This window comes from Calonectris borealis, chromosome 11 (genome assembly GCF_964195595.1).
Source record: "Calonectris borealis chromosome 11, bCalBor7.hap1.2, whole genome shotgun sequence".
NCBI lineage: Eukaryota > Metazoa > Chordata > Aves > Procellariiformes > Procellariidae > Calonectris > Calonectris borealis.
The window spans coordinates 9,030,819-9,099,698 of NC_134322.1; the positions used below are offsets into that span (position 1 = coordinate 9,030,819).

At 51.5% G+C, this 68,880-nt stretch overlaps 3 protein-coding genes across 6 annotated transcripts in view; 1 reads left to right on the top strand and 2 right to left on the bottom strand.

Moving 5' to 3' along the window:
• The first annotated feature begins 23,839 nt into the window (after positions 1 to 23,839).
• On the top strand, positions 23,840 to 52,732 carry ACAN (aggrecan). Of its 2 annotated transcripts, XM_075159900.1 has the most exons (18): positions 23,840 to 23,909; positions 24,439 to 24,810; positions 26,120 to 26,294; positions 26,843 to 26,970; positions 27,567 to 27,860; positions 29,594 to 30,106; positions 30,614 to 30,788; positions 31,209 to 31,336; positions 31,458 to 31,751; positions 31,914 to 32,108; positions 32,816 to 34,684; positions 34,802 to 36,151; positions 44,933 to 45,046; positions 47,760 to 47,918; positions 48,405 to 48,487; positions 48,811 to 48,955; positions 49,711 to 49,893; positions 51,392 to 52,732. In XM_075159900.1, exons 1-18 carry the CDS (start codon positions 23,840 to 23,842, stop codon positions 51,478 to 51,480), a joined length of 6,336 nt encoding a protein of 2,111 aa, XP_075016001.1. In that variant the 3' UTR covers positions 51,481 to 52,732. The 2 variants fall into 2 exon arrangements, with proteins under 2 accessions (XP_075016001.1, XP_075016002.1); XM_075159901.1 differs by lacking the exon at positions 44,933 to 45,046.
• Positions 52,733 to 52,761: 29 nt separating this feature from the next.
• On the bottom strand, positions 52,762 to 57,760 carry HAPLN3 (hyaluronan and proteoglycan link protein 3). 2 transcript variants are annotated; one of them, XM_075159902.1, is made up of 5 exons: positions 57,690 to 57,760; positions 55,935 to 56,094; positions 55,286 to 55,657; positions 53,845 to 54,147; positions 52,762 to 53,648 (listed from the first exon to the last, which is right to left on the bottom strand). In XM_075159902.1, the coding sequence occupies exons 2-5, from the start codon at positions 56,059 to 56,061 to the stop codon at positions 53,368 to 53,370; spliced, it is 1,083 nt and encodes a 360-aa protein (XP_075016003.1). In that variant the 5' UTR covers positions 56,062 to 56,094; positions 57,690 to 57,760; the 3' UTR covers positions 52,762 to 53,367. The 2 variants fall into 2 exon arrangements, with proteins under 2 accessions (XP_075016003.1, XP_075016004.1); XM_075159903.1 differs by lacking the exon at positions 57,690 to 57,760 and adding an exon at positions 57,037 to 57,254.
• Positions 57,761 to 61,532: 3,772 nt separating this feature from the next.
• The window catches only part of MFGE8 (milk fat globule EGF and factor V/VIII domain containing), an 11,220-nt gene continuing 3,872 nt past the window's right edge, over positions 61,533 to 68,880 (bottom strand). The window contains exons 2-10 of one of the 2 annotated variants that reach the window (XM_075159905.1): positions 68,734 to 68,859; positions 68,350 to 68,475; positions 67,739 to 67,852; positions 67,121 to 67,302; positions 66,554 to 66,709; positions 65,705 to 65,849; positions 64,637 to 64,821; positions 63,122 to 63,277; positions 61,533 to 62,979 (exon numbers count right to left, since the gene is read on the bottom strand). In XM_075159905.1, coding sequence (XP_075016006.1) covers positions 62,836 to 62,979; positions 63,122 to 63,277; positions 64,637 to 64,821; positions 65,705 to 65,849; positions 66,554 to 66,709; positions 67,121 to 67,302; positions 67,739 to 67,852; positions 68,350 to 68,475; positions 68,734 to 68,859 — 1,334 coding nt within the window. In that variant the 3' untranslated portion in view covers positions 61,533 to 62,835. Of the gene's footprint in view, positions 62,980 to 63,121; positions 63,278 to 64,636; positions 64,840 to 65,704; positions 65,850 to 66,553; positions 66,710 to 67,120; positions 67,303 to 67,738; positions 67,853 to 68,349; positions 68,476 to 68,733; positions 68,860 to 68,880 lie in introns of both variants that reach the window. The other variant, XM_075159904.1, reaches the window with a different exon arrangement.

Genomic DNA, 68,880 nt, shown 5'->3' on the forward strand with positions numbered 1-68,880 from the left:
CCCCGAGCACAACTTTTTCTCCCACTTAAAGGTACCAGCATCCCCCACAGAAAAAGACACATTACAGCCTCTTCAGCACTTCCTCACAGCACCAGAACTGCCAAGGATTCAATTATAGGATCCTCCTCAAAGTTTTGAGGTGGTCGCTTCAGTCACCACCATTCCTAGGTGCTTACAGGCTCCGTACTTCTCCCCAGTTCACCCCAAACAGCTTTTAGACAAATTCACTCTTAACAGCCTCCTTTCTCTGCCTTTGTACCACTTATGAGTTACTGATGCTCCAGGTGCTTTCCATTTCCCACTGCTGAGTATCCCTTCCCTCCCTCCCCACCGAGCTCCACCGCCATCACCTGCCTCCTCCTCTGCAGCAGCCAGCAGACCCATGCAGGAGAGGTCCCTAAACTTTCCTGTTTGCTGCTCCCTTTGGGCTTCCCAGTAAATCTGCTCGTTTCTACTCAGATTGCAGTGATATTGACTGCATTGCAGACACACATATTTTGCTCAGGTTCCTTAATTAGCTTCATCTTATTTTAGTTTGCATAAACCACGTTCTCTTCTTATTACATAAACTATTTCTTCTCTCTCAACCACTTGTGGTGCTCCAGCCAGTTTGCTTCCAAACCAGAGGGCTAAATTTAATCCCCCACTCCCCATTCAGCTTTCTCCATTTACAGTACTTTTTTGGTCATGCTTTTTTTTCCCCTTTCTTTTCTTTTCTGGGTTTGTGTTTTTTTTTTTTTTTTCCCTTCTTTCCAAGAGGCTGGGCTTCCTTTTCTGTCTGTAAGCCCTCCTATTTCCCCCTGCCCCCTGGATGCCTGCCTACCTTTACTCTAAAATCCAGAGGAGGATCCAATACACTTAGTTTGCCAGCTCTTCAAGAGGTATCTAAGGAGGCTGACAGGAGTTTGATGGTCTCTCTTGCAGCCAGTGGCAGCTAATGTGGTCTGAAACCCTCTCTCTCTTTTTTGCCATTCACACACAGTACTTACTCTTCAAGCCTGCTGCTGCTGCCACTGCCTGAAAGGACCTGAAATACCACACAGGGAATTTTGATTTCTTCTGGGGAACGGGGGAAGAAAAAAAAAAAAAAGGCAGGAAAACCCATCTGGAGATTGTGAAGAAGACATACAGTAATAGCAAGAAGTGGCAAGCTCTTTCCTTCTTGAACGCCGAGAAACACCTCATTTCTCTGCCAGGTGTATGGGACTTAGATTCTGGAAGCACTGCACTGAACTGTTAAAGGTAACGTATTGCGCTTTCCTCCCTCCTCTCTCTTTGGTATCTTTTCCTTAACTTTCCTATTTCTTTCCTCAGTGCTCTAAAGATGCAGGCTCTCAATCAGTGGGTTGGTTGTTTCCCTGGTGAGCAGCCAGCAGAGAAATGTGAGAAAAGTTGTAAACTGATTGAGCCTGAGCTTCTCCACCGAGTTTCCCTCCTGCAAGCAGCGCTGCTGTGAGAGGGGAGCCTGTGCCTCTCGGCGCGGTGGTCCTCACCAACAACCCACCCGTTACGGGGAGCAAACCTATAGCCAGAGGCAACAACTATGTGTCAAGTTTGTTAGTTGGCTTGGGGAAGGGAGGGAAAGCAAGCCACCGGCTTAAGAGGTCCTATAGCCAAAACCATGAGGTGGGAGAGCAGAGACAGGGTTATCCCTGTTCTCCCTCCCCAAAAGACCCTCTGACCCATGGGTGTTTCTTCGTGATGGATTTCAGCTACCGCTCGAGCTCTGGTGATGTGTCTGATCCTGCTTCTGAGCACTGGGGAAGGAGGCTGCTGTCGTGCTCATTTGTTGCAAGTGTCCTAAACGGCTGCGGGGTTTCTCATGATTATTGCTTTCATTGGTGTCCTGGCTTTGCTACAGGGAAGGGTGATCTCTGAGCTAGAGGGGTGTTAAGCTCTGTAGGGGCTGACAAGTTCAGAAAGAGAATGAAAAGAGCCTGGATGCCGGAGGGCTTGACAGCGCGCTCCCCTTGCGCGAGGATGGCAGGGACCGGCGGTTGGCAGAGTCTCCTGGGTTATTTCCAGTTTGCTGCTCCGGGCGTTACTCAGTACCTGCCCTCTTTCCGAAGGCATTCGCAGATGAAGCATATTTTTAGCAATAGTTTGCAGGGAGCTGAGCTCTTCTGCAGAAGTGGACAGAGCAAAAAAGGTTTTATTTTTCAGTATCTCTATCAGAAATGTCTTCTTTTCATTCATTTACTACTTTTTAAAACTTTTCATTTAAACCTTGTGCTAAATAGCCCTCTGCATGTAGCAGAAAGCATGCATTTTAACCTTTCCTTTTTGAGTTGTTTAGCCAAAAAACTTCAGTTTGAAAAGCTTTCCTAGCTTTCTAAAATAACTTTGCCAGATGTGGAAAGGGGGGAACATCCCACAATGAAATAGTTGGGAGAGAGGAATTTTTTAGCATTCCTCACTACTTTGGTTTTCGTCTATAAGCTCCCGATAAAGGATGTTGGCTGGGCAGAGGGGCCAGCGGTTTGGGGACTGAGTTTGGTGGGTTTTCAGGTCCTGCAAAGGAGGGCAATGCCTCGCGCTTTTGGAAGCTGAGCTATTTGTTTCTTTGCTTTAGTTGTTTGACGTTATATTTTCCTGCTGGCTTCAAGAGACTGTATCCGCCTGATAGGTCAAAGGGGAGATGTTGCCCCTTTCTGAGATGTTTCGAGTTGCTGTCAGAGCGCAGAAAGGGGAGGCATCCCCTCCCACCATGGCTGGATGGGGCAGAGGGTGAGGACTGGAGGTGTATCCGTGCTGGCTGAGCGCTCTCAGCAGCCTGAACAGTCTTTGGGGGGAAAACTCCGTCTGTTCCACTTGAACTGCTCTTTAATGTTTCCTATAATCACCTCCGTGTACAGTAGCAGGGTTTGACAGCAACGTGAGGGCTGGAAGATGGACGGGCGAAGAGAGCCGATGAGATAGGAAGTTGAGGGAGTGAAAGAGGTGGAGGGAAAAACTTACTAAGGAAAAGGGGATACTAAATAAAATTCAGCAGACTTAGCACCGTCAGAGCAAACAGCAGCTCATGACTGTAAAATAGTACCTAATGAGAGAAGACCATTATGGTTTTTAAAGGAGAAGAGGATGGATGGTATCATTTAAAAGACAGAAATGAATGAATGAATGAATGTGTAAATGAAAAGAGAGACCAGATTGTTGTTCAGTGCTCTGGTATCACCCGGGGATGCGCATAACAGTCAGAAACCCTGCGGACTCCAAAATCCACTCCGTTATTGGTCTTTTCTCTCCTCTTCTCTCTCTGGGGCAGATCCTCTGCAAACGTAAGTTGCACAGATGCAGTGACTTCATTGCCTTCCCATGCTGACTTACACCCGGCGGCAACGTGGGCTGGTGGAGGGCCAACTGGTCCCATTTTAAAAATCAACGGGACCTTTCTTAGCTGCCTGAGACATCTTTTCCACCGCCACCCTCCTCCGTCTCCTCGCTTCCCCCTTTCCCTTGCCAGTGGTGGGACAGCTGCTCTACCACAAGACAACCTTCCCCAAGCTGCTCTCCTCCTCCTCCTCCTCCTTCCCCCCCCGAACCCGCTGCAGCCTCCACGTGTGAAACAAGCCGGGCTGTGTGTGCCACTCTCAGGCAGCTTCCCAGCAGCGGCAACAAAAGCCGTGTTCATAGCGGGTCTGGACCACATACGGAGCCAGCGCGCGACGGCTGCCGAGCAGCCCAGAGCAGCCGGGGCTGTTTAAAGAGTGAAAGAGAGAGAGAGACGGCAAAGAGAGGGAGCTGTTATATATTTTTAAAAAAAAAAAAAAAATACTTGAGCCCAGTGCAACAACGGAAACCTTACAGTTTACTTTTAAAAATTCAGTGCTTCCTTGTGAGAGGGCAGAACAGCTCAGCCTGTGTGCGCGGAGCGGGTCTGTGGGCTCTGCCTGTGTGCACAAGGGCGGGTGTGTGAGCGCTGCCTCCCCTCCCCTCCCTCTCAATGGACTCACAGTATAAATCTAAAGAAGCTTTTTGTTGGCCTGATGAATAGGCGGGGGGTTTTGTCGTGCTACCCGCGCAACCTTTTTTGAGACACTTCACACCGAGCTTTTTCCTCCGTGTGCTTTTCATTGGGCTTTCCCTTTTTAATAAAAATTTCCATTTCTCCCTTGCGGGATATTCTCCTTCCCCAGCGATTGCTCCATACAGACCAGAGAGCAGAAGGGTGGGGGGAATGATGAGAAATACCAGAATCATTTGACTTGGGTACCCCAAGAGCCTCCATGTGCTGTAGCTGTTGAAATGCCCGGAGGTGTTAAGTAGCAGCCATATGGACCGCCTCGCTCCCATTTCCTTCCCCTGCTTTACAAGCCCAACCGCTGTGCAACCGGCTTTAGTGATCTAACGCTCCCGATGGCTTCAGCCCGTTGACGGAGGCAGCTGGAGCTGTGTCACTGCCTCCACGACCGAGCGAGGATAAGGGAGATGATGTGACTTGTGCACGTTGGCCATGCAGCAAAGTCCAGAAGCCACCAGGTCTCCGTTCCTGCTGTATAAGCCGCATGGAAGCAGCCTGGGAGCGGGCGGGTTTCCATGGCTCTGCCTTTCCCTGAGGCTGGCTGAGGAGGAAACCTCGCTGTGCTTGGGAGCCGGAGGGGAGGACAGAGAGGAGGCCACAGAAAGGGCTCTGCTGAGAAGGGAGCAAGAGATGAAAGCGGGGGAATGGGATACTCTGACAAGCATAATGGTCTGGGTTTTCACCTTTGTAGTTGCTCTTTATGTCAACCAAGGCATGGCAATCATGGCTTCTCTCCAAACCCCAGTGCAAGCCAGAGGACACCTGCGTCAGTTGAAGTAGGGGGAACTTCGGGAGAGGCCCAAAATTAACTCAGGTGAAGAGTCCTACCTCGCTGCCCAGTTCTCCCCAGGTTGTCACCGTGTCCTGAGAGTGTGCAGGCTTATGACGGAAAGGAGTGATGATTGCTGTAAGGAATTTGGGTGATGGCATGTCTCGGAAAAGGCAGGTCGGTGCTGTTTGACCGGGCAGCTGTACTTGCTATGACAGTTAGTGAGGCACCGCGTGAACCTTGAACACGGGGATAGTCCTGGTTGACGCCATGTTACCAGGGAACTGTATGGGAGCCAGGGATCTTCTGATGCACCTTGGTGCTGCACAGGGGTGGAAGGAGCTGAACCTGCCCAGCCATGGGTAGGGCAGGTCCCGGAGGAAAGGCACTCGCTTCAACAGAGGCCGCATCAGGCAACGCCAGACGAAAGGGCATCTGCGAGAGCAACCATCTTGTATTGTAGGGACAAAGTGATCAGGACAGGAAATTTCTTCTGGCAGGGTAGTCCTGAGGGGTTAGGCCCGAGAGGAGTAAAACTGTCTATTAAGCCATGCCCAATAAACCTAGCTTACATTAGCGGGAGAATATGGAATGTAAATACTCATGCTTCAAGGCATAAGGTAACCACTAAATGCCTAGTGTTAAAAAGAAACTTCCTCCTCAGCAATTTATTCCCTATTTTTCGATGATGAGAACTTTGCTCTGAAGCTGGTGATATAGGTCTTGTCCAAGACAGGATACTGGCCTGGACACACCATGGGTTTCATCTGGTCTGGCAATTTCCATGTGCCTTTGGCTTCTCCAAGGCCCTCGGTCAGCACTGGGCACTTCATTAGCAGTAGTGTGGAAAACCGCTGAAGGACAGAAGGAATTGTCTGTGATGGCTGCAGGAGATACAGATTTGACTTAATAGGCGAGAAATTTAAATAGGAATAATTTGACAGGAAAAAAAAATCCGTAGGGGAAACTAATAAGAAATAACCAAGGAACATCTCCTGACGGAGGTTAGATCACAGCCTGGAGGAAAAAGGTGTGTAAAGAAAATGCAGAGGCCAGCAGCTGATAAACAGGTGAAAATGATGGTGCTGATCCCTTCCAGCTGGAGCTCCCATCCATCATTCACACCTCTGCCAGGAGAGCAGCCGCTGTGCTGGCGATTGAATAACCTGTAATCCACAGCAAAACCTGCTGCTCCTGCTGGGATCCTGCACAGGGTCAGGGATAAATACCCCACCACAACCCTGGAAATCCCCGGGCACCGCAGGCTTTGCACAGGACAGGGGCAGACTCGGTAGTTTTGTTGGCACAAATCTATTGACTTCAGAAGATTACTCCAGCTTAGCAGTCCTGTGGTACAGCAGCCGTAGATCTAAGTGTAATTAACATTACATCATCTGTACCACAGTTTCAAGGTTGAAATAATCACGTAGTTCACATATTGGAAATTACAGGATGGCTTTCATATAAATGATTAACTGTCACTATTACTTACCCCAGAAAAATAGTTTCTATGGTGTTTGGTGTATAAATAATACCCTGTACCTTTATAGTGCTCAGCTTCAAAGTAATACTTCAGTGCTCTACCATAACGAATACCCTCCCATTCTGTAATAACCGGTCTGCAAATGATGTCTTTTCCTCTGTTGTAAATTATACCATGCAGTTACTGCCACCGCTGCTATTGCATTCAGTCTGGTTAGTAAATAATACTCTTTCCCTACTATTGTATCTGGGGTTTAAATAATACCCTGTCTTCATACAGTAGTTGGCATGTAAGTGTCACCCTAAGCCTGCTCGGAACTTTGGAGTGCAGAGAACATCCTGCTGCTGCAGAACAAATTGCAGCCTTCCTCTCCGTAGTATTTGCCCTCTAAATATTACCCTGCTGTTTTGTATAGCACTTATTGTATAAATAATACCCTGCTGCCTTGTAGTAATTGATATGTAAGTGATACCGTCAGCCTGCAGGGTACTTAGTCTGCTAATACTGCCTACTACACTGGCATTAGATGACACAGCAGGGCTGTGCAGCGGGGACGCTGGGCTCCCAGCTCAGCCCTTCGCCACTGTTACTTGGGTCTTCTTTCAAAAAACAGGGTGGTCAGCAGCCACAGAGCTGGAGCTATCCTGCAGCCATCACTGCGTGTCAGCAGGGAAAGGGGGTCACCCCTCTGCTTAGCCAGCTAGCCCATGGGATCTTGACCCTTCCTGGTGTCCTTCAAGATAACGAGCCACTTTGCCAGAGGCAGGGCAAAATCCTTGTCCCTTCACAATTCCCAGATTCCCTGCAGTTTGCCTCCTAAAAAAAAACCCTTGATGCTAGCTAACAGCAGGGATCACCTTCCAGTCTCAATGTGCGGTTTTCTGCCTGTTATAGGACAGTATGAAATGATTCAGCACCACCAGTAATGTTGAGTCATGTTTAGCAGAGGACGGAAGGGTCTTCATTGCTCTTACTGTTGAGCTCTGAATCTGTCCAGCATTTTGAAATGCTCCAGACCAACCCCAGCATGCCCCTGAGACGACAGCTCTGTGCGGTGTTGTACCCATTTCATCTGCAAAATTATTCCCCTACCGGTACACCGATAGGCACGCGTACCTTCCTTTATACCTTTTTGAGGTATGTGAATGCTGTTTTGGGCCATTCTCTTGCTGTATCCAGGCAAGCATGTGGGTTACGTGGGTTATGAAGATCTCAGAGTCAACCAAGGTCTTCATTTCAGTTCATCTTCAATGCCGTGCTTCCAGCTCTCACTAACATACCCGAAGTAACTTTGAATTAGCTAGCCCAGGCACCGTCACCGCTCTGACCAAAAATAACACTGAGTTCAGTGTGGGCTACAAAACCTTCCTGAGAAGCCAGATAAGTTCTCGGGCGAGCTGGCCTCTGCTGGACATCACAATGCCACGGCATGGCGCTTAGCTGGGCGGCAGCCAGCTCAGTCTTGTCTACAGTACCTAGTGACATTCCCCTGGAAGAAATTAGGACAAGTGCCCCTCAGTCTTCATCTATGTTCTCCGTTAGGGAAATGATGTATTTTTCCCTAGAGACCCTGTTTCAAAGAGTTAATAATCTTCTGTCCCTCCTTCTGCTAGCCCCACCAGGTGTTCTCCTTTAGTCAAGGTAAGATTTGTAGGCAGAGGTGGTATCTCCAAGAGCAGCTGAGAACACTGGAAAACAGAGATGCTTTGGCTAACACAAGCCCCTTTTCCAGCTTTTCAATCCACACAGGCTACCTCACTTCTGCTCTTGTTTTGACCAGTTTCATACAATTGCCACTGACCTCCTACTTTGAATAAGCACATCAAACGGACATAAACCCACGTACTTTATGAATATTATGCTCAGCCCTTTCTTTCCTAGGTGCTAAGGTCCTCTACTCCCCCTGTATCCTCCGTGGCAGCTCATCCGTTCACGTGTTGTTGGAGAGAGGGTGTTTTGGCAGCTTCAGAATCATAGTCTAGCATCAAAGACAAGCAGGTTGGGTTTGCTCGCACTTAAAACAGAGACATCTTTCTCATATGCAGTCTGAGAGTAATGCTGAAGCTTTCCTCATGCCTCCATTACGTGTATTGGTGTAAGTGAAGACGTTCAAATACGTTGGTTGGCACCTTCTCTTCAATCCTGGCACAGCTTATTTCCAATTTCTTCTATTCTCCAACTGGATTGCGCTCTGCTCTGCAACTGCAAACGCAGCTGACTGTTTTTCTGCAGAACTGTGGTGCCTCATCTGTCAGAAGTGTCTCTCTCATCTGCGCTGTTGGTGTAATTAAACAATAATATTTCAAAACTGATTGGGAATCAGGGTCATTAGACACTCAGATAGCTGATTGGATTTATCTCCCTTATAAATTTATGTCCTTTTGCAGAAGTTGCTGTAGGGAATCAAGGCCACTTTTTGCAGAAGCAACAAAGTGCCCAAAGACAGAGAGAAGCACTTCTGCAACTTCCATTAGGTGCCTCGCTCATCCATTTTCATCTTTAAATTCTGAAATACCGTGGACAATTTGGCAGGCTGTAAGAGTTTTACTAAACAGTTTTGACATTCCCAGAAATCTCATGGCATCCATGCGAGAGTGCGCTGTATCTTTTGTTGTTGTATCAAAACTGGTATTCAAGATCTTTTAAAGCTCAGTTTAGAAGCCATCTGCTAATTTTGTTAATAACCAAGGGGGCTTGTTTCTCTTGCTCTCCAAAATACTTGCTTATACTTTTTATTCTCTTTTGCGACATCCTTATGGTAGGAAGGAGATTGCATTGAGTCTTTCAGAGAGCAAGCACAGAGCACACAGCCTGAGGGGAGAGGGTGTCCAACATGGCTTTTGAACATCCCCAGTGCTGCACAGGGGGCTTGAGCGGCCCCAGACATTGGCTGGACAAGCCTGGGGTCTGCATGGACCCATCTTTGAAGACCAAAATGAATATCAGCTGTAGCCCCTCACCTTCCAGTATACTTCCATTAAAAATCACTAACTTAAAGTATGACTCATTCAACCATGTTTGCAGGAATGCTCACCCTAAATGTTAGAGAATATTTTTGTTTTCAACATTTAGCTGTCAAATAGTTTTACTGAATATCGCTCCCATTGTATGGTTTATTTAAATGGTGTGGATCAATGTGCATTAACGCTGTGATAGCTTTTCAGGTGCAGCTATGGAATTACCACAATCTGCAGACTGCACCGCGACGGTGCCCCAATGTTATGTATGATTAGATCCAGTTCTCATACTGTGTGTGAAAGCCAAACAGGATTTTCCTTGTTATGTTGTCTTATGGAATTAATTCTTCTTCTGTCTGAAAGCAGAGTGCTCTGTACAAACTTGTGGGGATTTAGACTTCCTTTTGAGAGCTCTCCCTGCTGCCTGTTTGGGACTTGCAAGCAGTTACTTGTCTAGACTAGGTTTTAATACCAGAATTCGGGCTTAATGTTCCTAACCTCAGAGGCAAATGGCATCTTTTTTACTGATTCCAGTGGTCACTGGATCTGGCCACCAGATAATTTACCTGCCCATCTTATTGGAAGAATTACAAGATAGTTTGGTTAAAATAGATCATAATTATTACTTGCCTTTGAATTGGTCTTTTATGCCAATAGTATAAAACAAATTTTACTTTTATACAGTTTCTCTTGCTAGTGTTTTGTGTCTGAGTTAAAATACCAGTGTAGGATGCTCCAGGATCCATTTTAAAGCCCACATCTCCTCCATCAATGCTGGAGCGTATTTGCTGGTTTAAAACACTTTGCTAGGCAGTTATTTTGCCTACAAGGGGATCTGTGTTGGTGCCTTTCTGTTCCCCAAAATGTGGGCACTGTTGGTTTTAAGCTGTTCCACATACCTCTGTAAAAACATCTTCTGTTGCCCCTACAGAACGCTTCACCAAACGCTGGGCAACGTTTTGGCTCTCTCTCTCAACCACGTCTCATACATAGGAATTTATTTGCCTCTCAGAAAACTTTGTATTCCCATCTAATTACTGTTTTGGTTTCCTCCATACCTCGCTTTCTCTTTTTGAAGGTATGACATATGGACTTTGCTTAGCAAACTGTAGATTTGGGCTTAGCAGCAGTGGCTCTCCAAACGTCTGTGGCTTATGCTAAGGTTAAATTTCTTTCCCTTCACAGTCTACACCTCACAGAATGATTTTATATTTCATGTAAGAACCTTGCTTTTATTCAGGATTCCCGTGGTCTCCCCAAATTTGCGCTCTCTAGGTTTGGTCAGCAGCGTACTTTCTAGATTGCAAGATCTTTAAGGCAGGGACTGTTGTCTGTCTGTGCTGAGGTAATTCAGTGGAGCCCTGAGATTTCAGCTGTAATGAAAAGATTATTGATATGCATTCATTGACCCTAGACTGAAACTAATTTTGGAGAGGCTAATTGTCTCCGTCTTTCTCTCTCTTTCAATGTCACATCATCACAGTTGCTTCCTAAGTAATACCACACCTAAGCCCATTTATAAATTCATGTATATGTAGAGAGAAAGCTCTCTATATACATAACATACATTCAGGTCAAAGAATTGGTTGTTTTTAAGGTGCAGTGTTTCTGTTTTCAGGCTAGTTTCACCACGTGTTTGAAAGGAACAGACCTTTCAGTGTGGGCAGAGTTTTGTGAAGACGCTGAGATCTCCTTTGGAAAAAAGCAAAAGGCTGTGATTCAGTTTTGGATTGAACAATGGGTCTCATATGATTAAAAAATTATCCTTTTATATTTGTTGCTAGTTTCAGAAAGTGTTTGTTTGAAGGGTTTTCTCAGGGAAGTTTTGGACTGACCCAAAATGGAAATCTCAGCCAGGGAACTGAAACCTTATTGCCAATTATTCCTTCTCCCATGCTGAGGGGTTCTGTTATCTTTCCTGCTGGGTGGATGAATACATCACCCAGAGACCGACATCCACCTTCATGGAGGGGCCAGCGGCTAGAAGAGGACAATTTTTTAGGTATCTTTTCCATCACCTTGCTCCTTCTCTTCCATTTCTGTGCCAGTCTCATAAAGTAGGACTTAAAGCTGTGGAGGTCTCTGATGGATAGTCTTCTCTGTGGCAAACCCAAAACAAGCTTGTTTGGCTGTGAACTATTTTGTCATTATCTTCTTTCTTGTCGTGTTTTGTTTCCCTCTGTACAATTTGGCTTGGTTCAAAAGCATCACTAGAGTAGAAAAAAACAAGAGGAAGATTTATTTTCTGCCTGGAGACCCCATTGGTTTCTGCTCAAACAGAAAAGAACAGGCTGAACCAAAGGCAGGAATTACTGTTCGGATAAAGTGACTTGACAAGTGAATAGGAGCAGTGGATGAGCGTCCGTGCCCAACGGGACTGCCCCTGGCAAGGAGAGCTGAGCATCCCCCAGTGTTCCCAACACGGTGAAATCCCCTTGGAACAACTGGTGCAGGACAGGGCAGACGACTGCACTTTGAGGTACCTCCGTCCCCCAAAAAGGAACGGAGCAATATTGAAATAAACAGGGACCTTATTGACTGAGCCAGTTAAATTCAGTTAAACACACACTGTGTGTCTTGGCTAAGAGGGAAGAGGGCACTGCATGCCAGAACCATCTCTTGGTACGTGGACAGTTTGAGCACACAGAAAAGGAAGGAATTGTACAGGGATGCAGCACTACCAGGTGCCATGAGATGGCACCGGCTGGGAGGAGTGACTGGGGATGAATATAAAGGAAAAACCTGAAAGAAGGGATAGACTGGTGAGATTTTAATAGGGCCTTAAACCCTCCACACACTTACAGGAAAGCCCCTGATTTGTACAGCCAGGCAGTAGCCACGGACACTGCCCCTGCTCAGCACCCGCCTGCTGCATGACTCGGTCCCTGGAAGGGAGGAGAGGGAGAGTGCATTGTCCGTAGTCCACAAAATCTTCCACTGCTGCTAGAACTGTCAAGAGGGGGACAAAGTGGCCTGGGAGAGCTGGTCCAGGAGGAAATGAGAGGAGGCAGCGATCCATTCTCCTGCTGTCATGCATGAGGCGGTTTCAGGGGGTGCAATGCCCAGCCATTGATTAAGCTTTCCTAGAACCAGAGATGGGAGTGAAAAGCTGCTTCTCTTTCTTAATCCTTCCTGTACCATTCAGTCTCCTAGATTAGTACAAGCTGGCATGGCTGTTTTGTGCTTAGTCTAGTTGTCAGAGGTTTGCTGGCAGAGGAAACTGAGAAGTAGGAGAGTCTTTCTCAACACAGCCAAGGCAGCAAAACCCTCATTATAGTCTGAATGTGAAGACTGTGGCCTCTGTTTATACTGTGTGTCCTCTCCATAAACTGGAAGGCAAAGCCAGCTCAGTGTCTCCAGAACTGAGGTTCATCAGTCCCAGACAGCAGACAACTTTCATGAAAACCTACTTCAAAGTTTTGGTAAAGACCCTTCTTCAGGCTCAGGGGTGCATGAGAGCCTTCGTCAGCAGTAGCAAACCCACACTTGCATTGTGGTTGGGGGTTCACATTGCTGCCAGAAAAAATATCTGAAGTCCTATTGACTAGAGACTTGTGAATCAAAGAGGAAAAGCTCTTTCACTCCTAGGAGACTCTTTCTGCTTGCCCGCACAAGGAGTGCATGTGAATGTTTGATATGTATGTGCCTTTCTAAGGAGTCACAGAGAGTTTGAGCATCTGGAAACAGGAGAAAATAGTAATCCCACTGAAAATGCCAGTGATCTGCTCAGTAGGAAAAGATAGTTCTCCATCTCCTGGAGTTATGAAGACAAAAAAAATGCCAAGAGATTGGTAGATTTCAAATCTTGCAGATTATTTGTGGCAAGTAGTAACACTCGCTTGGACCACTGGCACTACTCCTGAACAGCACGTGGCAGGATGTCTCCCCCTTTTCCAGCCGGTAACCAGAAAGCCCCAGGCCCTTTCCCCTGCCATTTGCCCTCTTGTCTTCCAGGTCATCCCAAAGGGAGGATCGAGTCGAGATTCCACCTTCCCAGCAAAGCTAAACTGTGCATGTCTTGAATTTATGAGACAGGAAATCTACTTGGGTGGAAAGCTGGGGCTGAAACAGCCTCATTTAAGTAAATCTAAGCACAGTGTTTACACAATGTCTGGAATTAATGCAGAGAAAACTTTCAGGTGCCAACTTTGGAAAGAGAAAATGGGGAGCAAAAAGAGGGAGATACTGAGACTGTGATGAAGCTGGAAGGTCTTCCTCCAGGTTGGATGGAAAGTTGCTTTTACTGCTGTTAAGCACTAGCAGCATGCAATACTTGGTAATGCAAAGTCCAGGTAGGCTATGATTGCTCACCTACCTCTGTGTAGCAAGGCTGTGTGAGGATGTTTAGTATTAGCAGCTGTGTCTGTTCCCAGCATGGATGGCCTCACCAAGGATCGTGGTGCAGCATGATGCACGTAGCACGTCAGCAGAAGGTGTCCTTGGCAAGAGGTTGTTGCAGCCTCTGTATCTTATAAGAGGTGCCTATTCACATGAAGGGACATTAATGCAAGCCAAGGCTATGCACAATATTACACAATTGGTACCAATCAGAAATGCGGTCACACTACATGTCATTAGCATGACCTAAATGTGCAGTTATTAGAGAGGCCCTGCAGCCATGCACATGGTCTTGTGGTTCTCACCTTGAATCTCCTAAGTTGGTTGACTTTCCAAGACAGCGTGATGTTTTCTCTCTACTTGGAGCAAGAGGAAAAATCTTTACCATTGTGAAGCTGACAGGGACCAGCTTCATGATGTCTCTTCCAGTGCTTCCCAGTGCCTTGTTACGTGAACTTTCACATGACATTTCTTAGGAGCACATATGTTTCATCCAAGGCACTTTTGGGTAGCAGAGTATTAACAGATAGCAGATTTGGGCAGTAACTAGCGGTCAGTTAGATTTAGGTCTCCGTGCCTATGGATTCCGTATTAAAACATGATTTCAGAGGCATTGTGGAAAACCAGCCTTCTGAAGGGCTGAGCTGGGTCAGAGCAGAAGGGAAGCAAGGCAGAAGATATCCATTAATCTTCTGCCAGCGTAGAAGAGCTGCAGCGATTTACTTCTCTGCAGTCACATTTCCATCTTGTTCTGTAGCCAGAGAGAGATGTTTTCTCATTTTTAAGGCTGCTTCTTTGCACAAATGAGGTTTCAGCCTCCTCATGAAACAAGCGAAAAGTCAAATTCTGCACAAGTGAAAACCTCCAGCACCGCCTGTGCATCATTCACACACTCCAGCAGAGTAATGGGCTCTCCCCCAACTGGGGCAAGGAGCTGCTGTCAGTCAGTTGAGCTTTACCCGTCCCACACTAACTCTCTCAGCATCTGCAGAGGAACCCACCAGCATGTTTAGCTATTGCCTGCTTGGAGCAGGTGGTTATATGGTGATTTAGAGTGGGTAAATGGTAGCAGCCTTACCAAGTTAATGGAAGGAGGTTTTTCCAGGTCCCTCAGTCTTCCCTCTCTCCTCCTACCAAGGCTTAGGTAGCTTGGATCTTAGGTGCAACAGCTTTTGTATTTCTCTGTGGGTTTTATAGTGAGCCAGTGCATTTGAATAGAAAAAGTTGTCACTTGAAGGGCTTGTTCTTGCCTTCCTTGGATCATGGCCCAAGCTGCCATCCTCACACCTGACATCTGGGGAGAATCTGGTTTCTCTTCTTTTGTGTTGTGGTGGATTTCTTTCCTGTGTCTAGGGGAGCTGTGCCCAAGGCTGACAGCAGCTCCAGAAAACAAGTGTAGATTGTTTCTTTCTTTCCCTGGGATATAATTGTTTACCTGCCTTTTGCTACCAAAGGAGAAGGGTGATGGGTGATTGTCGTTCCCAGAGACAGCATATCCAGGAGGAAAGAGATTTCCAAGCTCCATTTCTTCTTCCACTTCTTCATAGATTAAATTCTTCCTTGCAAGCAAAGGGATATATCCCAATTACATCCAACGGTTGTGCATAAAAAATAGGGTATAAGGGGGCTTTATGAAGTGCATAATCACCCTCCCATCTCTAAAAGTTAGATGTCTAACAGTGCTCCAGGGTCCCTTCCTAGCCGATAGAGAAATGGCTGAATCGCTCTTAAAGGTTCTCAACTGAGATATCTATTTCATAAGGAGATGAATTGCTCTTTAGAAGTTTCTTTTTCTCCCCTTGGAGTAGAGAGGATTTTGAGTGCGAGCTTCAGCTGGTCTCAAAGGCTCATTGTTCCCTTGAATTTAGAGGCTCTAGGGGCTGTTTGAATGTGGCTCTTGCTTTCCATATTGAGCAGACACTCAGAGCCATGGCAGCTCAGGACTTGGTGCTGATCCCACACCTTGCGTGAAAGGCTGCAGCTGTCATCTGCTTGCCATAATGGACGTTTTGCAACTTCTCTGTCCTTGAAGGCTAGGAAAATTGCCAGTGTGCGTGTTGCCAATGACAGACAGTTCTGGTTTTCCTGCAAGAGAGCTAGTTTGGAGGTGGCCAGTGGTATGGGTTTCTGCAGTTCAGGAGCCTGTGTGTTTACCTTGCTTCTGATCTCTCAGGGGGAAAAAAAGAAAAGAAGAAAAAAAAAAAAAGATAAATGCTGCTGAAGTTAATGGAGACGTAATGTAAAACCAATGTAAATCAGGGGAGAATGAGAGCCATTCTGTGGTAGATACCAGAAAAAAGATAAATGCCTATAAAGCTTTTTGTGTTCAGTAGGATGTTTGTTCCAGACCATACGTCTGAGCTTGGATCACTAACTGAACCTGGCATATGACTGTTTAGGTTTTGCTATGATTTCCTGCGGCATCTTGCTTATTGAAAGCATGTCCCTACATCCTTGGGTGTTTTGGCTTTTCCTGAAATGTATGTGCAATATAATTAGATAAACAGTCAATTTGTAACAGACTGTAACTCTTTTATTGAAAGAAAAGTCATAAAGACACTGAAAATGGAATAGCATAGAACCAAAATGACAGGTCCAGGCAACTTTGGTTCTTTGTGGAGGAGGACAGAGAGGAGCTCTGGACCACACGTTATGGATGAGGGGCACGCTGATACCATCACCAGGGTGTATTAGCAGAGCTGTGTCTGACCGTGTTCACGCCTGCAGTAGCAAGGGGTGCTTGAGGACAGGCTTGAGGTGAAACCTGACATTATTCCTAGTCTTCAACAAATGTTCTCTGTTCTGTGCCTTATGCACTAAGAACACCTCGGTGCCATCAATTTGCCATCTCCTGTAGCAATCCAGGCAGGCGATGCTGCAAGACTGTCAGCGTGTGGAGGACTACATTCCTCGATGACAAAATATCCGAGCAGTTACTGCCGTGTATCTTTCTGATTGGGGAAAAAAGGACTTTATTGTTCCAGGGATGGTTTCAGAAACAGAGCAGGCAGGAGCAGCATCCAAGCTGCTCTGTACATAAAGACCTTACTCTCAGAATGGTTTGGAAGCCAGACAGAATGGAATATTTCTCCTATTTTCTTTACAGCTGAAAAAACATGAAAAATCACAGGAGTGCATTTATTGCCATATTTCAGTTCCAAAGTTTGCCTTATTTAAAAAAAGAAGAAGAAGAAATAAAACTGGTTTTGCCCACCCCCCTCACTTTTTTTTCCCCTTCCTTCCCTCCCATTTCTTGGACCAGGCTGAGGTTTTTAACAGAAAAGCTCTCAGTCCTGCACAGAGGCTGGGAACATGCAGAGGGACAATAAAGCGTTTGTTCGTAGAGATCATAGAGAAACGGTCTGTAGTTTTACACGGTGGAGAAACGACCGTTTGACACTGAAGCCTACAAGGACGTGGGACATGCTGTCTAAACAAACATGAGAACCCTCCCGATGTCTCTGCTGGGTGATGGTGTCTCCTCAGGCCTCACCAAACCCTTGGTCCCCAGTGCTGGTGCCTGAAAATAATAGTACTGAAATAGGGCTGGATGGAGGTGACCATGTGTCCTAGAGAAACTAAGGTCTGTTCCCTGATGGGGAGTAAACAGGGGATGGAAAACCAGTTGAAGAGAGAGAATCCAAGGCTAAATGAGTAGTGCTAGTTTTGACTCTTTTTCAAGAGCCTTTTTATATCCACAATTTTAAAGGAAATATTGTCTTTGGAAATACTTTTATGCCCAGGCATATCTTCTAGGTAATGAGCAGCATTTTACTAGCTGCCAGAAACAATACATAAGTGTATTAAAGGTCTTCCAAAATTGAGAAAAAAGGACACTTAAAATGACCCATCTGCCCCCATCCAAAAAAAAAAGTACAACAGCAGGATTAAGGGTGATGAAAATAACTTTAATTGCAACAAGGGAGATTAACATGGTCTGGAACAAGCAACGGCCACAGGAGAAACTGCAGATGGGACTCAATGAAAATAGTCTAGAACAGAAAATGCTTTCCAGCAAGCAAACAAGTCAGACTGTGCTGCAAACGGGCCGTCTGGCTATTTTCCACTGTACGGTCTTACTGTGTAGGCACTTTGTTGGACTTTCACTGTAGTGACTTTTCCTTTTCTTGCCCACTCCAGATTCTTCAGTCCTTTGAAAACCTGGGGACAGGGTTGGAAGAGCAAGGGATTAAACCTGTCTGCACATATGTACACACTTCCCTCCACACACACTTAGATTCTCAAATAAACATATTTATATGCAGCCAATTTAGGACAGTCTGCACACAACCTGATACAGAAGCACGGCCTTAGGCATAAAATAAAGTGGCAATAAACTTCAGTGAAAGGGACAGTTGTTCTCTGGGTGGAGAGCTCCTGAGCCTACCAGAATCTCCCAACTCTGTCTTTTTTGGAAAGGCAAGAGCTTTTCCTGAATTCTTCCTGGCCCAGGCTGAATTGGAGAGGGCCTTGTTTCTGTCTCGGTCACTGGTTAGAGAAGGTAGGATGGCTGGGATTTTTGTGGCAGTTTGGTTGGATTCTTGTTCCTCCAGCCTGCTTGGTACTCTGCACAGGGACAGTTATCCTGAGGTAGAGGCATAGCCATGACCTTGCGTAACTTGTCCTACCGCCTCCTCTCTTCTCGCCACAAAAGCTGCCTGCTCCAGCTGTTCTCCCAGCAAGCGCAAATGGAGTTTTGCAAGAAAGTAATCTGCAGGGCTGGAAGGTGTTTTTGTAGCATGGGCCTTGCAGAAAGCATAGTGTGATCATTGCTGCTTGTGTGTGGGGCACTGTGCTGCAAGAATTAGTCCCTCCCAGTGCTCCCCGCTAGAGCTTGGACAAACCTCTCTTAGTAGTCACCCTAGGAGGAGCTCCACCAAAGTGTCTGCAGAACTTCTCTTCAACATGACTTTTTCTACTAGAAGATAAGGACCCTGCAACTGAATTGGAGTTTGTCAGCAGTGACCTGGTAGCTCCTATGGGTTCAGTAGCTCACCTTTTTCTAGTAGCCAGGCTACCCTGATTATTTTCAAAAAAGTAGTCAAATTAAGCTATTTCCAGAAGTCTGTGTTATTTATGACATATATGGTAGGGATATTGACTGTACCCCCAACATGTTGAGGTCTACTTCTCTACTTAGCCATTCAGCCATTCAGTAAGATGCTGAGCAGGCGACATTCCAGCCACTGCTTAGCCTGCTCCAGGCTTTACTCTGCCCTCACTCAGTCATGCAGCTCAGGCGCTTCCTTATCCTTGAATATATTTCCTCTGTGCCAGATCCTGTCTCAGTAAGCACACACTGCTCCAGGTTGATTCTCCCATGCACTGAACTGTACCTTCATACTCCTTGGGCTCATCTAATGTGAACTCGCACCTCTGTAGAGACAACATCCACACTTGAGCTAATCACCCTCCTCTTCTCTGACAGTCAGTGGAGAGGGGTCATCAGTTCCGAGGTATGTGCTATATACTCTGTTTTAGCTGTTGCTTTAGAATGAGAGGAACGGCATCCCCAGTTCCCTTGGCTAGACAGACCATGTCTCCATCATCTGTGTTATCCATGTCTGCTCAGACAGACCGCTGTCTTTACTTCCTTCCTTCCAGAACTGCTCCTTCAAGCAGCTGTTTGCTTGTTATCATGTGCTTGGATATCCCACTAGAGACAACACGGAGTGGAATTATTGCAGCATGGAACCATCGCTGTAACAACGGGACGTTAATCAAAGGCATTCCCAGCATAGTGAATCCCGACAAGAGCTGTGTGCAGACGTAGGGTTGGATCTCTTTGGCGTGCTTAAGGGGAATGAAAAATGGAGATCAACATTGCAAACAGCACCCTGAGGAGTAGGTTGGGTTTCTTACTGGCAGGGAGTCAACACTTTCGCAGAATACACCCAAAACATTGTTAACGTGATTTGTTTAACCACTGCTCACAAGGAAAAGCCATTGCCTCTGGGCTTCTGTGGGATAAGAGGAGGTTGTGGTTTTTTCTCCATAGCTAAACCAAACTGCAAAGATACTGCTGGTCCCAGCTGTTATCATATGAGGCTATTTTTCCTTGTGAAAGATCAGCATAAAGCTTGAATAAGAGTAGGAGTACATGGGCTTGTCTTAGCTTTTGGGACAATTTCCTCTATTTAGGGCATTTTGGTCTGTGATGTCTAACTGATGCACAGATGAACCTGCTCTCCTCTTACCCGTTGCCAATGTACACAGAAATAACAACTGTGTGGGACTCGGAACAATAGCTGTTTGCTGTATACATGGACCCTAAAAGTCTTTTCAGCCAGCCAGCTCCTATTTTATTTAAACATCTCTGTTTCCATGTCCTAGGATGTCTCTATTCTTTAGTAGGCAATCTGGGTCTAAAGCTGCCTGCCTCTCTCGGCTGAGTTTATCGCATGACACTCAGGGCTGTCCAGCTTACTTGGATTCTGGCAAAATGCAGAGCCTGCTGAAAGGTACCTGATTTAAGGAGCCTGGAGAAGAGCTTTTATTTAATGCTTGAGCAGGTATCATGACTAAAGACTTAGTTACTAATGTCTAGGAGAGTATCTTCTATCTAAATTCTCTCCAAGTGCCTTCTGCCCTGGAGGGTCCACCCCTGCTCCCAGGACTCACGTGATCTTTGCCTTCCTATTTCTTCTTTTATCCAGAGGATGAGAATGGAAGATAACCACTTGAATGCCAGGCTTGGGATGGTGCAAGTAGAAATAATCTGAGCCTATCCCACAACCTCAGTTAATTCCAGGGAGACAGTCCTCAGGCGATGTCGGGCTGGTCCATAGTGAAAGCAGTGACCTACCCTAGGAGGGCTCTGGATGCACAGTCCCACAGTTATTTGTTCTTGTAGGAAGCATTCCTCTAACTAAACAATAATATGCTTCAGAGAGTGGACTTCAGTTTCCCTGCAAAGCCTAAAAATGCAGCAGCTGTGTCTGCTTGAAGTTTTGTGCAGTACCTCATGTGTTAGCAGTGACTGGTCTATAACCTGGAGATGTTCCACAAAATACAGGTTAAGCCCTTATTGATCTCCTCCGCTGGCAGCTTACCCCTGAATCCCTTTCTCCCTGCCTGACACGGAGCCGGGGGATGCCTTGCCTGTGCGGACTTCAGGCATGGCTGGCTGAGATTGAGCAGGGAAGGGGGTTAATTTTACAGGATGTCTTTTTTGCCTTAGATCCTACAAGGCAGGTAAAAAATGTGTGTGATATTCATAAACATGATTCTTTGTACTGCCTAGAGCCAGGCAAGATGAATAATACAAAAGCAGAAATCGAAACAATGATACATTCGTATTCATGAATTTTAATGTCAGAAGGCACCATCCTGGGCTGATCTCCTGTGAACAGAGGCCCCTTAAACTTTACCCTGTTACCTCTTTATTGAGCCCACTAACTTGTGTTTCCCTAAGTCATGTCTTCTAAAGAAGCCTTCAAATCTGGATTCGAAGCTACCAAGGGATAGAAACTCCATTGCTTCCCTTGGTACCACTTCCAATGATCCATCACCCTCTGTTTAAAATGTGTTTGTTTCCCATTTGAGTTTGCTTGGTGTATGGGTCCCAGTTATTAGTTCTGGTGACAACTTTCTGTTAGATCAAAGAGCCCGTTAGCATCAGCAGCTTCTGCTTGAAACAATATTTGTGCACTGTTGTCAACTTTTCAGTCTTTTTGTGTGTTATTGTTACAATAATTAAATTCAGACTTCCTAGTCTCCTCCCATAAGGCTTTTCCTCCAGCCCTCATGTCCTTTCTAGTGGATATATTCTGCACCATCTTCTTCTGATATCCTTATGCCAAGCCAGAGATGCGTACAGTATTCCCGTTGCTTACCAGTGATGCACAGAGGTATTTCTGTTTGGTTTTATGTCAGATGATGGCAGTGGCTCTCCTGAGTGAATGACTCTTTCTAGGACACAACATCCCATTGCCAGGTGTATTCTGCATTCCTTATATAATTTTATATTTGATTCTATTAAAACGTAGTCTATTTGGAAACACATTGGATCTAATACTGACCCCTGCAGATGCCCATTAGAAATACCTCCTTCAACATCAGTGTTCCTCGGATGGCTTCTTTTAGAGATCTGCCAGCTAGGCTTCTGCTAAGCCATGTTAATGTATGTACTGCTGGCATTGCATATCTTCATATCATGGAACCCTGTGAAAGTCAAACCTTATCAAAATCTAATTACATTATGTTACAACCATGCAGGCAGCTTTATCAGACAAACAGAATCATGCCAACTAATAAAATCAAGTTTGGAAGCACCTGTTTTATATACAAGTGCCTCAACTAAGATTAATATTACGCCTATTCTTCAGTGCTTAAGAATTGAAGTCTGTATCAGATTTTCCGTTATTTTGCCTGGAATTTATGTCAATCAAACTAGCGTGTATTTATGAGGCTCATCGTTGTATATCTTGGCTGACTATTGGCACAGTGCTTTGGTATTCGGGACCTGCCCCAGTGCTCCAGCACAGATTATAAATGAACATCAGTGGGCCAGCAATTTACTCAGCCAGCTCTTTAAGGACTCTTGGGTACGGCTGTTTAGCCAAGCTGATTTCAGACTGTTTATCTGTAGCAGATGGTGTTTCCAATTCTCCTTGCTTACTGATGAGCAGAAGGCACTTCATTGTCCCCACAGTCCATCCTATGGACACGTTCCCCTGCCATCGTCCAGGTACTGACTGCCAAACACTTTGTCCACTTCTGCAGCATGGCAGTTGACTTGGTCCTGACCATCAGTAGAGGGAAATGGTGAAGTCAACTGTCACGCTGCAGAAGAGGTTCATAATACATTGTTTATGCAGATAGCATTCCTAATGGGAGAGACACCCAAACAGACACACAACTCCATGGTTTCTCCCTGAGGTTGGCTCTTACCTGAAATTATATTCCCAGGCCCAGCAGAAATTGAGATATGTCCATTTGATCTTGTTCAGCCCTACAGCTGCAAACTCAAGCCTCCATGCTTCCCTGCCGATAGGTTCCAGCCCTGTTCTGTCCCATTTTCTGCAAGTATAGCGGTCTTTATTAACTAAAAATTTCACAAAGATAAGATTTTGTGATGTGTCAGGTTGAAATGAATGAGTGCATGGAGGTCAACTTTTTCAAAAGTGAAAGGCTAATGCTGGACCGTACAGGATGAGGTTTATTTTTGGCCTTTTCTTGTGCCAGTGAGGATATTTAATAGACTTTTCTGCAAGGTCGATAAGCATATACTCAGAATGTTCCTGACAGCTGAAGTCAACTGGGATCTTTCTAGATCACAGTAATTAAACAGCCAATATTTGGACAGGTGACCTCAAAGAAAACACCAGTGATTCAGTAGGTGTGGTCCTTCCTTCTGAGTCAGTGCTGAAATGTGATGCCAAATGATGCTGTGTTGCCAGAGGACATGGTTTTTATTTGAAATATTAAAACCAACTTGAGCATTTATGGCTATTTAAAATCCCATAATGTTATGCTGGATGATAATCCAGTTAGGATTAATTTAGTTGGTCTTCCTATATTGCTTCTGCCATTTAATGTCAGGAGGATGCTCCTTTCCTTTCCTAAAGCTTTCAGAGTAGCAGGTTGCTCTGACTAATCGAGGGATCCCAAGAGGATATTTTCAGGGTGGAGTTAAGATGCCCAGAATTTACTCTGTAGATTTCTTGTATCAGTTCAGGATCCATTTGCAATTAAGGTTATGTATGTTGTCAATGCAAGAGTATTGGACCAAAGCGTTGTAATCTTTGGCTTTTCCACCCTATAGAGGGCAGATTTCCCTTCAGAGCATTTCAAGGTATACAAAATGCATCCAATCATCTGGCCTGAGAGCCAGTGCTGGCTTGGATGGAGGATGCTGGTAAGGGGCAGCTCCTGTTCTGAGGCAAAGGCTTAGTGGACGCGATGGTCCCTCTTGAGTAAATACATAATAAGTTTGAAGCTCTGTTGGAAAACTGTCTTTCTGCTCCATGGGGAAGATTGAATCAAAAGAGAGAGAATGGGAAAGCAATATAATAAGTGATACATAATAACACTTCAGTCTGTTGTACATAGCAGAGCATCGTATTTATTTGTCTCATGGACTCATTTCCTGAAGCAAAAGGCACTTTGAGACAGCATCTTTTCCCCAAGGACTGGCTTTCACTGCCGGCCACGTGTAGGAGGCTTAAGGGGCAGCACTGCCCCACAGCAGCATCCGCAGCACTCGGCTCCCTGTGAACACACAGCTGTCATCAATCCTTTCTCCCTGTGTTGTTTCTTGCAGGTAAACTATGACCACTTTACTATTAGTGTTTGTGTGTTTGCGAGTCATCACCGCAGCCGTCTCTGTGGAGCTCTCAGGTACGTGCCCCGGGGTGGGGGGAACCGGGGGTGAGCAGCGTGCTGCTGGGCAGCTGCCAGAAATACGTGTACCCAAGATCTGCTCTGTGTACACACAGGGCTCTTCTCTTTGGATTGCTGCTCTGCCGTGGCCTGTCACTGTTCTTGTGCCTGGGGAGCCAGGGAGATAGCTCCAGGCAAAGGCAGATTTATGGGGAAACCAAGGGAATTTCAGCCTTCCCCTTTCTTAAACCCTATCAGGTGTGATATCGTACCATGGGCAGCAGCTACACTGCAATAGAGCCCTTCATTCCCTTCATTCCCACATCCAGCACTGGTCCAAATCCCACAAGCAACCATGGCGCAAGGGTCATGGTTGTAACTTCCCTTTTGCAAGTTATTCTCAGCAGACTAAACCAAAAAGGGTATGTCTGAATATGTGGGTACAGGTTTACGAAGCAGGTATAGGCATTGGAGCATATGGAAGCACTGGATATTTTGGATTAAATGTGTTCTTGATGTAACCATTGCTTTGTCTGGGAACTGGCAGACAGAAGTGACGGCCTGGAAGTGAAGATACCTGAGCAGTCTCCCCTGCGTGTTGTCCTGGGAAGCTCCCTGAACATCCCCTGTTACTTCAACATCCCAGAGGAACAGGACACCAGTGCTCTGCTGACCCCACGGATCAAATGGAGCAAACTCTCAAATGGGACCGAAGTTGTCTTGCTAGTGGCCACCGGTGGGAAAATCCGTCTCAACACCCAGTACAGGGAGGCGATCTCTTTGCCCAATTACCCCGCCATCCCCACCGATGCCACCTTGGAAATCAAGGCGCTGAGATCCAACCACACTGGGATTTATCGCTGTGAAGTGATGTACGGGATTGAGGACAGGCAAGACACAATAGAGATCCTAGTGAAAGGTGAGATCCTGCCCTTGCTCTTTCCTCTCAAGGTCTTGCTGCCTGGCCTGGGCAGCAGGGAGGAAGAAATATAGGGGCAGAGGAGGTACTGCTCTCCCCATAGGCATAAACCCTTTCGGTCAGATCACAGATAAGGCCCTGGGCAGATGAGCAGAAGCCATGGGCCAGGCATTTACTTTAGCAGGCTAGGACCAGACTAAACAAATGAGTAAAATGACTCATGGCAGAATATACGGCAATAAAATGACTCTTCTGGCAGAAGATGGGTTGCAGAGACAGCAAGACAACATCCTTGGCAGGAGGTGGTACTGGATACGCTGGGCTGTTGCTCAGAGGGGAGAAACGGGATCAGGGCTGTTATAAGACCTTTTATTTCTTCCAAACATTTTAGGAGATGGGATGCCCTCAGCTGGAGAATCAGTCTGTTCTGGAAAAACTTTCCCCATAGTTTTGCAAAGCCCATCCTAGTAAGAGGTGGATAAAATAACGGAAGTTAAGTTTCCTACAATCCTTATCTTTACCGTGGTTTTTGTTTTCAGTGTAGGCCAGTGAGACAGCTTCCCCTACAACAGTTAACCAGAGGATCTCTGCTGGTCGCATGCACCGGTGTGTATATCTGACAGTGGAGGCTGGGAGCCCCCTCATTGTCTCCTGGTGAATCTTCCACTTAATGGTCTGTTCATGCCAGACCAGAGTGTACAGATAGCCATCCTTTGTAAAGATCCCTGTTCATCAAAAAATACAACTTAGATATGTTTGCAGCAGATCTGGAGATTTCAAGTGGATTTGCCTCTTGTTTCCTGGGTGTACGGTGGGTGACAGTCTGCACCCTTGGTCCTGAGCAAGACCTTGAGGGGTTGCAGCTTTCAAACCTGCACCACAGCACGGTCCCTGCTCTGCCCCATAGGCTGGTCTCTGAACCATGCATTTAAAACACTGCACAGAGCTGTATCAGGAAAGTATTAAGTCCTTCTCACGGTGACACAGCTCTGTGTTCTGGGCAATGGGTTTCCTCCCAGTGTTCACACTACTATTCAGGCACTGGCTTTTAATGCACCATGACATTGTTACAGCATCATGGGAGAGCAGTTGCTGTCCTAGGTCACCAATGTGCTCCGCAAGGTCCTGTGAAAGGAGCCCATCAAGTCATCCTTGGCTTGAGATGTTCAAATGCAGACAATCAGCATAAATAGTTCATTGTTTCTAGTTGTCATGTAACATCTGTTTTTTGAATCCCTAACTCCTTTGGAAGGAAAGGGGCTGGTTCCTCTCCAGCAGATGTGTGAGTGATGGCCATTGTGTTTTCCAGGCATCGTATTCCACTACAGAGCAATCTCCACAAGGTACACCTTGAACTTTGAGAAAGCAAAGCAGGCCTGTATCCAGAACAGCGCTGTCATTGCTACTCCCGAGCAGCTGCAAGCTGCCTACGAGGATGGGTACGAGCAGTGTGATGCTGGCTGGCTGGCGGATCAGACTGTCAGGTAATGAACGGTGGTGGGGGAAGGAAAGCCCCAGCAGGGTCGTTAGGGAAGGACTTCTGTTATGAAGCCACCCACTGAAAATGGTTGAGAAACAGTTGCTAAATAGCAGCTGTTGTAATTGCTGGTGTGCAGAGGGTGGTGGGTTGCAAGCCATTCTCTGCCAGGGGGCAATCTATAGCAGGAATATATACAGAGTGACCACTGTCCTCCTCAGCTGGTGGTGACAGCTGAGTGGACAATGGCTTAATCCTGATCCTTGATCCTCCATGAACAAAACAGATGCTATGCCAAGACCCACAAGTGTGGCTCAACCGTACCAAGCTGTGCATCCCCCACTGGGGAGGCACCTTGACCTGGTGCTCCCAGGGACCTGCTGTGCTCAGGACCATCAGAGGGAGGGCAGGACAGCAGATCATCTTTCCCCTTCCCCATAACCCAGGAAAAGCCATAAATCGCCACACTGCACAGTGCTCCACAGCTCCCTCCCAACCTTGGTGAGGCTGCCAGGGTCCTGCCCGCCCACTCCTTACGCCCCCTCTCTCCCCCAGGTACCCCATCCACTGGCCCCGGGAGCGCTGCTACGGCGACAAGGATGAATTTCCTGGAGTGAGAACCTATGGTGTCCGTGAGCCAGATGAAACCTATGATGTTTACTGCTATGCAGAGCAAATGCAAGGTGATTTAGGGCTTTTATTGTCACTAGACGCAGAAGCAGCCAAAGCTCTGATCATGCCTAGACTGGACAACAGTAAATACTGAGGCAAAGGGCCTAGAGGCAAGACAGCTTAAAGATGGAAAAGCACATATCCCAGCAAGGCCAGATGTTCTCTACACTCTACTACTGGACAATTTCAACGTCAAATGACTACAGAGAGTGTAGTGGAGTCCATCTAACCTCCACCAGAGTCCATGCCATCCTGCGTGTCTCTGGTCACCCATCTGAGGGTGTGACATTCAGAGGTGTCCATCACCCATGCTTATGACAGGGATCCATTGAAATATCCAGCACATCAGAACTGAAATTGTCCTTTATCTTCCTCTTGCCCTGTGGCTCCAGCTGGTTTGGTATGTTTTGCTCCAGTCTGTATTCAGTCTGTAAGACTCCCTTTTTTCTGGTCTCTATAGACAGTCACCAACATGGGGTTGCAGTTCAGCTGTAATACACAGGACCTTTCATCTTATCAAGGCTCTCAGGAGTGGGAAGGGGAAAAGAGGGGAATTGGGATTAAATTCTACAGCTAATTCCTGTGCTAATGGATGGTGTGATTGCAGGTAAAGTCTTCTATGCCACCGCCCCCGAGAAGTTCACCTTCCAAGAAGCTTTTGACAAATGCCGCAGTTTGGGAGCCCGTTTGGCCACCACAGGAGAGCTGTACTTGGCCTGGAAGGACGGCATGGACATGTGCAGCGCAGGCTGGCTGGCCGATCGCAGTGTCCGCTACCCCATTTCCAGAGCACGGCCCAACTGTGGAGGAAACCTGGTGGGCGTGCGGACAGTGTACCTGTACGTCAACCAAACGGGGTACCCTCACCCCCACTCTCGCTACGACGCCATCTGCTATAGTGGTGAGTGCATCGGAGCTGTAGGACCAAGCAATGTGTCTTTACACATCAGCAAGCAGGAGCTCCCTGGCCAGAGCTAACCTCTTGCTTCTTTTTTTTCTTTTCTAAAGAAGCAGGGGGGAAAGCAGGTTTGGCAAAGGACTTAGTCCCCTGTTCATGTTCAGGTAGGAAGCAGAGTCCAGAAAGAGCACAGATTTCTGCCCTGTACAGGGGGGGCTCTGAAGAGGTGGGTGTAACACAGCCCTCTTCTCTCCAGTCCTCCCACACCTTCCAGCTTTGGTAGCTCTCCAGGAGACATGGAGCAGAGCTCAGGTCCTTCCTGTACAAGACTTTGAATGCTGAAGATGGAAGAGAAGGAAAAAGAGAACAGATCTGACCCTGAAGATGTGTACCGTGCTGTGATGTGGTACAGACACATGCCTGAGTTTCCATACTGGGATAAACAAGAGACTGCAGCAGTCTCCGGCAATCAGAAATGGGGCAAAATTGCACCTAGGACCTGGAGGGCATCCCAGTTACTCCTCCTTTTTTCTGATTGTACTCTTCTCCCTGCAGCAAGAAGGGGGCAAAGTACAGTGGTATATGGTCTATTCAGGGCAACCAGAGGCTAACATTCAAATAGGATTGCCATCTTTAAAAAAATAGTAACAATATTTTAAAATATGTTTTGAAACCCCTTTGATACAGACCTATTGTGCCTAGATGCATGCATGATCAGTGTGTCAGGAGGCCTAAAACCTCCCAGACCCCTTGGAGTTATCCAGCTACGTGGCCAAGCTAAAGACTGGTCCACCAAGCCACAGCCTTCTGGTTACCTCAGGGTACGCGTCTGAAACTGCTGAGTACAGCTAGTCCTTGTCTGAGCACCTCTATCTAATTGTCTGAATGCCTTGAGGTCTGAGAGGTACTGGCTAAAATGAACTAGCAGGAAAATGGAATTGGAAATAAATAGAGCAGGGAAAGCAGTAGTAGGTGAAAAGCCTGACAGCGTCTCATTATCTCTCCCTCCCCAGCCGAGACCTGCCTTGCTGCATATCCAAGGTGTCCCATCCCTCCCTCACCTGCCCAGTTCTGTTTTATGCTGTTCTTTAAACCATCGTCCTTGCTGTAGGCTGACCTGCTCAGTGGCATGTTAAGCACGTTCTCCTACACCCAAGGGACTTGAGCAGAAATGTGGTTTGGGAGGGGAAAGGTGGGAATTGTTTGAAAGTATTTGGTACAGCAAGTGGCCTTGGCTGCCCTGGTGATGGGGTTAGCATGCTCGTAAGTGATGAGCTCTTAAGTAGTCGCCTGGGCAGAGCAGAAGGAGATAGTGATCCTGGTGAGACTTCACGCACTGAGTGTGAGGATCCAGTTGTCTTTCTCCCACGGCTCAGGCCTGCTGTGGAGGTTATCCAAGCTCCCCCACTTCCCTCCCGCCACCTTAAATTCCTTGCAGCAGGCACTAGAGGTCAGTGCAGACTTGGATATGGGCAAGGTGTTCCCGGGAAGGAGAGCTGGGAGGAGAGCAGGGAAAGTCCTCTCTGATTTACCAGCTGTGGTACCCTCCGTGCTGGGGTGTTGCAGAGAGCCATTGTGGAGGAAGGAAAACCATTTCTTTTACCAGACCGTCATGATTTCCCTGCTCCTCTCAGAGCCAGCAAACACCCAGCTTCTTCTCGGAGGCAGCACCAGCGCAGTACGCCTTGCTAGACTGACCATGTCCTCTCTGATTGCTGCTTTGTCTCCTGGTGTAGGGGAGGACGTTGAGACTCTGGTCCCAGGACAGTTCATCGACGAGACGGGAAGCGAGCTGGGCAGTGCCTTCACTGTCCAGACCGTCACCCAGACCGAAGTGGAGCTACCCCTGCCACGCAATGCCACGGAGGAGGAGGCCCGCGGCAGCATTGCCACCCTGGAGCCCATTGAGATCACACCCACCGCCACCGAGCTGTACGAGGGCTTCACTGTCCTGCCCGATCTCTTCGCCACCAGTGTCACAGTAGAGACAGCTGCCCCAGAGGAGGAGAACGTGACCAGGGGGGATGTCACAGGGGTGTGGGCTGTACCTGAAGAGGTGACCACCATAGCCTTAGGCACTGCCATCACCACCGAAATGGCAGAGGTGAGCTCGGTGGAAGAGGTCGTGGGGGTGACCGCCACACCAGGACTAGAGTCTGCCTCAGCGTTCACAGTGGAAGATCAGCTCGTGCGAGTGACAGCAGCCCCCGATGTCGGTCTCCTCCCTGAGCAGCCCATCTCCCCCACGGGTAAGTCACCAGGACTCCAAGAAGCTTGAAGATCAGTTTCTCCCAGAGGTAACAATTCAGCTGAAAACAGCCTGAGCTTCTGCCATCACAGAGGGCATCCAGGTCCCTGGAGGTGTGCAGGCCTATTGGGGGTTAGGGACAGGCTGAGTGCCTCCACTATGGTAGGACAGGAGGGGTGAGGAGGAGGCTGTGGGCCACCCCATCGTGTGCGGAAAACGGCTCAGCTGGCTGATGCTTGGGACTGCAGTGGTCACACGGCACTCCTATGTGCATCTGGCTCCAGGGAAGGTGAAAGTCAAGGTAGGAAGATCCTAGAGGAAGACTAAAGAGATCCCCAGAACATCACCCTCGATGGCAGCGGAGCTCATTGAATGAGGTATCTCCATGAAAGTGGGTTTGACAGGCACTGGTCCTTGCACTGTTGTTGGGAAGGCCCTTTCTGGTCACGCATCTTGGTGGAGTGGGGGTCCCATATCTGCTGTCTCACCACGGCTTCTCTTCCCCCAGGTGTGGTGTTTCACTACCGCGCCGCCACCAGCAGATACGCCTTCTCCTTTGTCCAAGCCCAGCAGGCCTGCCTGGAGAACAATGCAGTTATTGCCACTCCCGAACAGCTCCAGGCTGCCTACGAGGCTGGCTTTGACCAGTGTGATGCTGGCTGGCTGCGGGACCAGACAGTCAGGTAAAACTATATTGACTTCGGGAAGACACCTCTCAAAATGACTCTTCAGCCATGAAATTGCGGCTTTACTCTGGTCTGTCCTGCTGCTCTGCTCATCAGCATCTAAAGCTTTCTTGACCTGGTTGTCTCCAGGCATTGATATCTAGTGGCCAATAGACCTGTTCTTCTCAACGGGTCCTATGCGTTTCCTAGCCCGTGTATACATCCTGCAGCGGTGAGCTCCCCTGACATGTAGGAAAAGTGGAGGAAAGTTTGTATTCGTTGCCCCAAGCTGTAAGTGGACCTGTTTCCAAACCATGCTGGGGGCTCTGCGCACCTCTAACGGTGAAGTGTTCATGTCCTGCTCCCAAGTACACTGAGGTTCTTCAGTCCAGGGTACATAAGGCTGACCTTGGGTTACCTCCTCTCTTCTTTTCATAGGTATCCCATTGTGAATCCCCGAAGTAACTGCGTAGGAGACAAAGAGAACTCTCCGGGCGTGCGGTCGTACGGCATGCGCCCGGCCTCGGAGACCTACGATGTGTACTGCTACATCGACAGGCTCAAGGGTACGTTCTCCCCTTTCCTCTGGGCATGGTTGTGGAGCAAAGATATGCTTCACACCTCCACCTCTGCGTGTGCGTGGATGGGGTGCAGGGACTCACGCCTGTTTTCTCTCCCATCCCTCAGGGGAAGTGTTCTTCGCAACCCAGCCGGAGCAGTTCACCTTCCCAGAAGCTCAGCGGTACTGTGAGAGCCAAAACGCCACACTGGCCTCTGTTGGCCAACTCCACGCCGCCTGGAAGCAGGGCCTGGACAGATGCTACGCTGGCTGGTTAGCCGACGGCAGTCTCCGCTATCCCATTGTGACCCCCCGTCCCGCCTGTGGGGGGGACGCGCCCGGCGTGAGAACCGTCTACCAGCACTACAACCAGACGGGCTTTCCCCACCCGCTGTCCCGGCATCACGCCTTCTGCTTCAGAGGTACCCTCCCACCCCTTGTAGGACATGTAGACTGGTCCCCTTGGGGAAAGGGATTTCACGAGGGAGGCTGGGCACATCAGGGGGCTAGTTTGGACGAAGCACTTCACCAGCATCTTGGACTGTGAATTTTTGGAAACTCCCTCCAATACCTTTTTGTTCCAGCTCTGCCACCTGCGGAGGAGGAGGGGGTCACCTCGTTCTTTGAAGAAGATGTGCTGGGAACCCAAGTGATCCCTGGAGTGGAGGGGATACCCTCCGGGGAGGAGGCGACCGTGGAGACGGAGTTTGCCACTCAACCTGAGAATCAGACAGCCTGGGGGACAGAGGTCTTTCCAACCGACGTGTCACTGCTCTCAGGTGGGTCAGAGCTTCCCCGTCTCCTGGGTCATGCTTGGCTGGTTTTGTAGGGTTGGGACACTCCCAAAATAAATGGACTGTGTCTTTGCTGAAGGAGACTCCCTCTAAATCCAGACAATCATCACCATATTAGCAAAGTCTGAGGCTGTGCACACAGGTACGACAGGAGGAGCTACACATATGTATTATTGAACTTCTGTCTAGGACTGAACTAAATGACCAGCCATCCTGCCATGCTGCAGACCAGCACACACAGCATTGCCAGAGCACCTGACAAATACATTGTTGTGTATCCAGGATGGGGAAGGCAGGCTAGAAACAGATCTCAGACCATGCCTTCCAGGGAGGACAGAGCTGCAGTGTGGTCAGAGCAGCACCAAACTTTTTCTCTTCCACGTGTTATCTCAGAGGAAGCAGTAGCTTGATTTTGGCACCTGGGAACTGGTGTCACTGTTGCCATCATCCCGCGTCAGAAGATTACATATTCCTTCAGTTTCCCAGAGATATATAATTTACAGTTGTTTAGGATATAAAGTTCATTTACAAATTTGAAGGGACCAAATTATTTCTGCAAGCATTTTGTGCCTTTACCCCAAAGGTGTCAGTTTGGAGGTAAAGTCAATCAGGAAATTGTTAACAGCTTCTTTAAAACAACTTAGTAAATAATTTTCCTATCTCTCTCTCTTTGTTCACCCTTTCTTTTCCAGTGAGTCCATCTGCTTTTCCTCCAGCTACCGTAATACCAGAGGAAACAAGTACTGATGCTTCCGTCAGCGAAGTGTCAGGGGAGGTGACTGAGTCTGGAGAACATCAAGTCAGTGGTGAATCTTCAGCATCCGGGTGGATATCTGGAGTCCCAGATACAAGTGGAGAACCAACTTCTGGAGTTTTTGAACTCAGTGGAGAACACTCAGGGATCGGAGAAAGTGGATTATCATCGGTAGACCTGCATACCAGTGGCTTTCTACCTGGAGAAAGTGGGCTACCCTCAGGGGACCTGAGTGGGGTGCCTTCTGGCATTGTTGACATCAGTGGCTTACCTTCTGCAGAGGAAGAGGTACTGGTGTCTACTTCAAGGATACCAGAAATCAGTGGGATGCCATCTGGAGTGGAAAGCAGTGGGCTGCCTTCTGGATTTAGCGGAGAAATCTCTCGCACTGAGCTAATCAGTGGCGTGTCGTCTGGAGAGGAAAGTGGACTCGCCTCTGGTTTTCCTACCATCTCTCTTGTGGATACCACGTTGGTGGAAGTTGTCACAACATCACCAGAATGGCGAGAGGAGGGAAAAGGATCCATCGGAGTCAGTGGTGAAGGAGATCTGTCAGGGTTCCCATCCGCTGAGTGGGACGCCAGTGGTGGACCCCAAGGGTTACCCTCAGGAGCTGAGCTCAGTGGGGAGCCGTCTGGAGAGCCTGAGCTCAGCGGGGAGCCTTCTAGGGTGCCTGAGCTCAGCGGGGAACCCTCCGGAGGGCCTGAGCTCAGCGGGGAGCCTTCTGGGGTGCCCGAGCTCAGCGGGGAGCCCTCCGGAGGGCTTGAGCTCAGCAGGCTGCCCTCAGGACTGGATATCAGTGGAGAACCATCTGGAACACATCAGGACCTAAGTGGCCTTACTTCTGGTATCGATGGAAGCGGTGAGGCCTCGGGCATTACCTTTGTAGATGCCAGTTTGGAGGAAGTGACAACAACCCCCTCAATTACAGGAGCAGAAGCAAAAGAGATTTTGGAAATCAGTGGATTGCCTTCAGGAGGTGAAGACTCATCAGGCATGGTATCTGGGAGTTTAGACATCAGTGGTGAGCCTTCTGGGCCTGTAGACTTTGGTGGGAGTGTTTCTGGAGTGCTCGAGATGAGCGGACACCCGAGTGGAGTGATTGACAGCAGTGGAGAAGTCTCTGGAGTTGATGTCACCAGTGGCCTACTGTCTGGAGAGGAAAGTGGACTCACCTCTGGCTTTCCCACAGTCTCTCTTGTGGATACCACTTTGGTGGAAGTTGTAACACATGCATCAATTGCACAAGAGGTGGGAGAAGGGCCATCTGGGATGATAGAAATCAGTGGATTTCCTTCTGGAGACAGAGGACTATCTGGAGAAGGGTCTGGAGCTGTGGAGATTAGTGGGTTTCCTTCAGGGACAGGAGACTTCAGTGGAGAGCCATCCGGGATCCCGTACGTCAGTGAAGACATTTCTGGAGCCACAGATCTAAGTGGACAATCTTCATCAGTGACTGATATTAGTGGGGAGGCCTCAGGGCTTCCAGAAGTCACTTTAGTCACTTCTGATTTAGTAGAAGTTGTGACAAGACCAACAGCATCACAGGAACTGGGTGGGGAAACAGCTGTCACATTTCCCTACGGTTTTGGGCCAAGCAGTGAGGCCTCTTCATCTGGTGAACTAAGTGGGGAAACATCTGCATTGCCAGAAAGTGGTGTAGAAACATCAACAGCTTATGAAATCAGTGGTGAAACATCTGCATTTCCTGAAACTAGCATAGAAACATCCACAAGTCAAGAAATCAGTGGGGAAATATCTGCATTTCCTGAAACTAGTGTAGAAACATCCACAATTCACGAAATCAGTGGGGAGACATCTGCATTTCCTGAGTTTAGCATAGAAACGTCAACAATTCAAGAAATCAGTGGAGAAACATCTGCATTTCCTGAAATTATCATAGAAACATCCACAAGTCAAGAAGCCAGGGGTGAAACATCTGGCTATCCTGAAATTAGCATAGAAACATCCACAGTTCAAGAAGTAAGTGGGGAAACCTCTGCGTTTCCTGAAAGTAGCACAGATACATCCACAATACAAGAAACCAGTGGGGAAACATCTGCATTTCCTGAAATTAGAATAGAAACATCCACCATTCAAGACATCAGTGGGGAAACGTCTGCATTTCCTGAAATTAGAATAGAAACATTCACAAGTCAGGAGGCCAGGGGTGAAACATCTGGCTATCCTGAAATTAGCATAGAAACATCCACAGTCCACGAAACCAGTGGAGAAACATCTGCCTTTCCCGAAATCAGCATAGAAACTTCAACAGTCCACGAAATCAGTGGAGAAACATCTGCCTTTCCCGAAATTAGCATAGAAACATCCACAGTCCATGAAATTAGTGGGGAAAGTTCTGCATTTCCTGAAATTAGAATAGAAACATCCACAAATCAAGAAGCCAGGGGTGAAACACCTGCCTATCCCGAAATTAGCATAGAAACATCCACAGTCCATGAAACCAGTGGGGAAGCATCTGCATTTCCCGAAATCAGCATAGAAACATCAACGGTCCATGAAATCAGTGGGGAAACATCTGTCTTTCCCGAAATTAGAATAGAAACATCCACAAGTCAAGAAGCCCGGGGTGAAACATTTGCCTTTCCTGAGATTAGCATAGAAACTTCTACAGTCCACGAAATCAGTGGGGAAACATCTGCATTCCCAGAAATTAGCATAGAAACACCAACAAGTCAAGAAGCCAGGGGTGAAACATCTGCCTATCCCGAAATTAGCATGGAAACATCCACAGTTCAAGAAGTAAGTGGGGAAACCTCTGCGTTTCCTGAAATTAGAATAGAAACATCCACAAGTCAAGAAGCCCGGGGTGAAACATCTGCATTTCCTGAGATTAGCATAGAACCATCCACAGTCCACGAAACCAGTGGAGAAGCATCCGTATTGCCTGCTGCTAACATCGAAACAGCTGCCACATCTTTGGCCAGTGGTGAGCCCTCTGGTGCTCCCGAGGAGAAGGAAATTCCTGACGTAACATCTGGAGCTGTGACACACTCGATCGCAGGCATTTCAGGGGAAACCTCTGTCCCAGACGTTGTAATTAGTACCAGTACTCCAGATGTTGAACCAACAGAAGGACCCAGGAACCCTGAAGAGGCTCAGCTCGAAATAGAGCCCTCCCCTCCTGCAGTGTCAGGACAGGAGACAGAGAGAGCTGTTGTTCTAGACAATCCCCATCTGCTGGCCACCGCTACTCCTGCCCTGCCTCAAGTCTCACAAGAAGCAATAGACGCATTAGGACCCACTAGAGAAGGTACCGTGTCTTCTCGTACGGAAGGGAACGCGCTGTGGAGGGGATGGGAGGGAGGAGGCATAGCTGTCACAGTTTGCTGCTTCTACCACAGAGAACATTTAACACAGAAGGAGGCTTGAGCAAAATATTACTGTGGTGGGAAGCCATAAATATGTGGGGTTTTCCACAGGTTGTGTTCAATAGCTTCTGTCTTAACAAATGATAGTCTGCGTTTGGGCAGGTAATGCAATTATCCAGCCAGCATAACCACATCCCCAGAAGCCTCATGGACCTCCCTCCTGCCTGCCCACGGCAATTACATGCCCCTGGGAAGAGCAGCAGAGGACCAGTTCAAGGGAAGCACCAGGAGATGCATATCTGGCCTTCCCCCACTGCACCATAGCAGTAGGCATCGTTCGCTCCTCTGAGTTGCCGTTCCTGGTGGACGTGGCTGCACCCCAGGTGGGGTGGCTGTGTGATGAGCAGCCTGGTGGAGCTGGCACCTGCCAGGAACATGATGGAGGCATCATCTGCTGGTGCCCCCCAGGGTACCCGAGTGATCGCTGGGACATAGGTGAGCTCTCCCCTCTGTGCTGCCAGAGGTGGGGGCTCGAAAAAGAGTATTCTGTGAATAGTCATTGAGAGCCTCTGTGACCAGGCTCCTGGGTGTGACATAGTTGGGGTAGGCACTAGGGCATTCACCCGCACCTTTGAAATTGCTCTTAGCCATTGCTATAATCTGGAGAAAACAACAATTTTTTCTTCCCATGTGGAAACAAGAGCAAAGACGGCTCCACCCGCCAGAGACTTCCACCCTGACCAGTGGATGCAGCTGAGAAGTTGGATAAGACGGGCTGCAAGTCTCTGTCCTGTTTTGTTTCTCTTTCCGTGATGTGTTGACTTGCTGCCTGTATCCCCGAGTGTTTCATAGCACTTGCTCTGGAGTGGGAGGCTGGCCATCAGCAGCTTCGCACTGCCGAGGGGTAAGAGGCAAAGCAAGCCAGCTGGGGGCAAAAATCTCTGCTCTCAGCATCATCTGTGCCGGGTGCGATGTTTGCATCGGGCAAACTGCTCCGGTCCCTTGGGCACAGAGCGTGGGTGCCCTCTGGTCTGCATCGTACGCCGCTCTCTGCAGCTAGAACGGGCTGAATGTGTGAGATGATGCTCAGAGCATCGCTACCTTTTGTCAGCTCTGCTGATAAATGCCTTTCCTTCCACCCTGCCCCTTTTTTGGTGTTTTAGCGCTCTGTCTTCGGTAGGACCCCTTGCTGCTAAGTATAAACAGATACAATATTTAAATCTGAGTAACCATTTATGGTGAAAACACTCTGCTAGCTTTCTGACAAGCATCCCCTGAGCAGTGTTCACGCACCGTGGAGGCATTAGGATACTGCAATGAGAAGAAAACGAGATGGGACGTTGTTGTGCTTGCTTCTTGGCTAAGGGAGGAGCCCAGTCCCGGTAACACAGGATGTCCCGCAACATCCCTGGCCACAGCTTGGTTTCACTTTGCTGGCTCCCGGCGACAGGCCCCATTTCAAAACCATCAGTGCTTGTGCTGTATGAAGGTCCTACATATGCTCAGTTCTCAATGGGCCACACGTTCATGTAGGACGTGTTGCTTAAGTATGGCACAAAATGTATGTGCAAAGAGATTTGCTCAGTTCCTTCTAGCAAAAGTAATATTAATTCCACCCCCTTCCCACATTACCTCCTGAACTGCTTCTTTTTGGTTCATTTACACCATTCAGCATAGGTAGCTCTGGATTCAGTAAGGGTCTGTAAGTGCAGGACTTTGTGAAGCTCAGCCTGGTTTCTAACATCATTTCCATCCTCAAAGTGTTTTGAATGAGTCACTGCATTTCCCTCCACGTCACTTCTCTCCCTCTGAGAAAACAGGTGATCGCAAACCTTTGTGCAGTCCTGCTCATAACACACCTGAGGTCCTGTCTGTCTCTGCTGAGCAGCTGCACAGCGGATGCTGCAGGAGCGGGTGAGGGCAAGTCAGTGGGGTCATTCCCACAGCACTGGTCCAGCCTGGCACGGTGTCCTGCAGGGTGCTGCAGGAGTTACGCACCCAAAAACCCTCCTTGCGCACCTAGTGGGCTCTGCTTTTGGGCCGTGCCCGCTGCCACATGAAGCCTGGAGACAAAAACAGGCCAGCAAAGGCAGGGTTGAGGGGAAGGAAGGAAACTAGCCAGTGAGGCTCAGTAAAAAAAAAAAAAAAATTAAAAAAAATATTGGCCCCAAAGTATGGTTTTATTTCACTGCTTTTTCTTTTTATAAATTACCCACAAGGCGATTGCCAGATTCTTCGGAGCGTTTGTTAGCCAACATTCTTGTGAAGTATTTTGAAAGAAAACCATGTGTTCGGCAGCTCATGTGTGAAGCAGCTTGAAAAATGTTCTGAAATTGGAACATGTTGTGTGTTTGCAAGTCACAGAGATGACGATGTAGCAGCTGGGGTTTCTTAGCAGGTGACAGGGAGAGGTAAGTGACAACTGCATGAAGTTTAATTGTAGACTCTTTATAAACTGGAGATGGGCTGGAGTACACGTGCATGGCTGGTGCTCCCACCAGCGAAGATATTCTAGGGTAAAACTTCTCTTTTTATTGGTAAGCTTCTTTACTACAGTGTTCTTATAGGGTTAAATGCAGTCCTCGTCAGGGTCTGAAGGAAGCTCGTTCAGGGGGCAAGAAAGTGTACTGACCATGAACTTGCAATGAGGCGAACTTCTTCTAGAGAATTAGGGCAAAGTGATGACGAAAGAAGAAAAAAAAAAAAGGAAAAATAATCACAGATTTCCTTTTTTGGGTCGTTACTCTTTACAGTGCTCTGGGGATTGTGAACGTGGAACGTCTACAAGGAAGAACCATAGGCTGGAACCCAAAATGCTATTTCCCGTGTTGTGGCTGTCTTTCTACCTGAAGCTTCCCAGTCTTGAAATTTAGCTCTTGCAAAAAGATCAGTTCTAATATCTGTGCCTTGTGCTGTGCTCAGGGTTTCTAGGATGTAATGGATGCCTGTTAAGTGCAATTAATTTTAACTAACATTAAAGCATGGGTGAAGCTAGTTCAGCTTACAGAAGCAGCTTAGAATGAGCAGCAGGGAAGCATGTGGCTGTTGTCCTCTTGTCCTGTCGTTGAAGGGTTCCAGTTAGATCCAGCAGTCTTTTTAGCGGGATGATTTAAGAAGAATGATATTTTTCTGCTCTGCTGTAGCCTCTACTTCTCTCTAAAAGCCAGAGCCAGAAGCACAAGACAACTGAAAATTAACGCTTGGAGTGCCAGTATTTTTTAGTATTTAACCAAATTGAAGGCTACGCATGCACATGTCTTTAGTCAGCAGTTTGATTCTTCCGCGAGGACAGGAACCCCACAAGCTTGAAGAATTGTCCATAGGCTTGGCTTCTTCATTCAGAGTTTTGCCAGCTCAGCGGGTCTTTTTGCCTCTGAAAAATTATTAGCTGAAAAAAGCATGCTGGCGCTTCAGTGAAAGGCTGTGGTTTGGAGCACTCTGACCAGTCAGTGACTTAAAAACTTCACTCAAGTTGGGGGAAAAAAGAGAAATATGCTGATATGGCAGCTATTTATGTTAAGCTATTTATGTTAAGCTATTATTCATGGAGTTTGCTGCCTATGGCCCCGACACAGCTGAAGGTTAGAATCCGAATGAGGAAAGGTCTTGATGGGCTTTCCTCATTCTTCACACCCTGGAAGTCCAAGGGATAGAGTTTTGTCAGTCCAGAGAAGATCAACCCAGAAGAAAAAAGTCTAGAAAACATTCACCTGATTCATAATGTTTCACCTCATGTGGAATGAAGAGTATGCCCTCAAGAAGGAGATGGAGGTACCAGTCCTGGCTGGGAGACAAGCAAAAGCCCAGACCATTTGTGGCTGACCAGGTGATTTGATGTCTCCTGGACATACTGTCTGTTTTGCATCAGAAGTTTATTAGCTTAATTAAAACCTTTCACTGAAGAGGCAACCTACAGTCCTGGACTAGTGGTATATACATGTCAGTTTACTTCTACACATAATATTTTGGAGGTAGAGATGTCCGAACTTCCCGAGCTCTCCTTCCATGAGAGTGTTAGACAAGTCAAAGGTTCCAGCGGATCAACAGGTTCTCCTGGAAACTTGCTGTTCTCCAGATGAATATAGCTTTTTAAGGCTGTAGCAATATCTGCCCCTTCTGCTGCATGGAGGCTTTGGTTTAATTATTGTAGTTAATTATTTTAATAACTTAATTGCTCATCGTAAGTCACTAGCTGGCTATGTGATGTTCGATGCTAACACTTTACTTAAAATGTGAGACAACTGTTTTCCCCGACTCCTCCTATCCTTTTCTTGTAGGTGTCACCCTACAATTGCTCCAATGTTTTTCTTCTCTGTTTGAGCTATCAGATCAGCAGTTCAAACTTCCCAGGAGTCTCTGAAAAGCAAATTTAATTTGTACCTGGATTTTTTTTTTTCCTCAGTCTCTAGAAGATAATTATCTAGCTGGTCTCTGAGTCCCTGTTTGGATAATTGCACTTACAAGGAGGCCTATAAAGAAAGGGTGAGGGGCACAACAGGGACTGTTGGACATCCTGAAAACACCTTGCCTTTATGTCTTACCTTTTCCTCTCTGCAGAACAAAACAGGAGTTTAAATCCTAGGGTGTATTTCTAAACCGGTTACTCACAGCTTCAGGAAAAAGTTTGTTTGGGGTTTGGGTGATAGCATCCTCTCTGTTCACAAGCTGCTTCTCCTTAGCAGGTGTTTTAAGCGCAAAGCTGACCTTCTTTAATGGGTATTTTTGCTCATCTTTCATACAGGCTGCCAGTGAGAGAAATGCACAGACTGTATTATTTTAAAAAGTGTTAGCACTGTTTCTAGTATTGTCTTCTTATAAAAGCATTTCCTTCTCACCACTGACACTGTGTGTTCACTTTTGCATGCCATTTGCCTTCTGAGCAAAACCAGGACCAATCTATTTCTCTTTCATTTCTAAAGGATTTCTCCTTCCAATTTCCATGATCTAGTACAGCAAATTGTTTTCAAAGGCATTGGGAGAATACTTACGTTGTGTTTAGCTGCACCAAAAGAAAATAGTTCTGACTAAATATAGTATGTATCTGGCAACGTAAAAGAAATCTTAGGAAGAAAATGGTGAAACAAATTCAAAGTTTGCATTGTAGCTATGTAACTCCACTTGCTTTCTCCAGCCAACAGTTTACATCTTCCAGATGCAAGACCCTGTTTACATTGGATATTTTGTTTTAATTGTTTTATTTTTTAGAAAAAGTCCAGAAGTTAGACCTTGGGTCCTGTTAGTAGCAAAAAATAGAGAATGCTGTGACAATAGATTTGAATAATCTTTTGCAACTTCTGGGCGATATTAACTGCAGTACCTCTAAAGAGCTGCTAATTTTGCATTCTCCTCAAGAAGTGAGTTAATAATATGTTCTAAATGGGCTTCCTATTCTTGGCACCGCAAGGCATTTTCTCCCCTGTCTTTGTTTTAGAGCTGAAACTCTTGAAAGCGAGGGCTGCCTCTGTTCTGCATCCCATGCCACATCGCTTGTCCTTTGTTAGCCTGGGTAATAATAGCAGTAGTCTTCTTGTCGGTTGATAAGCACTTGAGCTGCATCTCAAAGCAGAGCTGACTTTTTGAATGACTGCTCACCCAAGCAAATAAATAGCTCGCCTCTGCGTAAGATCCTTGGATGTCGAGGCAGCCGGGGCTGTGGAAGTGGGGTCTTGCTTCGTGCTGAGCCGAGCTGGCACACTTAGCGTGCCGCAGGCTTTTGAGCTGGCTGAAGAGGTGTACAGTGATTTACTAACCTCATCTAGCCCTAAACTCTGTGGAAGTGGACACATTTACGGTATATAAAAAATTATGAAGAAAATAGTCAAACGTTGCTTGATAGATGGGGTTTTGTTTGTTTTTTTTTTTACTGGAGTTCTCACCTCCTGTAAATCCTATGGCTTTGATGCGATACCCTAGAAACACCCACAAACCCACTTGCCAGGGTTTCCAGAGACAACATCACTGCCAATTTTACCATTTAGAACTTACTTTTCGAAAATACCTCCGAGACCTAGATTTTCCAGGAGGACCAGAATAAGCAACACTTTTTCCAACCCAGCTGGTGTGAGTGTTCCTGATATCTGTTTGGTGAGGTGATTCTACATCCAGATGGAGATAGGGTCACTGCCCCAATAGCCCAATGGGCTGAAGGGGAAGTTTGGTACTTAAAACGCCTTCTCTCCAGCCATTTGCAGCACACTTCTGGGAAAAAAAAAACTGTCTGTGTCTCACTTGTATATGTTGTCTATTTTTCCAATACTACCTACAAGTACATACTCTTTCTCTATGTATCATATATAAAAATATATATGTATATGTATGGAGAGATATATAACATATATATTATATGCAGAGATTTGTTTTTACAGCATATATAATATGTGCAATCATATTATATACATTATCTGTAAAAGGAAATTCTGTTCCAGTGTTATTTCCCAGCTGAAAATTTGTGGCAATGAATTTGCACGTGTGATGCTCCCTCCTCCTCCAAGACCAGGGATGGCAACTCACAGTGGGTCTCCTGCATCTCAAAAGAGATCTTGGATGTGCCAAGTTTTAGTCCACGTGGCCGAAGACAGCTGAAGGCTCATTATTCCTTGCTAAACGTTCTGCTTTAGCTCTCGTATGTGCTTTGTTCCCACTTCTGCAGCATGCTTTCCACTTCATGGAGCCTATCGGACAAAGGAGAGCCTTTCCTTACTTGTTCAGCTGGAGTCCACTGGAATCAACATGAACTTCTGCTGCCACTGCTGTTAGGAAGCCCAACGGGCCTCTAGAGTTGTAATCATCCCTCAAGATACCTCATTTTCCTTTATGCTCTCTATTTTCTAGGAACTCCAAGTGTGACTAATAAGCAATAGCCAGCCAAGTTCAACTCTTCACTTCCGCTAGGCCCATGACCCCCATTTTGTTCTGGAAAGTATTTATTAGTGTCATGGAAACAGGATCTCCAATTCTCTTCATGTTGCAGTGAACGAAGAAATCCAGAAAGCATTCATGGGTATTTAGAAGGGCAATTTAGTGGAAAAAAATTCCTTCTATCAGTGAAGAACTAACTGCAAAACTGGTGTAAGAGGTTCATCAGCCATCTGAGGAATAATTGCATTGTTCGCAGTGATACAGCCTGGAATAAAAATGACAACTTCATGCTCCAAAACACGCACTGATTTACCATCCAAGGTCAGGAGGAATTTTTTCCATCACTTAGGCACATTACAGAAATGTCAACTTTTAGTTGACATATCAGACATTGGCCACGGAGCGACTAGACAGACACTTGGGGTAAAACATGCGTCTGCTTTCATATGTCTGGGGACACGGTTCTGCAGGGAGACGGTGTCCGACCGAATATACCCCAGTCAGAAGACAAGCACAGACTTTGAGGAGTCGCTGCACTGCTCTGGTATTTCCGTAGCCAGCATGTTTATCATCTTTGAATGTTTCCTCACTAACCCCTCTCATCCACAAGAAGAGCATGGAGTGTTACTCAGCACTTTTAAAGCCTTACATTTCTTCTGAGCGTGAAAAACAGAAACATCTCGCATGAGGATCTAACCAGTCATCATTTAACCTAACCTGCATGGATGTGCTCCCGCTTTCTTCCTTGTTTCTTGAGTTGAACGTCTCTGAAATCTTTTCATTCTGAATGATTTTTCTTCTGATTCCAAAGCTCAATAAGTAGGATTAAGGCTCAGTCTGGAGAGATACTGGGAAAAGAGCTTTTACTTCCAGCACAAGCTAGATTTTACAATATATAGATACAAACTGGCTACCTGTGGCCTTCTTCAGAGCATCCATGCTTCCTTCCTTCTGCCCCAAGATGACAGGGGATGAACGTGCTACCCAGGCTTGTGCTAATTAGCAAGTTGAGAAACGTTGGAGAGTTGGGGGCCAAACTCTTCCCGTACCGACTTCTCTTCTCACCTCCAAAAAGCAGAAAGAATCTCAAGGGCTGTTCTAGGTGGGAAACTAAGAGTAGTTTCCTCCACCAAGAGGGAATCCACAGCTGGAAAAGATGTACAGCTTCTTCCAGCCCCATCACAAGCAAGAGAGAGCATAGTGGGGCCAGGTCTGGAGAAAATGGCACTGCACTCCAGTATTCCTCACCAAGGAAGAGGCACCCATAGGCAGGCCCAAGATCCTCAAAGGGAAGGATTCTTTTCTGTCCTGCACTTTCTTCATTTTCACTGAGAAGATTTCTTGCCCCGGAACTTCATTTAAATTATGGTTAGGAAGAAACTAGTAATGAGCACTGGCCCCAGGAAGGCTGGTTAGGAGATAGAGATCTATTTCAGGATTTTTCCATCACTTAAGAGAATTCCACGTTCTTCCTCGTAGGCACATAGCTGGTGGAGACACAGACACAAGTTTGCATGTTCGATCCAACAGGCAGAGGCAGCGAATAAGGAAGAGTTACCACAGCTGTCAAAGACACTGAGTGCTGTGTATTGGATTCATCTTGCTGAGCTTGTCCTGATATCTTCAGAGTGGTGTTCAACCACCAAGTGACAGAAAACCGATGTCTTCCTTGTAGGGTGGGTTGGGTCTCTTGCCTTCATTCTTCCAGCAGCAGCAGTGGCAGTATGTTTCAAAATAAGACCCTAACAACTCCCAGGTTCCCCCAAAACAACTGATATTCCCTCCTAAACAGACAAGGAAACACGTTCTCCTGTTGGTGGAGTTGTCTGCCCAGAGCCCTAATGGAAGCCCTTGATTTCTTGCAGACACTGATGAGTGCCACTCAAGCCCCTGTCTGAATGGAGCTACCTGCGTTGATGGCATCGACTCTTTCAAATGCTTATGCCTTCCCAGCTACGGAGGGGACCTGTGTGAGATCGGTACGGCCTACCTGGCTTCAGCTAATCTTACTAACTGCTGCACTACCTCCTTCCCACCCTACCCCCAAAAAAAGCTGATCCCAAGTGCTTCCGTCAGTCCTGCCCTCATCTCAGTGAGCTAACCTCTAACAGCAGCTTAAAATACAATAGGGAAAAGCTTTGAGACTTTTGCTTATGTATTTTGATTACTTTGTTCATCACAGCACCGTGTCCTGTAAGATTCCTAAGCAGGAGCTTCTGGTGTCTTCTTCAGCTTTCTCTTTTTTAAGTTTCTGTAGTGAAGCTCCGTGCAAATTGTAATGGTGTTGATCACAGAAGTCGCTGTCTCTTTGGGTCAAGGGTCTTTCTGTTCGTCTGTAACAGTAAGGAAACATCTGAGTACATCTTCACCCCAGGCAAACTTTCTCTGCTAGACTGGAATTTCATGGAAGGATGCTTCAACTGAGCCATGCAAAATGATTGTGTTTCTCTCTGTGAAGATGCAGCTGAGAGAAGCCTCGTTCACTCCAGGAATCTCCACTGATTTGACACAGCATGACATTTTTGTCATCTCTTCAACATGGCTTCCTATGGCAAAACCAGCAGGGAATGTATATCTTTGAGAAAACGTGAACTGACCTATTTTTCCATCAAAATTAGGTACTCTGACCTGCACTAATACTTCTTTTTGTTTCTACAAGGAAAGAAAAAAAGAGCTGGTTTTTTTCTTAAAGCTGATGAAAGTCCAAACTTTTATCAGCTTAGCTGATGGGAAGCTCTCCTGCCTTGCTCAAACAAAAGAGGAAAAAGGTTGCAGTGTCTTCTTCACCTTGGCACGAGTAATATATATTGGATTTTCTCCTCCCCTTTCTCTGCATCTCTCTTTATGCTTCCAAAATGATCATATGGAGTAGATCATAAGGAGGCAGCTCAGGATCATTGGACCATCTGTCTTAATATCACTTTCCTAATGCAACTTCATCAGCCTCTGATTTCCCCATCCCTGCTACCTGTTGTTGAAGATCCCTGTAATAGAACAAGAGACTTTCTACCCTGCAGCCACTTACGACCTTGTTTGTTCCAAGCCAGACTTAATTTCCTCTCTTCCATGATTTATGGGCTGTGATGCGTGGGGCCCATAGCCTGGGAGATGCAAGAGGAAGCCAGTGCCCCAAATTCAGTGGTGAATGTAAATCTTCATTATTCCCATGAGGAAACCTTCCATTCTATAACATCTCCAAGAACAGCAGGATACTGTAGGTGAGCTCTGCCATCTGTGCACACAGCCAGTCCTTCTTGTCACCATGACAGAGTCCCTACCAGGGAACAAGCTTTTCGTCATTCTTTTCCAAGACGATTGCTCTCACATTTCCCCGTAAGTAACAGCTATGTGGGAACGAATGGCCTCTCTCCTAGGAAATGTCCTGCTGAGGTTCTGTGCCATGTGCTGTCCCATTCCCAGGCTGTGACGACAAGGAGTGGCATTCAAGCTGCTGGAAAAAAGTCTTAAATCTCAAAAGACAGAGCGTGTTCTCTGCTCACCTTGTGCAAGCGATCTGCCTGCAAAGACCAAGAATCCTTAGAGCTTCAGTTACTTCCAGATAATCCATTTGATCTGTTGAAGAAGGCAGAAAAGGTTTTTAATGCCTCAACTAACTACCAACCCTTCCAACAACTATGAAGCATCTACAATCTCCAGCTGGAAGGACACCAGAAGGTTGTATTAGGAGGAATTAGTGTGATTGAAGGTGACAAGTGCTTTGACCTACTAAGTTTAACAACAGAAGAAAGAAACTGAGTTCAGAAAACCTTACTGGAAAGGGAGAGATGCATGAGGACTCATGAAAACCCACCACTCCAAGAGCAGCAACTGCCTGAGAAAGGATGGTAGATCAGGCATCTGAAAGGCTGAGATGAAACACATTTCATTTTCTGTTTCCTTTGGTCACATGGAGCAGATATGTGGTGTTGCATTGCATGGGAGCTGCTGAAGGTCTTTTCTGGCGGTTTCTCCATTCGCCTCTGCTCTCCCTCATCTGTGGTTTTATTTTTTTTAATTAATGGGTTCAACTCTTCAGTGTTTCTCAGATGATAAAAGATATTCTGAAAAGTTGAGAAATTTTTGTACTTCTCTAGCAGCTTCCAAGCTTTTTCCTTGAGATTTCATTTTCTCTCTTCACCATGGTAAGTTCCTGCCTCCATCTCTTTTCTCCCACCTTGGTAGGTTTGCTTCTCTTCCAGAGGCCCAGCGATGCAACCACCAGAACCTGAGCTCTCCTCCCCTCTTTCCTCTTCAACACATACGTGTTGATTCTGGGCATCTGGATTCAGGTTTTGGAGTTTCTTTCCAAAGCAAGAAAACTCTGCAGGCCAGCACAAGTGGGAAGAGAGGGTTCTTGCTTGGTCAGTTCCTCAAAAACAGAGTCCAGGAACATGACACGGGGATTGAATTGCTCAGGAATAAGTTTGTATCACTCAAGTTTTCCAGCAGCACTGGTCACGTTACTGCAAACATGGGGTCTTCAACACAGGCTCCCCTCTCTGCGTGTGTCTTGGAAGCCTTCTGATCATTTTCCCTGGGATTTCCCACAGTAAACAGTGTCAGAGTTTGCTTTTTAGTGGAAGTGACCATGTGTTGACCTATGCCATGAGACCATGAGCTGCTAAGAGGTGAGTTGGAAGACTTCCAGACCCAGGCACCAACTCCTTTTCATTTCTCCTTTGTGTGTTTCAGACCTGGAAAACTGTGAGGAAGGCTGGACCAAGTTCCAGGGTCACTGCTACAGGCACTTTGAAGAGAGAGAGACTTGGATGGATGCAGAGACCAAATGCCGACAACATCAAGCCCACCTGAGCAGTATCATCACCCCAGAGGAGCAAGAATTTGTGAACAGTGAGTGTTGAGGGCAGCCTGAGACTGTGCAGGGGTCCATCTGTTGGACTCTGAGTCTATGGGCAGATTTACCCAAAATTATGTAAAAACCACAATTTCCCCCGCTAGTGCTCAGATATTTCCTAACGAGGCCTCACCCTTGCGTGGGAGAGGAAGAACCATCCAGCCGTGAGACAGAAGAGGGCCCTTTCTCGGCTAGGACAGATCTTTGCTCTTACCACATTGCTGATGTGGCTTGTTCACAAGATGTTCACTTGCTGCAACAAGCGCAGTGACCCATGCCAGAGTGGGTGGCTCCACGTTGAGTGGGGAGGGAGGTGGACAAGAACGATTGGGTCAAAAAAGGACATCAGGGGCTAGCAACTGAGACGGAGCTGAATGACCCAAAGGCTCCAGGGCCAGAGACAGCCGAGATGGCAAAGAAATGCTTCCAACGAGGTGTAGGGGAACCATGACGCACTCTTCTCTCTCCTCCGGTTCTTCCAGGCCACGCGCAGGACTACCAGTGGATCGGCCTCAGCGACAGAGCTGTGGAGAACGACTTCCGCTGGTCCGACGGGCACTCCTTGGTGAGCGGGCGGGCATTAGCCTTTGGTGGGAGGGAAGAGGTTCCTGTTGGGCGAGAAGAGCCTCGTGAGTTACGCGCTGAGTGCTTGGGTCAGGCATTGGCTGGAGGCAACCCTAAACTTTGTAGGGCTCATGGTTTTTCCAAGCCTCTAGTAAAGCTGGTCAGCTAAGCGCCATTGCGATGGAAATAACCGCTGTAGTAGCAGTGCTGGCAACCCATGGTCTCTGCTGGTGAGATGCATGGGGGAGGCAGCAGCAGGGATGAAGGAGGGAGTAGGAGAGGGGAGGGCTCAGCCTTAGGCGAAGGGCTTTCCTCTCTCGACAGCAATTTGAGAACTGGCGGCCCAACCAACCCGATAACTTCTTCGCGGCGGGTGAGGACTGCGTTGTGATGATCTGGCACGAGCAAGGCGAATGGAACGACGTCCCCTGCAACTATCACCTCCCTTTCACCTGCAAGAAAGGAACAGGTCAGCGCCCTGCCCCGCGCCGGCAAGGATGGGGGGCTCAGGCAGCGGCTGCGGGGCTGCCAGGGCCAGGGCCAGGGTTTTCTGTCTCCAGGCAGAGCCGTCACTCCCGTACGCCAGCTCCATGCCCCGCCACGGACACAAGCGGCTGTTGCGATGCCCGGCTCTCGCTGTCTCTCCGGGAGGCAGGAACGGACCCCTGAGGCAGACCGCTGCTTAATTTTAAGGCCCATTGCAGAATTTCCATATTCCCCTGACCCTAAATTTTGTGGCCAGAGGCAATCTCAAAGGGATCTAAGGTTTTATGAACTTTTTAATCAATTTTCCCTTTTTTGTATTGCCTCTGTCTGTCCGCCCCCAAACAAAGGAATGATCCCTCTGTGGATGTAGCCAAAAAAGGCCGGCAGGCTCAGGTGATGGCACCTGCCCAGATGGGACCCAGACACCTTCTAGATCAGAGATGTTATTCCAAGAGGGGAATAACGGAAGAGGGCATCGCTCCCACTGCATCTCGGGGCTGGGCAGGGATGGCTGTGGACATGGCTGCCTCTTCCCACCCCAAAAGTGGCCACCTTTCAAGCAGCCACTGCACATTCCCTCTCTCCAGCACCTAGAGACCCCCTGGGACGGGGTGTGGGAGAAGCGGAGTGAGGAGGCTGTGCATGCCTAGCCTGCGCCAGGCAGGCAGGAGCTGCCCAGGTGTGAGCTGCCCGCTCAGCCAGGCAGGACTTCTCCATGTCTCTGCCCATCTCTTGCAGTGGCCTGCGGGGACCCCCCAGTGGTGGAGAACGCCAGGACCTTCGGTCGGAAGAAGGACCGCTACGAAATAAACTCCATGGTGCGGTACCAGTGCAACCAAGGCTACATCCAGCGCCACGTGCCCACGATTCGGTGCCAGCCCAACGGGCAGTGGGAGGAGCCGCGGATATCTTGCATAAACCGTACGTTTTGACCCCTTCACCTTCGGGATAGGGCTGATGCATCCCTGTAGCTGGGAGAAGGAGCTGGGAATGAGGGGGGCATCACCTTAGGGTGCAGGTTAGCCCAAGCCAGGCAGAAGGGGACATCATGGTACCCTTGACTTGTTGAAAGCTGCCCCGTGATGGGGCCATGGGAGCTGGCATCTTCTGGGCAGGTGTGGACCACAGGGGCTGGCTGGAGGGGCAGCCCGGGCAATTCCTGCCCTGGAGGTTCCTCCACCTAGGCAGGGCAGGGGCAGCTCCAGAGCCAGAAAAGGGCGACAAGGAGCTTACCAAGGGCCCAGGCTACTTAAAGAAAGGAAAGAAAAAGAAGTGGCTTCTGAAAGGGTGAGTTTTGGCACCACCTGCATCAGCGGAGAGAATAGGAGGAGGGAGCTGTCGTTCCCCCGGGCCCTTCCCCGGCATCCCCCTGCCCTGGGAGCGGGCAGGAGCCCTGCGGCAGAGCTAAACCAAGGGACAGGGCTGGGCTCCTGGCCCTTCTCCTGTCAGGCCTCCAGCTGACCGCAGCCAACCCTCTCCCACTGGTGTCCCAGCCCACTCCCAGGCCTGCCTACACCCCTGTCCCATCCCTGCTCGCCTGCAGCTTCCCAATAATTTCATCGACCTCCGCCAAATCGCATCTGTCCAGTGGCCTCCTTGCCAGGTTCTGGTCCAGCTGGGCAATTCCAGCTAAAGCAACAGTCCCATGGCCAGGGAAAGACAATACGGACTTAAGGGACAAACATCCGCCCCAGGGAGGGGACGGAAGGAGGAGGGATGGAGGAGGTGTCCGAGGGCGGCCACTGGTGTGGACCAAGCCGCTGACTCCCTTGGCTCCACCATGGACCTGGAGAGCTGCAGGCTGCTCCCAGCACAGACCGTCAGCGATCAAGAGACCGGGGCTGTTCCCAGTCAGTTTTTGCTGCTTCCACCAACTTCCATGCAATTATCGCACCGGAGCGGTGCCAGCTTCGAGGGAGGCTGGCAGCAAAGATCAGGCAGAAACCTTGTCCCTGCCAGCCAGACGGGGCTGTTTCCCCTCCTCTGCCCTGAGCACATCCCACTGCTGATGGATATTTCCCTCGCTGTCCCCGGGGATCGGGGAGGGACTGGTGGGGCGGCGGGGGAGATGCGGAAGCGGTCCCCATGCCCACCCCGATAGCAGAGCTGCCCTCCTGGCCAGGCAAGGGAAGGGAGGGACAAGCACGCGTGGAGGGGATGCTCCTGCCCAGGCTGCGGGGAGGCACCCGGGCACCTTCACCCCGCGGTGAAGCAAACCCCAGCTGCGGGGGCGAGAGAAGGGCCGATTGTGCGCAGGCAAGCAGGCTGGCGCCGGGGCACACGCAGCCGGGCAGCGCTGCCTGCGGCTGCCCGTGTTTTTCCAGGGAGCCAGGGGCCAGGGCGGCCAGCGTGGGACAAGCAGCGTCTCTGTCCCTGCTCCTGCTAACAAGGTGCCTTTTCTTCTCCTCCCTCTTCGCAGCCTCCAACTACCAGCGCAGGCTATACAAGAGGAGCCCCAGGAGCCGGTCGAGACCCAGCGGCAGAGCCGTGCACAGACCCACCCATTAGAGCAGGGCGAGAGAGACCGAGGGGGAAAACGAGAGAGAAAGAGAGATTTTTAACGGAACAGTTATATTAACAGAGTCAATTTCTTCTTCTTCTTGTTGCTTTTTTGTCATATAAGGAAAAAAAAAAATTATATTAAAGACAAACCCACCTTTGTGTATATATATAAAAAAAAAATTAATGTTTTTTTTCCAAGCACCAAAGCAAAGCAAATTAGATCTCAGCATTTTTACTAACCGTCCGGTTCCAATTATCTTCGTGCCTTCGGGGACAGGGAGGGGGGTGGGTTTGCAGAGGGCAGGGGGTTAAGTTAAATAATAAAGATGATTATTTTTTCCTGATTTTATCCACGAACAATGTAATTATTTCTGTTATTTAATCTCCGGGGTGAACAGCACCTTTTGGGGTTTTATTTTATTTTTTTGTTTTCCAGAATCATCCTACTGCTGCAGCGCGTCGGGGCGGGTGGGGAGGGCCGGGGGGCTGCGGTGGAAGGAGCTGCGGGAGGAGGGAGGCGAGGGGACGCTGAGACCCGGGACCCGGGCGCTGGGGGCTGCGGCCCCTCTCTGCTTCCCCGCCACCCCCCCTGCGGCGCAGCGCCCGTCCCGGGACGACGTGCTCTTTCCAGGGGACCGTGCGGGGCACCAGCGTTCCCTGCACCTATTTATATTTTTGAACATATCCTATTTTGAAAGAATGATAAATAATAAAGAGAGTGAAATCGGAACGGGCACTTTGTCAGTGGTGGTTTTTTGGGGAAGGGGGGTGTCTGTGTGGGCCAGGGGGGGTCTCCCATGGCAAGGCAGCAGGGAAGGAAGGGGAGCCCAAACAGGGTACTCCAGGCTACATGGGACCGGCTCAGCCCCAGCCAGCACCCAGGGGTGCAGCCCTGGGGACAACAGAGGTGTGGGGACTAGATGACCTTTAAAGGTCCCTTCCAACCCAAACTATTCTATGATTCTCAAGCCCCAACCGAGGAAGGACCCTGGGGTAGGACATCGCCCCTCCCGTTCAGCTCCCAGCCCGGGGGGGGTTAACCCATCTAAAACCCATCGCCAGCAGGAAATGCTTCACCCTCCAGCTTCCAGTCCTGACACCCGGGGAGTTAATTAACACTCATTAAAGAGTTCCCTTGCAGGAGTTCATGGTGGGCAGAGGGCTGAGCTGGCAGCGATGAGACAATGCTCAGTCAAGGATGAGACAGCTCTAGGTGTCCAGCCAGGGATCTGTGGCAGACCCCTCTCTCGTGCTGGGACAGAGATGGGGACACAGCCACGTCACTCCAAGGCTTTCTCCACTGATTTATTAGAAGAGGTCCAGGAAAATACATCTTTTCATAACCAAACGCTCGAAGAAGGCACCAAAGTTCAAGTGGAGTCCGGCCGAGGGGCACATGGAGATAAGGCACTGGTGCTCCCATGGGGACAGGCACAACGGCATCCTTCAGTGGGAAGGGGCTGGAAGAGGGGCTGGGATGCCACAGAGACACTCACTCTCTGCCTCGCTCTCTCCCACCCCACAAGCTCAGGACCAGCCTGGAAGGGCACACGGGTGCTGGTGTCCCACTGCCACCACGGGAAGGGGCAAAGCAGGGTGGTAGCAGCCTGCGCATCGCCAGCCTCGCTGGCGTGGGAACCGTCCTCATGTCCACCCCATGCTGGGGACGGTCCCGTGCTGCCCCAGCTGGCAGCCACCCCGAGCAGCTGTATGTGCTGGCTGCTCAGCAAGATGTGGAAAATATGAAGGAAGGAAACAAAATAAAACAAAAAGAAGCCTCTCCCCGACCCTGCCTCCCCCCCGTCACCCCCAAAACAGCCCTGGGAAACACCTGACACTGGGCACCGCCAGGCTGGAAACATCCTCCGGACAAGAAGGAGCCCTCCCAGCTCCTTATCTCTCCTTGTAGCAGAAGACCCCAAACCTGCCCTTGCTGGGAAAGCCGAAGCTGCGGACACCAGGCTCTGCAGGACCACAGTTGGCCCGGGGCTTAGTGATGGGGTAGCGGACGCTGCCGTCCGCCAGCCAGCCGGCATCGCAGCGGTCCAGCCCCAGGAACTTCCAGGCGGAGTAGAGCTGCCCCACCCGGGCGATCTCAGCCTCCGCATCCTGGCAGCTCTGCTTGGCCTCCTCCAGCGTCATCCCGGCCGGGCGGTCCAGGTAGAAAACCTCTCCTAGGAGGGAGAGGGGAGCAGGAGAGGGGAGCATCAGTGCTGAGTATCATCCGGAGCATCCCCTTCTGCAGCATCCCTGCCTGGAGCATTCCCACCCGGGCTAAGCCCTGTGCTCTAAGGGGGAGGGAGGACATGGGAAGCCCCCGATCCGGCACCGCATCTTCCCCAGGTTCCCTCCTGCTGACCCGACACCCACCTCTGAGCGTGGAGCAGAAGCAGAAGGCATCAAAGCGGTGGAGGTGCCGGTGGCGCGGGCCGTAGCTGCGGATGCCCGGGGCGAGGTGCAGCCCGCCGCAAGGCTTGCGGGGCAGGCGGATGGGGTACTGCACGGTGCCGTCGGCCAGCCAGCCCGCGTTGCACCAGTCCAGCCCCTCGCTCCAGGCCTGGAAGAGCTGGTTGAAGGTGGCGAGGACGGCGCCTTGCTCCTGGCACGCTCGCTCGGCTTCGTGGAAGTTGAGCCTGTACTGCCCACGGGGAGGCTGGTAGGGGAACACCATGCCTGGGGGCAGACGGGGCGCTCAGCCGGCTCCGCGGGCAGCCCACCCCCCCCCCCGAGTCTGGCCCCGGCAGGAGCCGCAGGGGTCCCCGACCCATCCCAAATTCAGGCTCTGGGACAGGGAGCACCCCAGGGTGGCACAGCCCAAGGCTCAGGTGTGCGGGGATGGGGCTGCTCCGGGCACGCAGCCGCCAGCGGCGAGTTGCCAGCGACATCTGGTGGCACAGGGACACAGGGGCTCGGTCCTGGGGACACGTGGACCACCTTCATGGTGACAGCACCAGCACGTACAGGGATGAACAGGCTATGATAATGGGGGTGCAGGGACCACCACCGCACGGACGTATGGACCACGGTCCTGGGGACACACAGCTGGTGGTCCCAGGGAGGCATGGACCACCCCTGTGGGGATGGACAGACCATCGGCATGGGGACGCACAGGCTATAGGAACAGGGACACAAGGCCCAGCATCACAGGGATGTATGGGCCAGGATCACAGGGACACGTGGACCACCAACATGGGGATGGATGGACCGCTGCCACACGGATGGATGGACCACAGGAACATGTGCACCACCACCTACCACTGGTCACAGGGACTGGTGGGGACAAGCCACCACGGGAGGGAGGGCCCAGGGACAGAGGGGGTGGGCGGGGGCACAGCAAGGGGGACATTTCCGCAGCTCTGAGCTTGGCAGTGGAGCCGGGGCTGAGTCAGGTCCCTCACGGCAAGTGAGCAAGAGGGGTTGGGCCAATCACCAAGGTCCACCACAAGATGCACGGAGAAACCCAGGGCTGGGAGGCGAGGGGGCGGCTGCACATGATGCAGCACAGCGGGAAGATGGGTGAGTAGAGGCAGGAAACGCTGTGGCCACGGGGTCACCCGCAACTCTGACTCCACAGTAACATTCCCAGCATCCCGGCTGGGCAGACTCCTGTGGGGTCACTCGGTGCTGAGACCCCACAGTCAGACAGCCCCAAGCCACCACCTTGTCACATCAAGTATCCCAGCCCCTTTCTGCCCACAATTGGGCTCCCCGCATCCCCTGCCTTGCTACCTCCCCAAGGAGGGGGTGCCACGGGAAGGCCAAGCTCATGGGCTTGGCGCAGGGGGTCACGCGGTCCCCACCGTGCCCCCACCTTGCAGCTGGAGGTCCACCACGTCGCTCTCGTCCTCCAGCCCATCGATGACCTCACAGCGGTATTTGCCATCATCCTGCAAGCGCACGTCGCTGACAACCAGCGAGGCCTCTCGCCGGCCAGCCTGGTGGAGGTGAGCGCGGCCCCGGAAGTCCCCGAAGGCCATGTAGGTCTTGCCGATGGCCACCAGCACGTCCTGCTCCTTGGTGTAGTCGTCCCGCAGCTTGGACCACTTGATGCGGATCTTGCGCTTGGCCTCCAGGTCAGGCTCATAATGGTAGTGGCAAGGCAGGGTGACATTGGCACCGTTGGAGCTGTAGACGGGGTCTTTGGGGGTCTCCACCACCAGCTTGGCCCCATTGAAGTAAACCACTGGGGACAGGGAGGGAAGGCGTGAAGTGTGGGTCAGGGTCCAGGGCAGTGTCCCCAAATCTCCCTGCAGCCGCTCCACTCCCTCCCTCCAGCCACCTCCTCTTCTGCCTGAGCATCCCATGAGCATGCCCCGAGCATCCCTGGAGCACCCCTGCCTGCTCCTCTGGACCCCCACATCCCTCCCAAGAGATGCCAGCCCCATCCCAGAGGCAGGGGGGACCTGAATCACCGACCTGCCAGCCCCCCTTTCCGCCAGCCCTGCCAATCCCCGATATACCTTTATCCTGCCCCTTTCCCTTGTCATTCATGATGTGGTTGTAGTAGAAGCCGTTGTAGAAGGGGTGGTGGGAGCCGCTGGCCAGCCGCAGCAGGGTGGCCTCCAGGAGCAGCGGGAGCAGCAGCATGGCTGGGAAGCGAGGCCGAACGCTGAGCCTGGGCTGCCGGGGGGGAAATGGCTGCGGTAACACCCCAAAATAACCAGGAGGGCCCCAGCGCTGCCTTACACACAGCAGCAGGTAAACCCCATCACAGGGATGGGGGTGGGAATAGCTGGCAGAGCGGCTCGCCTGGCCGCAGGGGAGGGCACGGGCAACCTGAGCCGTGCCCCCAGACCTGCCCAGCAGCCGGGGCTCCCCGTCCCCTCCATCCTCATCCTCCCGCCTGGGTCACACCACACGTTCGCCGCTGCTGCCCATTGGGGCTTGCGGAGCAGCCAGCCCGGAGCGGGGAGCTGAGACCAAGCCGGGGACGGGGCAGCCTGCGGAAACAGGATCCCAGGGTGTCCTTTGAACAGGGAGCACTGGGAAAACATCACGTAGGGGGTGCAGGGGGAGAGAAGTGGCCGAGCCCCGCTGTAAGCCGCAAGCTCGGTTTACAGAGGCAGCCGAGCGTGCAGCCCAGCTGAGGAAGGGAGGAGAGAGCTCAGGGCTGCCTCCACCGCCCCAGCACCGGACAAAGCCTGGTAGCACCCAGCCGGCCTGGCCAAGGACCCCTGGCACCAACCCAGGGCTGCTGCTTTGTGCCACAGATGTGGCTGGCACTGACCCCATACATACATTTCGTTCCCAAACCACGTCCCCTGGGTGGGGGGAAGCCTGGCTGCCCCACGGCACTGGAGACCCACGCTGCCTCAAGCTCTGGGTGCCCGAGGCACCCAAGGGTGCCCTGCATGGGGCTCACCCAGGGCAGCTCGCAGCAGTATTTGCCAGCTTGCGAGCTTTCCTGGAGCCGGCAGAGGGGGCCCGGCACCCAGCAAGCTTCCAGCAGCCCCCCTCCAAGACTGGGAGGGATCTGACATCTGTGCCCCCTGCTTAGACAAGGTTTACGCGTGCCTGCAAAGGTGCCCCAGGCCAGGGGGCTGCAGGGGAGCAGGTGCTCACCCCCGGCTGGGTCCGATTCAGTGTACGGTGGTGGTCTCCAGGAACCAGGGCATGCAAGTGGCTGCTTTCACCACGGGATGCTCACTCGTGGGCTCTCCTCCACGGTCAGTGCCGCTGCTCACCTTCCCGTGGGGTGCAGCCCACGCTTCCCACCCGTTGAGGTCTGCGGAGCCGGTGCCGGAGGGCGCGGGGTCCACCCGCTCGACGGCCAGCGCAGCCCCGGGAGCCCGGCGGCAGCGGTGCGCGGCACGGCAGGCACCGGAGCCCGGCAGGCACCGGAGCCCGGCAGGCACCGGAGCCCGGCAGGCACGCCGCCACGTGCTGCCCGCGCACGGCAGGGCAGGCTCGAGGCACCGGCAGTTTCGCACCTCGGTTTGGGGGGCACCAGCCCTGCCCACCCCCCCGTGCCCCCAATGCCTAGCCACCCCCCAGAGCCCAGCGTTGCGGTGACTGCCGGGGGGGCCGGCGTCCTCAACCGCAATGCCAGCGAGCATCGTGCTGCAGCACCCACCGCAGCGATGCCTGGCACCTTCCGCAGTGATGCCCGGCACCCTCTATGGCGATGCCATCCCTCCCTGCTCTCCCCGGCACGCAGGGTGCCCACCACCCCAGGGTGCCAGCCCTCCCCAGCCCCGGGGCCAAGCCCTACTCACGCTGGTTGCCGGCAGGCTGCAGGCAGGCGTGCAGGCAGGCTGCAGGCAGATGCACTGTGTTTAGTGCTCTTGCAGGGCTGAGAGGAAGCAGCTCCAGGGCCTGCCTCTTAAAGGGAAACACACGCCTTTCCCAACCCCCTGCTCACAGCCCGGAGCTGGGGTGGGTGCCCCCGGCCCCCTGCCTGCGTGCCGTGCCTGGGCAACAGCCTCACCGTGCGCCTGCACGCTGCCCGCACGCTGCCCGCACGCTGCCCACACACCTCATCTGTGATGTGCCAGCTGCCAGCATTGCCCCCAGCTTGGAGGGGAGAGCAGCAGGGAGCAGGGTGCCCCACTGGGGCTGGTGGGACCCCATCATGCCCCGTGCAAAGCCCCGGTGAAGCCACAGTGCCAGGGGAGAAGAGCCATCCCTTGCCCCCCATCCCACTGGGGGGACTGGCCATGGCCCCCAGGCAATGGCAGGAGCACCACGGGCATGAGAGGCTCGGGACAGGTGGGCTGTGGCAGGGGGTGGTCCGTGCCCGGGATGTGCAGGGTCCAGGGAAGGCAGCTGAGCTGTGGGGTTCAGCCTCTTCGGGGTCTGCTTGGGGCTGTGGGGGCAAGGCAGAGGCACAGAAACCAGGGCAAAAGCTTTGGGGTGCCCGGTTGCACCCATCTGAGGGAGCATCATCCCTAAACTTGGGTGATGCTTTCCATGCCAGCTTCCACCGGCACACGGACACACAGCCCTGGCTCCGAGAGCCCCAGATCCTGCCCTCAGGAAGGGCAGCACAGCGGCGGCACAGCCGGGGGGATGCTGGTCCGGGAGTGGCCGATGGGGCCAACATGGAGGAACCACGGAGCAGCGTGTGCCCTGACCTGGCGACCCGCCGCCCTGGCCCAGCGCGCCGCTTCGCCCCCCGCTTTGTTGTTTTATGGCAAGGAAATGAGGCGCGGGGGCCCCGGTCCGGCTCTTGCGCCCGGGACGGCGTCAAGCCGGAAAGAAAACAACTCGTGTAAAAATAAACCGCCCCAGGGCTGGCTGTGGGGTGAAGGGGGCTGGGACCCCTTCCCGACGGCCCCCCGGCATGGCATGCTCGGGGTGTGATCTTGTCCGCCCGCCGCCGCCACGCTGATAGGGAGCAGCCGGCACGGAAACAGCGTTATCTGCTGCCAGCGCCGGCCCGGCAGCCCCCGTTCCCCATGGGAAGCCCCAACCAGGGATGGCTGCGGGACCCGGGGTCTGGAGGCACTGCTCTTCCTTGCTGTCCTTTTCCCTGCACACCCACCCATCGGGGCCCGCCAGCCCTCCCCGAGGAGGGACACAGGGGGCCGGGCTGCCCAGGGAGACGGGAGCATGACGGCCGGGCACACTGCCTGCTTGCCTGCCCAGAGCAGGCTGCTCCGCAGCCCACAATGGAGGGGCAATTACGTCTCCCGGCACAGCGGCGCGGGGCCGCTGCGCTGCCTGCATCCCGACTGAGGGTCCCCGGTCCCCCCAGACCTGCACCATGGCCGGAGGAGGTGGTGGGATGGCGTCCCAGCTGCATCCCGGCTGCATTCCGGCTGCATTCCGGCCACCGGTGCACCCCTGCAGTTGCTTGCCCAAGTTGTCCGTGTCCCAGTGAGCCGGCAATCGGGATGGTTCCCTCCACCCCTCCGGCTGTGCAGACAGACAGACAGTCCCATCGGGGCACGCTGCTCCTTGGCGTGGCCATTCCATTGTTTCAGAGCCGAGGAACAAGCCACACGGTGCCCTGTGCTGCCTGCGCTGCCTGCGCTGCCTGCGTTGCCTGCACCACGGCACCTGCCAGGAGCCACCCTCTGCCCGGCCCGAGGAGGGGAGTGGTGGCGGGGAAGGGGAGAAGGATGCTTTTGTGCATCTCTTTTCAGCAACAGCTCGTGGCTCACATTCTGCCATGGCTCTTGTCTGGATGTGGCCACCAACACCCTCCACCTCCTCCTGGGGAGCAGGCAGCATGGGGAAGGATCCGGCCACCAGCAGCCCCCCGAGGAAGGAGGAATGCCCTTTGCTCCCTCCACCCTCTCACCCTATTTTTGGAGCTTCAGGGGTAATGTCAGATTTGTTTTCCGCCCCCCAAGGGGGACCCTGGGTGGGACCACGGGGTCTCAGGGTGAGCGACGCTGTGCAGGTCAGGGTAGCTCTGACCCCGAGGCACGTGTTTAGGGCACATGTTTAGGGCTGGCTGAGCTTTTGGTTGACGGGAGCCATAAAAATGTCATCCCTGTCTTCCCCGCCTCAAACCCAGCAGCTGACAGCTCCGCCGCGGTCCCACCGGAGAGATTTCTCCCTGAAATGCCGCTTGCGCGGGATGATTCCAGCAGGAACCTGTTGCCCAAGGTTCAAATACTGGGAAGGAAAACCCACATTCCTGGTGGGATGGAGGAGGCTGTGATCTGTGCTGGGTTTTCCGTGTGGAGGCGAGAGGATGCTCTCCCCGACGGCTGCTTCCTGAGGAACCGGCTCGCGGGCAGCTGGCAGCACCGGCAGCCGAGTCAGCAGGCAGCGGGGTGCCGCGGCCACAGCGTGCCGGCCTTCCCGGCCTTCCTGCTGTCCCAGCAACCCAGCCGCGTCCGGGAAGAGCATCCGAGGGACGGGGACAAGCCGTGAGGGACTGTGCATGGGGTGGAGGGCGCCCTGGCCCTCGCCCACCCCCATGTCCTGGGGCTTGGCGGGAGGAAGGAAACGCCACAGAGCTGGGAAGGGGCTCAGCATCCGTCAGCGGGGCTCGCCTGGGGGGTGGCAACGGGCAGGGGGAAGTGGCGGCCGGGTGCCGAGGATGCGTCCCCTGCTCTGACTTGCGGCATTTGCTGCCGTCACCCTCCCCACGGAGCCTCTGCCGTGCCCCCGGCTCGGGGGTGTCTTGGCTGGACTCAGAGCAAGCTGCTCTTATCTGTGTCCCAGCTTCCCGGCGATAAGGGTGGCATGTCTGGAGGTGAACCGGGCTGACTGTCCACGCTGTCCCCGGCTCTAGCTGTGACTGCTATTTGTCACCGAGCAGCCACAGCCACAATGAATTCAGCCCGGTCTCTGCAAGCAGCCCCCCCCAGCCCCTCTGGTGCCCAGGGCTGGCACCCACGGGGCCAGGCAGGAGCCCACCTCCCGCAGGCAGGGCCCGGGGAGGGGATGCGTGGCTGAGCAGGGCACTGCCGGCAGCAGGAAGCTGCATGGAGGTTATCTGGAGCTGCAGGGACAGAGAGCTGCGGTGGGATGCAGGTGTCCCTGAGCCATTCGTGCCAACCTCAGGCGTCCCTGCCCAGTGTGGCAAAAGACTCTGGAGAGGAGCAAAGCTCCTCTGTCCTGTTCACCCCAGTGCTCCTTCCCTACCGGGGACCCTGTCCTCAATGCAGGGGGATCCTGCTCCACCAGCATCCGTCCCCCTGCCCTGCCCTGTGGGGCTCTGCTGGGAGCATCCCTGCGGGCAGCCCTGGCAAAACCCACAGCTCCCTCCAGTAAGAGCCGGTTTTGCTCCAAGCTGGGAGATTTGCTCCAGGATCAAAGCCAAAGGAGGAGACACAGGGTGTGGGGTGCTGATAGCAGCTTCCCCTCCCCAAGTTCCATCCCGCTGCGCTTGGCCAGCTGCGAGCACAGGCTCTGGCAGCTGTGACAGGGCGGAGGCAGCAGGGAAGATGCACAAAGCCCTGGTACCCTGTTTTTCGGGCAAGGAAAGGAGCTAGGAGGGCCTGTGAAAGCAGGACAGATCCAGGGTCAGCACAGTAGCCAGCAGCCCCCCAGGATGGAGGAGCCGGAGGGCTCAGAGGGGATCCTGAGGGATCGCCAGACCTGCCGGGCTTTGGGAGGTGGCTCTCGAGGAGGCACAGAGCAGCCAAGCCAACGGCCCCGAAGTTTCAGCTGGTTTTAATACTGTCAGAGACACCCCGGAGCGGGGCCGCCGCCGCCATCCCGCCCGGGCTCCCTCGGCGCTTGCCAAAGCGAACTCGCCGCCGGCCCGGCCCCACGGCTGCTTCGCATCCCAGCACGCAGGGGAAGCATCGCCGCCAGCGCCGCTGCCCGGACACCCTGCCCGCGCTCTCCCTTGCCGGTGCCGGGTCTCACTCATCTCCTACCGCTAATCCCGAGGGCTCGAGCATTGCGAGAGGCTCCCCTCCACCCCACGGAAAGGGAAAAAATCAGGTTACAAAAAGGGTCATGGCACAGCTCTCTGCCGACTGCATTTGGGTGGTTTAACCACCCCCTTTCCCATCTTTTCTCCGCACCCTTGTGGCTACAAACCATCTCTCCCCCACTACCAGATTGCAGCCCTCCTGGTCACCACTTGGCTCTGGGGACAAGGGACCTCCAGGCACCCCAAACTGCAGTAAGGTGGGGACGGTGGCAATGCTGAGACTTGGAGGACACTGGAGCCAGCACCCAGGAAGGGGAATGGGCAGCGCCTGCCAAAACGCCAGCCGCGGCGCCTGCCGGGAGCACCCAGCGGGTAGAGCCACCGGCAATGGGGACCCGGTGCCTCTTGATAGGAGTCGTCTCATCACTCCCCTCGCACTATGCGGCGCTGACATCGCAGGCAAGGAGACCCAGGGCCCGGCAAAATGCGTAGGGGACAACAGCCGAGTAGGTTTTTTGGAGCCCCTTGCAGCCATGCAGGGAGCAGGAGGGACGTCGGAGGCTGCGAGCCCGGGGTGCCTGCCCTAAGCCCCCCAAAACTGCTGAGCCCCAAGCCCCAGTGCAGGCAGGGGACTGCCGCTGGCTGCAGCCTCTCTGCTGGAAGCAGAAGCAAAAAGGGGGAGAAAATTTGTCTCCAGGCTTTGATGGGAGGATGCAGCCAAGCCCTGGTTGCAGGACGGGGTCCCCCAGCAAAGCCCCATTTGCAAGATGGAGTCCCCCAAGGAAGCCCCAGTTGCAGGAGAGGGTCCCCCAGCCAAGCCCCAGTTACAGGAGGGGGTCTCACCCCTGGCTAGCGGGGCGAAAGGATAGGAGTCATCCCCGCATCCTACCTGCAAGGGCCCCATAAAGTGCAGTGCTGCGGCCCCAGCGCCAACACGGGGCAGGGGAGCCCTCCCGGCCGCCTCCCGAGTTTGGGGACATGGAGAGGGGGGTGTGAGGTCAGAGCAGGGGCGGGCAGGGGCGGGCAGGGCGTGGGTCGGGCGGTGGGGAAGAGCAGCCCCGTCCTTCCTCCTCGGGCGCCTACTCGTCACAGCCCAGCAGCTCCACGCGCAGGGTGATGCGGTTGTGCCAGGCCACGGGCAGGATGCGGACGAAGCGGGCGTAGAAGGGCACGTCGAACACGTTCTTCTTGTGTGAGTAGTTGTCGCTGTTACCGTGGAAGATCTAGAAGGGGAAAGGTGGGTGTCAGCACCGCCGGGACCTCCCCGCCACCATCCCATCCCTCCCCGCCACCATCCCATCCCTCCCCACAGCGGCATCCCCCAGCCCCGGGAGGTCGCTGCCCACCTTGCCCTGCCCCACGCACCTTCGTGCTGTTTGTCTGGCCATCCCGGTAGAGGGTCCAGGACGTGCCGTTGTCGCTGTAGGCCACCTTGTAGGCTGCTACGTATTGGATGTGCCCGAAGTCACGGGCTCCTTGCGTGATGATGCCCGTCACCTTCTTCTGGTCCCGGAGATCGATCTGGCATGGAGACAAGGCTCGTCGAGGCTCCTCGCAGGAGCGGTGCTCCCACCCCAGAGCATCCTGCGTGTCCTGGAGGCAGCCGGGACGTGCTGGCCCTCAGGGTCAAGAATGGAGAAAACACCGCTCGACCCCCGCCCCAATGCCAGAGCGACTAATAAAACACTACCGTGAAGTATTTGACCCTTTAACACTCACAGCATCTCTCGAAGCAACACAAAGCGGGACACAAACCCCACCTCCCTTCCCCACTGCTGCCACCTCGACATTTTTTGCTGAAAAGGTCAATGTGGGAACGACCAGCAAAAAAATCTCAATTCAAAAAAAATAAAGGATTCCTGGAGGAAATGCATTTCCACTGGAAAGTGATTCTGGCTGAGAAAATATGCAGTTCGGCGCGGTCTGACATTTGGGTTGTAAGTGAGATGGTTTCTATTCTCTTTACTCTGCCACACTGCGCTACTGCTGCTGGCACGCTGCAGGGTAACCCAGCAAATGAGCTCAAAGTGTCCTTAATTCAGTTCCTATTTTACGCTCGTCGAGGGCAGTATTAGTTATACGTATACACGTATGTGTGTATACATATAAGTAAACATGTAAATCTATATACGTGTACACAAACAGGCAGCCTGCGGTGTGACAGCCCAACTCAGCGTGTCATCCCGACCCCACCAGCAGACGTCTTGATAAGCCGTTTTATTTAGGGCCATGGAGCAGCTGCTTTTAATCATTTCCCAAATAAAAACTGGGACAAATATCTAAACTGCTTTGTCCCATTATGTCATGAAATCATGTGAAAAGTATAAAAACAGGGGAGGAAAGGAAACTGAGAAGGAAATTTCAAAACTATTTGTTCCCATTCCAGACTGGGAAGAGAAAAGCAAACCTGATTTTTTCCTGCAAAACAGAAACGCGGTGTTCCGGGCAGCCGGAAGGTTGTGGGATGGTCACCTCAGGCTGGGATGGCTTCCCAAGGGGGCGATGCAGAGCTGGGGTGCTGTGGGCTCCGTGCACCCCACAAGAAGGTCTGCGGAGACGGCACCACCCTGTCCCTGTCCCTACGGGCGCTGATGTTTCTGACCCAGCGCTCCAGCATCGCTGTTAAAAGCGGTGGCTGTGGCCCCATCCTGACCTGCCCCTGCGATCCCAGCTGGGGGAGAGCACCGCCGGGCTGCGTGCTCCACGGCAAGGCTCCGGCTGCACCGTGCCGGCGGCTCTGCCCGGCCTCTCCCGCCGTGCCCGTCCTGCTTCCAGCCGCCCCGGCACAGGAGGTGGCCCCGGGCACAGGAGGCGGCCCCGGGCACAGCTGGAGGAGCTGGGGAGGAGAAATGAGGTTACAGAGGGAGGGCACCGACCCACCTGCAGCCACTCGGACTGGCCGTTGTGGAGTGCTGTCCAGGCATTGGTTTTGCCCGTCTTGTCCAGGCGAGCGTAATGGGGATGCCAGGTAAAGGCGTCGATGCCCCAGGTCTTGAAGACGCTGGAGGCTGTGATCTGCTCGTTGGAGATCAGGCGGGATTTCATGCCCAGAGGCTCCGAGCAACCTGCCGTGTTGAAATACACTGTAACACAACGGTTTATACAGGCGGTGAAAAGGAAAGAGTCCACGGCATCGTCGCGAGCAAAACCCCGCAGCCCCGGCAGGCTCCATCCCCACGATCCCACGTTCCCACTGCCTGGAGCAGCAGGCAGGGCCAAGCAGGGAAAGGCTCAGCAGAGGCGCAGAGTTGCAGCCGGCTCGCCTTTTCCCAGGATTTTTAGCTCCCAGCTATTCCCTGGCTCACAGTGCCTCCTGCTGCAGGGACGCACGGACGTCCCCGCGGCACAGCCCAGCCCCGGAATACAGATGGCTTCGGAGAGGAGAGGAGAAGGCTTTCACAGGTGAAGAGAGCAATGCAAAGTCATCCCCAGCTGAAAGCACGGCTGGCACCGCACCCACGCGGTGCCAGGACACGACCCAAGCCCCCAAGGCACCCCCACTCCCACCCCGGCACGCGAGTCCTGCTCGGCTGAAGGGGATGTGCCGCAGGGCAGGAATGCAGGAGGCACAGGGAAAGGGCTCAGGCTAATCATCCCTCACGTTTCCCAGAGGACTTTGATCCTCTGGTGCTTTTCAAGCTCTCCAGCAGGAAAAGCAGCCGGTTCACAGCTCAGACGGGGAGGGGGCACCATAAAAAACCTCGGCTTGGGAAGGTGTTAGCAGCGTGAGAATGCAGCTCGAGCCTGGCTGAGCTGGTGAGATTAACGGCTTGCGCTCCCCAAAAGCACCCGTGGGTAATTCCAGGCATCACGCAGCCGGCGTGAGAAAAACAAGCGCTCACAAATTCCCTGTCCCAGGGGATCAGAACCGGTAGAAGGGGCGATGCCCTGCCCCGTGTCACCCCCTGCCCTGCGGTCCCTGGGGAAGGGAGAGCCACCAACATTTACCGTTCATCTCGCAGCCGATGAGTTCAAAGCGCAGCGTGCAGGCACGGCGGCACATCACAGGGTAGATGCGGATGAACTGGGCGGTGATGGGAGGGTTGAACATGTTGGTCTGCATGGTGCCGTAGTCCGTGTTCCCCTGGAAAACCTGCAACGGCGAGCAGAGCTGAGTGCCGCAGCCCTCCCGCAGCCTCGTGCATAAAATCCCCCCCGCTACGGCAACGCTCCCCAAAGTGCAACAAGCAGAGAGGTGGATTGCTTCTGTCTTTCTAACACAATAAATACAGTTAGGTCATGTTTTCATGCATTTTTTCCACCGCTGCAGAAACAAGAGAAACTTTTCTTTTTTTTTTGAAGCAAAGCAGATATTCCCAGCCATTCCCTGGATGCTCAAAAAACAAGCACGAGACATTTGCCATAAAAAACTGAGTGTGGAGAGTGCTGTATTCAGTGACGGCTCCTGCTTCGAGAGTGAGATACACTGTCGGCTCATGCTCGGTGCAGACACAGCACTGAGCTGCGTAAGCCGTTCGCTAGCACTTCCAGACCATGGCCGGTTCCCACAATGTGTCAGCGATAAAGATGTTATCTGAATGACCTAAATAACTCAGCGCTGCTTCTTTGGTTATGCTTATTATGGTCAATTAAATAGAGCCAGAGTGCTGCCCAGCGCTGGAACCATCTGTGCTGTCTCGCTGCTAGGACGGTTCCCAACGTGGCTTTGACCCAGGTCAAAAGCACTTTCCCAAACATGGGGACAGTTTGGGATGCAGCTCACAGCCACCCCGGCACCCGCAGCACCGCTGGGTGGGGGGAGCCGGCACGGCCCCCGCACGGAGCATCGCAGCCCACCTTGTCTGCATCCTGCTTCTCATCCTTGCAGAAGGTGAACCCCCGCCCGTCCAGGCTGTAGGCGACTTTGTAGGCGCGGACGTACTCCGGCTGGCCCACGCGGCGAGCGCCTTGCGTGATGATGCCGCTCAGCCGCATCTTCCGCAGCAGGTTGGCCTGGAGAGGGGAGAAGAGCCTGAGCGGGGCGCGGCGCAGATGGGGTGCACAGCCCCTGCGCCCACCAGCGTTGCCAAGTGAGGGTGGGCTCACGCTCAGCATTGGGACCAAGAGAGGGGCTGCCCAGGGCGCTGTGACTTCCTCGGGGCGAAAGCCCTCCATCCCTCCAGCCTTGCATCCCACGGTGGGCAGAGAAGGGGGGATCGCCACCCCAGGTCCCCGTCTTCCCCCCAGGGACCTTGCCTTCTCCAGGCACGTCACAAGATGCCCCTGGGTGGCACCTTGCTGCAGCAATTTAGCCCCGCATTTGCCACCAGGAGCAGAGAAATCCCATGAGAGCAGCCCTGCAAGACCAGCCATGGCTACTGGGGCTGCCCGCTACGCCGGTGCTCCCAGTCCTGCCGCAGGTACCTGGATCCAGGGACTCTTGTCATAGTTGCTGGAGGTCCAGGCGTTGACGATGCCATGGTTGTTGAGGCGGGCGAGCTCTGGCCCCCAGCGCTGGAGGCCGAGGAAGCCGTAGTGGACAGAGGATGCCGAGAGCTGGGCATCAGAGATGGCTCCTCCTTCCATGCCCAGGAGAACGGCACAGCCTGCAGGCAGTGGGGACACCAGCACCAAAGAGAGTCGGTGACCAGGGAACAAAACCAGGGGTCATTCACCTCATCTGGGGAGGGGCAGGAGATGGAGGCCAGCCCTAGGACCTGGCTGTCCCCAAGGTGTCCCCCGCCTCCTCAGCCTTCAGCCAAAACCGCATCATCCATCATCCCCTCTCACAGCACGGAGGTCTGGGGGAGGAAAGGGATGCTCTGGGGCCCCCCCAAAGAGGAGACAGCACCTTCCCGGGGTTGCTCCCTCCATCAGGACCAGGCCTGCTGGCATTAAGGGCAGCCAGTACACAGGCACCCATGGTTGCCCTCCAGGTCCTAAACCAGCTAGTGAGATCTCTCTTGGACTGGCAATGGGGGACAGAGCAGTGGGGAACAGAGAGAGAAAGGGAATTCTGCAGAGTTGGTGCCAGGGACTTACGGACGTGGCAGGTCTTCCCCAAGAATGGAGAAGGACACTTGCAGGTGTATTCACCATCCAGGTCCAGGCAGGTACCTCCATTTTTGCAAGGCTGGGAGTAGCACTCATTCTTGTCTAGGAGACAGAGTGGGGGGGCTCAGAAGGTGACCCCAAAGCCAGTCTCGGGAAGGAGAGACTCATTCAGTGCAGCGGGAAGAGGGGGAGGCATCCCCTGAGCAAGGGCCATGGCAGGGACCCTGCTGATAAGGTGGCACAGGTTGAAGCTCTAACCCAAGGAGCTGCTGACTGCAGCCACGCGGGTGCGTCAGGACACGCAACCACGGCAAGGCTGGGAGCCCGCGTGGAGCAGGCTGAGCCTCGAGGGACCCCTTGTCCCATTACGCGAGGTACCGTGTCCCTCCAGCGATGCAGAGCAAAGCTCAGACACAGCCGTGTCCCCGCACCATGGTCTTTCCCTCCACCCTGCAAGGTCCATGGTTCCCGACAGCCTAGCACCAATGCAGCCACAGCTGCAAACAGGCCCCAGTTGTCCTCACGGTGCTGCCTGGGGGATCCCCAAGCCCTTAGTGGCAGAGCAGCCCCCCTGCCCCTCCCCACCCCACTGTACTCACTGTTCTGGCAGTGCACCCCATCGTACCCCGCGGGGCACTTGCAGATGTAGTCAGTGAAGACGTCCCCCCGGTTCGGGACCAGCTGGCACTCGCCGTTGTTGTGGCAAGGATTGGGGTGGCAGGGGCCTGGGGAAGGGGAAAGAGGGGAAAATGGCTTTAATATGGGCACAAGTGGGGAGTAAGAGCATCCAGTGGGCTGTTGCTCCTGAAGACATGGCATTTCCCCCAAGTGATGGAGGTCACCACATCCCTGCTTGGATGTCTGCTCTGTGTGCCCATCAGCAGGGCTGGACCCCAGGGCCAGCGGTGCAGGGCCATGACAAGGGCACGCTGCCACACTGCAAGGTTCCTGGCAGGGTCCCCATGATAGGGTCAGCACCTCACCTTTCTCCGTCTCATTGCAGTCAATCCCAACATAGCCCTCAGGGCAGATGCAGAAGAAGGGGGTCTCATTAATCCCGGTCAGGCAGGTGCCCCCATTCTGACAGTGGTTTACGTCGCAGAAGTCACCTGGAAGCAAAGCCACGTGTC

Coding starts and splice junctions, on each gene's coding strand:
- ACAN (XM_075159900.1), top strand. CDS start 23,840: ATGACCACTTTACTATTAGTGTTTGTGTGTTTGCGAGTCATCACCGCA. Junction 23,910..24,438: donor CGTCTCTGTGGAGCTCTCAG/GTACGTGCCCCG, acceptor GGGAACTGGCAG/ACAGAAGTGACGGCCTGGAA. Junction 47,919..48,404: donor GGAGCAAGAATTTGTGAACA/GTGAGTGTTGAG, acceptor CGGTTCTTCCAG/GCCACGCGCAGGACTACCAG.
- HAPLN3 (XM_075159902.1), bottom strand. CDS start 56,061: ATGCTGCTGCTCCCGCTGCTCCTGGAGGCCACCCTGCTGCGGCTGGCC. Junction 55,658..55,934: donor GGGAAAGGGGCAGGATAAAG/GTATATCGGGGA, acceptor CCCTGTCCCCAG/TGGTTTACTTCAATGGGGCC. Junction 53,649..53,844: donor CTTCTGCTCCACGCTCAGAG/GTGGGTGTCGGG, acceptor TCTCCCTCCTAG/GAGAGGTTTTCTACCTGGAC.